Source organism: Aplysia californica, unplaced genomic scaffold (assembly GCF_000002075.1).
Source record: "Aplysia californica isolate F4 #8 unplaced genomic scaffold, AplCal3.0 scaffold00018, whole genome shotgun sequence".
Lineage (NCBI taxonomy): Eukaryota > Metazoa > Mollusca > Gastropoda > Aplysiida > Aplysiidae > Aplysia > Aplysia californica.
In genome coordinates, this window is record NW_004797288.1 from 1,523,607 (window position 1) to 1,587,674 (window position 64,068).

At 38.0% G+C, this 64,068-nt stretch overlaps 2 protein-coding genes across 4 annotated transcripts in view; one reads left to right on the plus strand and one right to left on the minus strand.

Moving 5' to 3' along the window:
* Nucleotides 1-19,641, plus strand: part of LOC101851697 (apoptotic chromatin condensation inducer in the nucleus) — a 53,020-nt gene extending 33,379 nt beyond the window's left edge. The window contains exons 7-21 of one of the 2 annotated variants that reach the window (XM_005090506.3): nt 707-1,841; nt 2,799-2,899; nt 3,628-3,673; nt 5,815-5,899; nt 6,364-6,497; nt 8,230-8,355; nt 9,062-9,323; nt 9,846-10,084; nt 10,694-10,801; nt 11,982-12,232; nt 14,899-15,038; nt 15,729-15,832; nt 17,061-17,159; nt 17,674-17,869; nt 18,962-19,641. In XM_005090506.3, the coding sequence (XP_005090563.1) occupies nt 707-1,841; nt 2,799-2,899; nt 3,628-3,673; nt 5,815-5,899; nt 6,364-6,497; nt 8,230-8,355; nt 9,062-9,323; nt 9,846-10,084; nt 10,694-10,801; nt 11,982-12,232; nt 14,899-15,038; nt 15,729-15,832; nt 17,061-17,159; nt 17,674-17,844 (3,001 nt within the window). In that variant the 3' untranslated portion in view covers nt 17,845-17,869; nt 18,962-19,641. Of the gene's footprint in view, nt 1-706; nt 1,842-2,798; nt 2,900-3,627; nt 3,674-5,814; nt 5,900-6,363; nt 6,498-8,229; nt 8,356-9,061; nt 9,324-9,845; nt 10,085-10,693; nt 10,802-11,981; nt 12,233-14,898; nt 15,039-15,728; nt 15,833-17,060; nt 17,160-17,673 lie in introns of both variants that reach the window. The other variant, XM_005090505.3, reaches the window with a different exon arrangement.
* Nucleotides 19,642-24,669: 5,028 nt separating this feature from the next.
* On the minus strand, nt 24,670-59,887 carry LOC101852072 (centrosomal protein of 89 kDa). Of its 2 annotated transcripts, XM_005090507.3 has the most exons (22): nt 59,837-59,887; nt 56,359-56,570; nt 55,392-55,507; nt 54,364-54,464; nt 53,589-53,717; nt 51,864-51,957; nt 48,649-48,939; nt 45,240-45,386; nt 44,470-44,624; nt 42,628-42,678; nt 42,016-42,099; nt 41,020-41,129; nt 39,020-39,135; nt 37,488-37,668; nt 36,059-36,122; nt 34,950-35,053; nt 34,192-34,291; nt 33,362-33,403; nt 31,833-31,922; nt 31,397-31,443; nt 30,876-30,998; nt 24,670-27,737 (listed from the first exon to the last, which is right to left on the minus strand). In XM_005090507.3, the coding sequence occupies exons 1-22, from the start codon at nt 59,879-59,881 to the stop codon at nt 27,551-27,553; spliced, it is 2,589 nt and encodes an 862-aa protein (XP_005090564.1). In that variant the 5' UTR covers nt 59,882-59,887; the 3' UTR covers nt 24,670-27,550. The 2 variants fall into 2 exon arrangements, with proteins under 2 accessions (XP_005090564.1, XP_035827492.1); XM_035971599.1 differs by lacking the exon at nt 48,649-48,939.
* Nucleotides 59,888-64,068: the final 4,181 nt, after the last annotated feature.

Below are 64,068 nucleotides of genomic sequence, written 5' to 3' on the forward strand. Positions count from 1 at the left end.
TGATTCTCTGACATTCATAGAGGAATACTCAAACGAAATCACATAATCACTTGACTTAAATTTTTAAAAGTCAAGTTCATTTATGTAGTGATATACAGTTACTTCCTCTTAACTGTTCTTGTTTTCAGATTATGTTGAAGGTGTTTTAACTGTAGAGCAGGCCCCTCTTTTTTGTTTGTAGATTTTTTTTGTTGTCCCGCTCAAGTGTTTTTCCTTGGGTGGCGTGTTGGGAGCTGCTTCAAATATTGGCATTCCCATTCTTTGTTTTCCCTATACATGACCCTCTAAACTCTAAATAGTATCGTACTCATGGGCATTTTTTCCCTTTATGAATAAGGTTGAGACTGGGTTTTTATTCATTTATTATACAGTGGGGCATATTTTACATCTAATTTCATAGCACAGTATTAGCTTGAATATGCCATGCTTATTTATATTGAGGGGGAAATGGGATTTGCTAAAAGAAGGAAATTGGGAAGATGTTTTAGTCACTTAGAACTGATGTAATAGCGCTGAAAGAGCCATAGAAACCTCACCATAGTTGTGTAGGTGCTCTTGGTTTTCATTGAGTTTTAAAAAAAGTTCTATTTTTGCAGGACAAGTTTGAATCATAATAGGTTAATGACTATTAGTAAAGACAGTTGCCAAAGGTTGCCTTTATTGCGACGGCATAGCTTTTATCAATCTGGAATTTTTTTCTTTTCAGCTCCAGGTCTCCGTCTCCTGAAAAATCTACAAGAGGTCGTCGTGGTCGGCCTAGAAGAGGTAGGGCCAAGAAAAGCACAGGGAAACGCGGGGGCCACCAGACGAGAAAAGACTCTCCTTCGTCATCACCCCCATCATCTCCGGGGGAGGTGATGCCCAAAAAGAAGCAGAGGCGCAGCACCAACTCTATCAGCTCCCGCTCTCGCTCCAGATCTCCACAGATGGTTTCTCCAGAAGCTCCGACAAGACGCTCAAGCAGAAGAGTTAGTGCTGCTCAGAAATCTGCTTCTGATCAGAGCACAATGGAAGAGGTGCCTGATGATGGGGGTGGGGATGGGTTGCCCAATAAAACCGATGATGTGGATAGTAGCAAGGGTCCCACTGCTGTAGCTGAAGCAGGTCCAGTTAAAGATGCAGAGCCTGAGGCTGAGAGTAAAACTTCTGAAAAGAATATTGATACTGTTGTCTCTGGTGCTGGTCAGGCAGTAGAGAAGTCGGGAACGGTGCAGCAAACAGCAGAGGATGACGATGACACAGACCCTGGTGGTTCTACACCACCGCCAGTGTTAAAACCAGCTGCTGAGGAAGAAACAGTGCAGACAAAGTCCGAGGAGAAAGCACCCGCGGGTCGTTTGTCTCGCTGGAGATCCTCAAAATCGAAAACAGGTGGTCAAGAAAAAGATGAAGCCTCTGAGAAAAACTCGGAGCCAGTGTCAGGCCAGACTTTAGTGACAGATGCTGGTGACTCCAGTTCTAAGAAAGGAGACTTTCCAGGTGTTGAACAAGGGAAGTCTGCCTCTGAACCAGCAGAAAAGCAAGTAGAAACGAGTAAAGACTCACCTGGTGAATTAGAGTCTTTAAAGGACAGCTCTAAAAAAGCTAGCAATATTTCAGAAGCAAAACCAAAGAGGAGTCAGTCGTCTGATTCCTCACGCTCAAAGTCTAGATCCCCTTCTGCTCAGCGCAAGAGGTCAGTCTCACGGTCGCGGTCAAGGTCAAGTTCATCAGGGTCAAGCACAGACACGGGTGCAAATAAAACAGCAAGCTCTAGCTCTGTTGTTAAAAGGGATTCTTCACCTAAGGGATCATCAAAGCCTGCAGCCACTGATGATGTGATGGCAACGGTGGAGGAAAAGGTTAGCTGTGTTATTTTTAGTATTCCAAAAACTTTTAAAAGTTTTTTTTCTGATCCTATGGTAGTGGTAGGTAGGATTGTGCTTCTGAACTTGTTTGAGGGAGGAAACAAACTCTTTAGGTCTTGGCACCTGAAATTCAACAGGAGAGCAAGTCAAAGACTATTGAAATTTAAAGGCTTATAATTTGCATATCATGTCTTTCTTTTTGGCTTTGGATAAAACTTTGATATCTCTCAGTAAAGATTCCTTCGCAGTTACTGTCTTATATTAGCATTGTGTGGTTTTCGAATACACAAATTTGGTGCTGAATTGAAGAGTAAAATGGGTGGATTTGGTCTGTTCACAAATTGAACCTAACAATACAGACAGCGAACCCTGATTTTTTATATACCATAAGAATGGGCGGTCTTTTTGATTTCCAGAAGTGGGAAAATAATTCTGTAGACACCAGTTCCAGTCAGTTTTCATAGTTTAATGTTGTTTTGACTCCAGAACGATTGGAAGTAACCATTTGTTGAGTTTGATTGGAGGGCCTAGAAAGCATCATAATTCCGAAGTCACTTTATATTTAATTGTAGTAATGCTTCTTCGAATATATATGAGATGTAGCTCTTTTGCCTTTTTTTTGCCCATGTGTGAGGTTTTTGGGAGGGATTTTTCCTCTCAATTAGGCTATGGTATCTCTGACTGGTTCGCTTAATGTAGGGCAACTGATTGGTCTCCTGCTCCAGAATGGACACCTTTTTACTGCTATGAATTTTTTTCGCATTGGCTTATGGCATGTATTGTTTTAAAAAAATTAAATTTAAAAAAAATTGATGCCATGGTTTGATAATGAAGTTTTGGCAGTATTTCTTTTTTTGGGGGGTGGAAATAGGTCTACTGATGTCATTTCTTTTCAGTCTGCTTTGTTTTGTGTTTTTGAATTATGAAAAGAACATTTTATTTCTGTGACAGAGCGTCTCGAAGAAAGCTGATACTCAAGAGGCAAGTGGAGAGTCTGCATCTGTGACAACAGGTGATGATGTGACCATGGATACTGGAAAACCAAGCGCAAGGTAAGTCGAATAGATTCTGTCTTTGTAGTAGTTTTATACCTTCTAATGTAACCCAACTTTAGTTGTTGTATGTGTGCCTTACTTCTTTTTTTTTTCTTACACATCACTTTGTGGAGAAAGATAATATGAACATAATGCTTCCAATTAAAATATTGTTTCTTCTCAATGGTGTCCCGCACAACTTTATCTTCTCTTTAATGCCTTCTTATTAACCTGCTATTCATACTGTGGAAGATGACTATATACGGCATGCTTCTCCTGCCAAGTTTATCTCTTGAGCTGTTGTCTTCTTTTCTTTTCATTTAAAAACTACACAAAGTATAGACAATGGAAAAAATTGGGCACATTTGGATTTCATGTCGGAGTTATCCGTGGGTTCGGTTGATCCAGTTTCACATCAGAGTAGATACAATTAGTATAATTTAAAGAGTACCCTTCCTCTTCCATCATTTTTATTTTATAGGCTGTTAGTTTATCTGGCCTTCACACAATTATTGCTTCATCTCAATGTTAATGAAGAGGTGAATGTTGCCTGTTTTTTCCACAAAAGAATGAATTTTAATTGCGTTGCAGATGCTGCTGTAGATTCTGATACCTGTTTGTTGACTGCAGTTTTCTTTTAGGTCCCTGTGGCAAATGTTTTTTTTAGATGAATTTATGTTTTTAGTTTTCCCAACACAGTGGTAATACTCATGGATTAATACCTTCCATACTTCCTGTTTCTACAGTGTTGATGACAAAGATATTGAATCTACTGAAACGGCATCCAAAAATGTGAGTTTGTTTTTCTATTTCTTTAATGTTCGCTTGTTTTTACTTTGTTTATAAAAGAAAAAGCAATTGTCATCATCTACTCAATGTCAAAGCTTAAATTTGTGAGACTAGTTAATTTTTTTTTTACCTCTATCTTCTCAATCAAGTTCATTTTAAGATAGAGGTTCATTTATGTAGTTTTTTTTATGGTAAATTCTTGGTGTAATTCATTACATAAAAAAGAAACATGGTTATTGATAAGTTTTTGCAAGAGGTCTTCTTGATTTAATTGTAGCCTGACATAAACTGCATTGCTTCAACTTGATAGCTAGGGCCAGGAGGATGAGGTGTTGGTTGCAACCATCTCCCGTTGAACTCGTCCAAATGACTTCAAAGTAGCCATGCCCTTGGTCCACGGCGTCCCACAGTCAGCCTCATGAAGGATCCCCGACATCTTCTGCTGGTCTTCTTCATGTCATGTCAAGAATATCAAGTCTCATATATGCCTCTATGGCTCATCGGTCTCGTTCGACATGGACTGTCCTTTGCCCCGAAACATTTCGCATGCTGTTGAAATAGCTACTGACACCGCCGTGCCCCAATACTTCACGACGTCTTGTGTTGTTTTGGCCCATGCTGCCCTCGTGTGTCAGTTTCTGCAAAGACGGGTCAATGGTGTCACTCTGAAAAGTTTTGCAAGTGATGAACTTTTCTTCTAATCTCGCTTCATGTCTTCATATAGAACTGAGTGTCAGTGCTTCGTTGAAGGGCGGTCAATACTTCAGTGACGCTTATATCGGTTGCAGTTGTGCCAGGACAGAAAGTTAAACGAAATCTCTGTTTTGTGAAGAAAAGAACATTTGTGCAATGGATACAAACTTTTATATTTCTTGGATCAAATAGATGGACAATTTCTGAAATGTGCAGTGCCCATCATTTTCGTGAATTGACTTGGAACCTCTGCCAAATAGTCATACCATTGTTGGATTGCACAGTGAAAAGTGTCTTTCTAACACCATGAGCACCATGCACGAGTCACTAGCACGAGTTCTAGTGCCTTAACAACTTACAACATCGGCGGTGCTGTCATTGTCAAGGAGTCCCTTACTACCTGTGAACGTCGGTGAACATCTTTGCTGATTATCCAAGTTTTTGTCCCAGCCTGCACTGATTATCCATGTGGACCAGAAAGGATGGACCTCCGAAATAGACCAGAAGAAATCAAGGGCTTTGGCTTGTGGTATTCTATTATTAATCTTTTCAAATTGTTTCCTTGTTTCAGGTGCTGGATTGTGTCGTTCCATGGCAGAATTTTTATTCTATTCTTTTTATTATTCAGAACTATGTTGTTTTGTAAAATGTCTAGATCTAAGATTTTGATATTTTCTCAAAATACAAACATCAAGTAGCCATTATAAAATCTCTTACCCTTTACTTGCTAGACTGAATTGTCTTCTTAACTCATTAGGGACCAGCCTTGTAAAAAGTTGTACTCTCAAAATTGGACTTCTGGTTACTGTATTGTTGTAATAGAAGTAATAGGTTTTTGACAATTCTTGTGTAAATTGTTTTTGAAGAAGATGGTATCATTTGAGTAGTCAAAAGCTTTGATTGAATCTCATCATACAAGACTTTAAACTGCATAGTTTATAAAAAGTTATGGTTAAAAGAAGTACATAGCTGAATCAATGGTGTATTGATTGCCTTATTTGATCACCTTCCTGGAAGGAGAAATGTGGAAATTGTCCACATTTTTGTTTAAGATTAGTGAGAAATAAATACACAAAGAACATATAGGAACAAAATTTTGAGATAAAATCTAGGGTTGAGGAATTCTTGTTTTCTGATTGGGTGTGTTTCATTGTACTTCCTTTATTTGTTGCAGTCTCAAAAGATAGTTTCTGTCTTCTTCAAGTGTTTTGAAAAGCTAAAATGGTCTTAGTTTCCTTCGAAGGTGAAAGGGCTGTCATGGGTTTTCCTCTTGACTCCAGTAGCATTATTGTGGCCTGAAATTATCTCTGGCTTGGTCCCCAGTGAGTTACAGCTCATTTCTAGACTTTTGTTGCACCGTAGTTGTTTTTTTTTTCTTCAAATTGTTAGAATGTTCAAGATATTGCACTCTTTCACACTTTTTTTTTTCTTTTGAAAAACGTTAATATCAGGATGCTGAGAGTAAACCCTCTGATGTCAAAGAAGATGACGCAGTCAGTGTAGTTGTGACTGGTAAAGAAACAGACCAGGCTCAAGGTGGTTTGATATTAGACTTTTCATGAAATTATGAATCATCTGCTTCTTTGGATATATTAGTTTTTATGTTCAGCTCTGTTATACTGATCAGTTACATTTTGAATACCTTTTCCTAAGAATTCTATGCAAATTGGTGGAGTTGAGAGTGCTTATACTTTTTATACGTATTTCTTGAAAGGGGTGGGGGTGGGTCGGGGGAAGCATAGTTGCTGTTGACAAAGGCTTGTAAAATTGCTTGTGAAAATGAGCACTTGTTTTTCCGCCAAGATATAGTTCTTTGCAAAGTTGATTATTTATGTTACTGGTACCTCCACATCTTTAACTTTTCATTGGCAGATTGTAAAAAGGCTCTCAATATGTAGTTAAAAAAGAATTGAAACAGGACAGTTTTGTGCATTTTGTGACATAACACATTTCTGCATCTCAATGTGACAATGTGATGTTTTCCGTTTTCCTGAGAACAGACACACCAGAGCAAGAGGACAAGTCAAAGAAGGAAAAGGGAGTAAAGAAAAGAAAATGGGGATCCAAGACTTCAAAAGCGGCAAAAACCACAAAGCGAACCACTAGCATGGAGATATCTTCTGATTCTCTCAAGGTTTGCTTTGTTACCATTGTTCAAGTTACAAATTCGAGGTAGCTGCACAAACTTAAAGAAACTACCTTTTTACAGTAATTTACTTGTCCCTATTCTCACTTGCTTCCCACTTTGGACAGACAGATGGGGTAACTATAATTCTGTCATATCAACTTGGCCTCACAAGTCTCTTTTCTCACTAATTTTATTCTTTGAATGTGCAGATGGGGTACCTAAAGTCTGTTCTTCTGCTCGGTCTAGTGTTGCCTTTGCCACTCCTTTAGTATAGAAGTGATGACTGAGATTAAAATTTCTATTTGTGGAGTGAGCGAAAGAGAATGACCCTGTGAAGTGAGAAGCTGCTTTTGTAACTGTCATGAAAGTCGGTCATGAGCTATTGGAGGTGCTATTTTTTAGTTCAGAAAGTTTTCCTTTAATGGGAGGTATTGATGTGCACTGGCTTTTTGAAACTCCCGTATTTCAACTGCAATAAAGGTGATGCTGTAGGTATATCCATTTTCATAAATAGGATAGTTGTTGAATTTGTATTGTAATGAAAAAAAGTTATGCCAGTGTTAGGACTGTCAAAATGATCACAAACCTGTAATATTTAACCCTAACTCTGGCAAGGGCCGATTAGATCGGCCCATTTCCTGCCATGAAACTGGCAGGGCCGATCTCATAGGACCATATAGTAAACTGCTGCTTCTGCCTTCCAACTAAATATTTGGGGCTTCCTAAAGTGATTTCTGATTGGCTAAAAGGCTAACCTCCAACCAATCAGAATATTTCTACCATTCTGGCTTAGGAGAAGAGTATTTTGCTTTCAAAACAGAGGGATGTTTTGAAAGCTTGTTGATCAGGTCACAAGCCACTAATGCCAGTGTAGATCTATCACTTGTGTGGGTCTAAAATGGCCAAAAATCGATCTTTTTTGGATACATTTGAAAGTGAATTGACTAGGGAAAGTAATTCAGACACTGTTAGTGGTGGATTTATTGGTGTTCATTCAAGATTGGGATTAGATCTGACAGACAATGGGGATACATTACCAGTTCTCATCCTGCCCCAACTTCTCTTTCAAATGGTACTCTAGATTCTACTACTTTGGGAGTCTAATAGGGGCAGAAAAAGGAGAGCTATAGAGTAAAGTAGGTTCCTTTTGCTATACTAATTATTACAGACTACCAGCAGATTGCTGAAAACCACATGGTTGTACTTAGAGTGTTTTTATGTTGAGTTTGGTATAAAATTAGCGAGTATCAGCTGCGCTCGAAACAGACCACATGACAAATTGAAACAGTCGTAACTCATTACCTGTTCTTCTCAAACCTATAAAACTATACATTTTCTGAAAGGTAATTGAAAAACCCATATTTCTGCTATCTCACATTTTTTATAACAAGAAATACATTAGATTGGTGAATATGCTAATGAGCATGTAAATTTTTTATGTCAGCCATCTTGGATTTCAAAGTTACATAACCCCTTGAAAATAAAATAAAATCATATGTTCAAGGGCAAAATATAAAAGTTCATTCAATTATCTTTCAGAAAATATATACTTTTGTAGGGTTTTTATTTGATGCAAGTCCATAAATTTGATTTGTAAAGCATGTGCACGTTTTGGCTGACTGGCCCTGCCATTCCTGTTGAAACCACTTGCCAGAGTTAGGGTTAACCGTCTTGACATTGTTATGTGAGTTTGAATTTAGAGAGATTTGATTGTTTTATTATTTCAAACAATACTCAGGGTCTGATTGGAGAAGTAAAGCTCACTGAAACAGTATTTGACATGGAGACGGAAGTTGTCAATACGCTTGATTATGAACCTGAAGAAGACCGCAGGGACATCAAGATGAAAAGGACGATAGTTCAGGTAAGATTTTTGAGTTGTTAAAATAATGAATAAGATATTGAGAGGAAATAAATATGGAACAAACTTTTGGAATCCATTTTGATTTTTTACCATGTCACAAAGTTTTGTAAATGTATATTTATTAATTATTTTCAGTAAAGAGATATTTGTTACACTACTACTGTTTTCTATTTTAAATATGAAAAATGCATTTTAACTTACAGTCTAGGACTCACATAGTGAACGATTTTTCTGGTCCTGAATTTTGTCTTATAATACATGTTTATTTTTTTCTTATTTAAAACATGTACATGACCAAAAGATTTCTGCGTTCCTCAAATTTTGCTTTATGCTTGCTAGACTGTATGGTGCAGATTACTCTAGTTAACTGGAATTTAGAGGGTGTGGTTAACTTTCTGTGAGGGACACACACATACACACACACACACAACATCCCCCCCAACAGAATTTCCACCGTAAGGCTGCCTTGCAGTAATAGGCTCCCAGAATCTGAAATACTTTTTTATGATTTGTAAAATGAGTTTCTGTTTAGAAAAGTAATATGTGTGTGCAAAAAAGAAGCTGGACTGTAGATGTTCAGCTTTTGCTATAGTTTTATTTGCCGCAGACCATGATGCATCATCTCTCACGTGAAAGAGATGTGAACAAATTTGTTGAGTTCAGATCTATTAAAATTCCTACATATAATTTTTGAAATTCCCAACAGGATTCGCCTGAGCAAATGGAAGTAGACAATGTGGAGGATGATGCGAGAACAGTGGAAGCCCGTGAGGATGTGACCACAGTGGAAGAGACAGCACCCCCAGCAGACACAGAGAAGAAAATTATTAAAATCACCTCTGCTGCTCCAAAGGAGGGAGGGAAAAAGCTCAAGGAGATAAAGAAAGGAAAGAAAAAGAAAGAAGAAGATGAGACGTTGAAAGAAGACAAAGCTGAAGGAAAGAAGGCAATCTCAAAGGACAGCAAAGGTAATTGTGTTAGCTTAAAGGCTTGTGCGTGGTGTTCACATCTATACAATAGTTGTACCCGACACGGCTTGGGTTACCCAGAAATATGAGATAGCAAATGGATGAGAAGCATGGTCGAAGCTTTGTTAGGTAGGTGTATGGTTTATGGAAAATGAAATTTCATAGAGCAGTTTGTATTTTGTGGGGTATATTTTGGCTGAATTAAAAGTGCAGTCATGGGGTGGAATGTTGATTAGGTGGTTCTCTTGGACAGTGTCACTAGGATATACATAGAAAAAACTCTTTTTGTTATGTTTGTGATTGCAAAGTTTAGAATATATGCCTCAATGAATTTTTGAGTTTCGACTTCATCACATTACAGGATCAACATTCGTATGGTCATTAAGTTTTTACAGTTTACTGGTTCTAATATAAGCAAAATTTTAATGTGCTGAATGAAGATAAAAGTTTTATATGATTTCAGTGAGAATTTTTTAAGCCTTGAGGGTATTATTGGGTTTCCTATTGCACATCTATTTTCAGAGAGAATAACAGCTACTACAAGGCCTGCGAAACCGCTATTACCGGCTGTAGATGAACCAGAGCCTGTTGGCACAGGTTCCCAGTCTCCAGCCAGAAATCCTGTCGACAGAGTCATTCGCATTGCGTGTCTAGTGCGACCGTTCACTGTCAACCAGTTGAAGGAGCTCCTGAGAAGAAGCGGAGAGCTGGATGAAGAATACTTTTGGATCAATGATATAAAGTCGCATTGTTTAGCAGCGGTAAGTGTATGTTATCTTCAGGTATTGATTAAGCATTTCTTAAATAAGTATTAATTTTGATGGAAATGTCAGTGACCTTTTTTTTTTTTTTTAAAAAGAATCAATGTATTTAATTTTGTTTCTGTCACATCGGTATCTTAGTTTGTGGGTTGATTTGCTTGTAATTAATTACTTGTGTGTTGTGGCCATTGCTTATTATTTTTTTATATTGGTGTTCTTTATGCTGAGAATTGCTTATACCATAAAAAAAAAACTTTTTAAAATGAGTAATAACATTTTTTAAAATGAGTTGTCTTCTCATGCTCATGCACGCACGCACGCATGCACACACACACACACACACACTGTGTTGCCTTTTGGATTCTTAGGAATCTCAAGTCAGATGTGGATAAAATAATTTTATTTCCATTATTTTTTAGTCTTTTTTTGTATAAGGGTTCAGTTGCTGTAATTGTCAAATATTGAAGCAATTTGTATGGTATAGAGGATCTTGTCTTCAATATTCATATTGTTGTTGTTCATTATTAAGGCAGTGGGGAAATTGAAATACACACTGTCCTTCTAACAATACTTGCTAAACTTTTTGTTTCTTGGAACTTTTGTTGGCAGTACAAAACCGAAGAGGATGCTGTAAAAGCAAGATCATGTCTTCATGGTACTAAATGGCCCCAGTCAAATCCAAAGATCCTTGTAGTGGACTACGCTACCCTTGAAGATGTAAGTACAATTGAACCTGCTCCAATAACCATGTGTACAAGACAAATCACCTGTATAAACGACCATTTTACTCCCCGGGGAAGTGCCACTGACTGAAGTGTCTTTGGGCCATTCCCAAAGAGAGGACATTTCTCGTTCAAGCATAGAATTGTAAATGAGCTGACTCATGTCACGCTCATAACGGTGCCTGATCTGCAACAGGGAACTGCTTCTTTTTTTCCCCTGATCCTTACTATTGTAATTTTCCTCTACTTCTTTTGTATGTTTGTCACTCTCTTGTGACCTGCTATTTTGGGGTGCCTTGATATTCGAAGCGGACCTTGTGCTGTGGAAGCTAGAGAGGTGAACAGTCTGATTCCCTGTAAAGACTTCTCTGTTGACATCCACCCCTTGGCGCTCATATGACCTTATACAGTTGCGAGCGCCATAAAGCCTTCTACTATAAAAAACCCAAAAACTCCCCCGACCATTTCCCATTTCCCCTTTAAAAACTTTATAATTACTCTGTCGAAGATGTCTAGTTTTATAAGGCAACAGGGAGTGGTCGTCTTGGACAACTTCGACTGTATTCTGTGGCTTTGTTATCATTTCTATATCTAGAATAATTTTAGTTCAACTTTTATATGTCAGCATTTTAATATAATACCCAATCAAAGATTTCCATTATATGGGTGGTTGGCGGGTGCTCTGGTGTGGTTTGCTCCTTTTTTCTTATCAAGCATCTATCGTCTTTATCTCTCATCCTTTTTGTGCATGATACTGTCTTGTAACACCTCTTAATCTTCGGCACTTATTTGACTTAAATAGTGTTGCAAGTGCTGTTAAACTCCTACTAAAACCAAGATTTCCATTATGTAAAATTGAGAACTCAGCAGTGTCACACTATTTAGACACTTTCTGTTTTGTCTTTTATAACCTTAAAGTGGCCTTTAAAATGTTCCTCAATTTCTGCCTTTCACAGTCAGAAGCACAGTAGTTTTATCTTGGCAAGGATTCAATGTATGTATAAAAATAATGCGGATGTTAATTTTTCTTCTCTAAAGATGTAGTTGAGCTTGTCAGTTTTAACGTACATCCTGGGAGAAAAATTGCAACTGCGTATGTTCTATAGCTTTCTGGTTTAGCTCATAAGCATTGTTGCAAATGACTAGAAGTTTCGTTTATGTTTCTTGCTTTGAAGGTGGAGCACAGAAAAGCTGAGGATGCTGGTGTCCCCATACCACCTAAAAAACAGGAGGAACAAAGAAAGCCAGTAGAAAAGAAAGAAGATGATGAGCGAAAGAAGGCTCGTGAACAGAGAGAAAAAGAAAGGGAAGAAAGGGACAAAGAAGCCCGAGAGAAAAGGGAGGGTGATCGTCAGAGAAGACGAGAACTGGAGAAAAAGAATCCAGTGAGAGAATGGGACAGAGATAAGATCCAACAGCTTTCAAGGTAGGCCAAATCTCATTTTGTTTTTTTCTTTCTGTTTATTGGATCACAGCAGTGTTTTGATGATTTTGAACATGTGGATGACAGGTTGAAGTCTGCTTTTGTGTTCTATTTTTCTTTCTACGTGTTATATTTTTGTTTATTTTTTATCAGTCACCATTTTCTAATTGCGTTTTAAATTTGTCTCTCTGTTGCTTTTATTATGTTGGTATCTACAATTTTTCCACTTTTGTAAATGCTAGTAAGATGGGACCTCTTTTTCTGGTCAATGTACAGAAAGGAAAAATGAGAAAGATTACTCCAAGAAAAAATTTATTTCACAGACTGGAGATTAGAAGGTAAAGTTTTGACTGTTAAACAAGTTCACCTAAAAAAAACCCCCAAACATATTGATTATCTGACCTCAACATGTTTAAGGGGTCTAACATGTAACATTTTTGATAAATTTTCGATGAAATTATTGATTTTCTGGACAGCTGCTTTTTAACACCTTTGATCATTGCTGAATCTGATTTTCTGGTCCATTTGGTAAAAAAATTGATACTGGTACTGGAACCTCCCGAAGGAACAAACCCTCAAATTACAGTGACAATTTTAAATGTTTTTCTCAAAACTTTATTTTTGAAAGACCATTCATCCCTCAAATCTTATAATCTGAATTACTTATCAAGAAAATTTACTGGAACTTTCCAAGTATGTTCAGATTTGGTAGTTACAGGTACCTGGCTAGTTATATTTGAGAAAATTTACTTAATACAGTCAAACCTGTGTAAGACGGCCACCCATTGTCAAGGAGAAAAGTGGTCGTATAAGACAGGTGGCCGTCTTAGGCAGGACTGATCAAGATGAAGAAAACAAATCATTTCCATCTGAGGTCCCAATCGAAAGTAGCCGCTTTGTTGTTGTTCTTGTTGTTGGTTTGTATTTTGTTTGTAATTTTTATTTTGTTGCTGATTTTGCACAAGGGTGACAATAAAACGAAATGTATCAGACAAGGAAGACCGAGTGCCATGTTAAAACAAACACATGGGTTGCCACCACTCGGAGAACAAGGGACGCTTCTGTCACAAGTTCATGTTGACGTCCATTGTTACTTTGTTACAGACTGGGTAAACAGTGACCCCTCATCTCACTTACGATTTTTGTATGAGATCTGTGTGGGGCTTATGGGTTATGAGGGATCGCACGCTTACCTCACCAGCAGCTGAAAATTGGTAGCTATTGGTCAACAGTGGGAAGGGCCTAAGCATCATTATCGGTTGGAGGGACTACCTAACAACGACAGGTGATTGAATTATGACGGCTCGCCCACAACGCCAGGGGCCAATGTATGATTTATGACAAAACGTAATGGAGTCACTAAGGTGGCCGTCTAAGACAGGTGTTATTGCTTAGTGTGATAGGGGTTGTGTGTTAAAATATGGTGGCCGCGGCCGTGTTGGACAGGTGCCCGTTTTACTCAGTTAAATCATATAGAAAAAACGCAAGGGGGGAAATGGAAAGTGGCCGTTTGTACAGGTGGCCGTCGAGGCAGGTTTGACTGTATTTCGGAAATCTGCATTTGAAATTGATTTTGTGTTTAAAATTGGTACAAAAAAGGGACATTACTTTAAAGGTTTTAAAGTATTGCATCCTTTTAATATGGCCGCCGGTGTTACTTAACACTTTGGGTTAAATTGTTTTTGAACATTTTTATTTATTTTTGGTAGGGTACCACATATTTTGGTAAAGTTTGGTTTCAAAAGATGCGTAAATAACTAAGATAGCTTTTCTTGGTAGCTAGACCCCTTAACCCTTTCGCACTTAGCAGGCTTGGCCAGCTGTGGCCCCCCATCCTTAAGACAAGGGCAACAACTCCACGAAAATTGAAGGGGTACCTTACTAAAAAAATTGTATAAAATCACAAACACAACCAAAAATTATGAAAATAGTATTTTCTGAAAAGAAAATGAATGAGCTAAATTACTAGTACAAAATTATAAGTGGAATAGAAGAGTATGAAATGATGTGAGAGGTCTTTCTGAGATGCGTGTCTTGGATTCCGAATCTAGATCTAGATCTAGACCTTGTATACTACATTTCTTCAACTCACGAAGTTTCTGCCACTGACAAAGAGGTAATCCACACAAAAGAAATACAACACATTCACGGAGATTGAAGCCTCTGGTGGAAACTTGAAAGCACCGAAAAGACTTTTCTTTGGGTGTTTTTATTTTGTTTTTGCCGTACTCATATCGGGCAGCTTTGCGCCCATGCATCCTAGAGACATGATGGCGTGTTTACAACTAAAATCTCCTCCGACTTTTGTTCCCGCTCAAAAAATGACTCTTTGTGCTAGCGGAACAAGAAAAACACCATAGTAAACCGGAACTCTTCCTCTATGAAGATAGCTAAGTTAAACTTCTGATGATAGTAAAAGTAGAAGCCTCCCGCGGCCACGAAACAAACACCCCTGTGGCGGGCGCATTCGGGCGCTGTAGGGATGAGCGGGGGTCGTGGGCGCATACGGGCGCTGTAAGTGCGAAACGGTTAAATGTTTTCTCAACACAAAGTAGATATAAGAAATGACTGGAGAGTTCGGTCAAGGAGGATCCTCCCTTTACTCTATGCTTATGAACTTGTTTATATTCGTTTCTTTGATTGTAATTATTGTCGATGTGTTTCCGCAGATCAAGATCAAGATCAAAGGAGGATGAGCGCCCTCTGAGAAGATCACGGTCTCGTTCCCGTGATAGAGAAAGGCAGAAGAGAAGGGAGCAAAGCAGAGAAAAGAAAGATGAAGACAGACGCAAAGAAAAGAAACAAAAAGGTATTTGATATGGTTCACTTGTCCAGGTAAATTTGTGAGTTATGTCTGTTTGATATCTGTTCAAGACACTGCCTTGAAACCCACATGTGGTTGTAGTAGTGAGTAAGGTACACGGAAGAGCCTTCTTCCATTGCTTGTCTTTTTTTTTTTTTACAGCGTAAGTGTTTTACGACTCTCACAACTTCATAAAGTCATATGAGCGTGTGGGACACATTAAACATTTTCAGTTTTGTAGGAATTTTGAATTTTGCTAGAGTGGCGGCCGAAGCCTACTTTAATTGATATTTCTTGTCTTGCTTCTAATTTTTGCCGGCAGTTTCTTCACCTTGTATATTTCAGAGACTTGTCATTTGGTTTACTACACTTTGCACTTGAGATAAAAAGTTGTTGGCGGGTGCTCTGGTGTGGTTTGCTCCTCCTTTCCTATCAAACATCTATCGTCCTTATCTCCCCTTCTTCTTCTCTTTTATGTTTGTTACTCTCTTGTAACACCTTTAATCTTCTGGCGCTGATGTGACCTTCTGCATTTGCGAGCACCGTAAAACCTCTACTAAAACTAAAAACTAAGAAAAAAAAGTTGTCCAAGAATCTGATCCACTAGGGCCATTGTTCTTTGATCACTGTTACTTTAGAAGTCTAGGTACTTTCAGGAATGTGTTTGACTCCATGACTAAATTGTGTTTTCTGCAGAAACGAAAGCTGAAGAAGAACCTCCTGCCAAGTTATTGGATGACTTATTCAGAAAAACAAAGGCAACCCCTTGTATTTACTGGCTGCCTCTGACAGAAGAACAGGTAAAAGGTTTTCTTTAGATCAGCACCAATATACAGTCTAGCCGGCACTATTTGCATTCTGTCCAAAACAATCACATGTACAAATAACCACTTTCCCCATTACTTTAAAAAAAATTATATTAAAATGACATTATCCAAGAGCTTGCTGAAACTACCACTTTTTTTCTTGACAATGGGTGGCTGTCTTGGACAGTTTCGAATGTATTTTGAAGTGCATCCCAAACCGTTTCGCTTTGGTTGAGCTGTATAAGGGTAGTTTACTAATTTTTTTTTGAAGGAGTAATGTGAAAGTGGCTTACGGGATTTTCTTTTTTTAGCAATGTGAACCTGCCTCTGTTGTTTGTCCCAAGTACCATTTACCTACATGGCTGAAGGACTTGTGTACAGGGAGTGTGTGTATCATGTGAGAAGTAGCCAGCAGCATGATAAGTACTTTTGCACAGCTGATAAAAAAACCTCAATGATATCAGCGCAAGAGAGCAACATTTGAGCGGAGAATGGGAACTTGATGCAAACCACCTCCCGGAAAGCTCTTCCTTTCAAATTCATATATTGTCCTTTGGAGAAACTTTACAACCTTGTGACTAACTCCAGTTTAACGTTTTATAACTCTTTGTGCATTCTGTTGGATGTCTTTGAAGTTGAATCCAATGTGTTCGTAAAATAAACTTCAAAACTACTCTGATTGTTGCTAAACTTGCTTCAATACAGCTCACAAATGAATTCACATGGGAACCTGCTCCAACGGCCATGTCTTAAAGACAGTCACCTGTACAAACGACTGCTTCCTACTGCCCCCTTGCATATTTTCTATTTTATAATGATACTGTCCAAGAGGTCCACCTGTCTAAGACAGACATTTTTTTCTTTGACTATAGGTAACTGTCTGAGACAATTTTGACTGTATATATATTGATGGTGTTATGCTATGACAGTGTAACTGGTTTCATGTGATTTAATTGATGAGAGAATTCATGAAAGTTAGTCCATGGCAATTTTATTTTATTTATAGTGCATGCGTGCTAGCTCTTCATTTTAATTGGGGATGAAGATTTTGACCAAGCGACAAGGGGTTTAGAACAGAAGAAAAATTGTCCTGTTTCTTCCAGTAACACAGTTAGAGCATAACACCATCTATCTGTATTGTCTCTCGTGTCTGATTGGAGGTTTCCAGTAGTAAAACATCTGTTCTTACATTTTAAATGATTTTTTACATATCTCTCTCCAGGCTCTTCAGAGACAAGTAAAGAAACAGGAACAAGAAAAGGAGCGTCAAAAGAGAAGAGCTGCCTTGGAGGAAAAGGAGAAAGAAGAACAGAAGAAAAGGGTGAGTGCATTCATTGACACGCTGTTTCTCCAAACGAAACTCATATAACTTTTCAGGCTCCTTTAACTTTATTTTTGTCTCCTGTCCTTACCCTCCTCAGGTTAGTTCTATGATCCTTCTGAGAGAAGTAATGGAGTAACAATTGCTCTAGCAGGTGGTTGGAGGACGCCTACTACTTCAGCTCCAAATGACCGTAAAAGTTTCAATGTGCTTCTTTTTACACGACCAACCAACCAATCGTGCCAAAGCTAAATTTTGATCGACAAAGACCTAAACAATGACATATGGGTGACTGCAGGAGAATATAGTTAAACCTGCTCTAATGGCCACCTGTGCAAGACAGTCGCATGGACAAATGACAATTTCCCCAATGTGCGCCTTTTTTGTTCTTTTCTTTTTCTGCATTTTAATAATACTGTCCGAGATGATCACCTGTCTCAGACAACCACTTTTCTCCTCTGCACTGGGTGACTTGTAAAACTTTGAAATGACTTTTTGATACTGACTGTTTCAGGAAGCTGCAAGGGAAGAGAGGCAACGAGAAAGGGAACGTGAGAGGGAGAAGGAGCGAGAGAAGGAGCGTGCCCGGAGTCGTGATAGAGAGAGAGAAAGAGATCGTGGACGGCAAGAGAGGGCCAGGTCCAGTGAAAGCAGAAGTCGGAGTAGATCAAGAAGGAGAAGATGAAGTACTTGAAATATGTTCATTTCAGGTATTTGTTGCATTGGGAATCGGGATATGAGTTGCACCATAGAGTTATGGACCCAGTGGGTTTCTTTTAATCTCTTACTCATTCTTAAGTTTTTCGGGAAGTGTCCCGATTGTGAGAGTAACGTAGTGTAACAATAGCTCAAAATGGGTCTATTCTATGAGGCTCCCTCAAGGGATGGAGTGATTTTGTTAAATGCTACAGTTGATAAATTAGCATAAAAAGACTTCATAAAAAAAAGCCAGATGCTTTGGTGTTGTCGACACCAAATGTATTGCATCATGGTGAAATCAGTCGTTTGTCAAAATAATGAAATCGAAGAAACCAGAATTTTTTTGCCTGTTGGGCAATTCATTTAAAACACTTTCTATGTGGATCTTATGGCAGAATGTTGATTAGAGGGGAAAAAAGGAGAGAGTATATTTGCAATTTCCAAGGATACTCAAACTTGTGAATTCACCAAACTTTGTTGGCTCTCTGTGTTGTGGCTAATTTTACCCCTGACTTTAGGCGACAACACCCTTCAATTAAAAATATCTTGATGTTTGTTCAAGAGAGGCGAGTATTTAAAAAAAATCAAAAGCAAGACAAGTAAACGAATGTTAAGATGATACCAATAACTCTGTATGCCCAAGTATTGATTGTCGCCTGATTTCACGACGTGGTGACACTACTAATGTGATTTTTAGACCAATATTTTGCATGACTACTTTGCTTTCAATAAAGCGTCCATGTTTCAAGTTTAATATTTTTGCTGCAAAGAGGCTATGCAACTTGGCTTGAACTAAATATGAATTTTTGGCATTTCATTGCAGCACAGTGCTACCAACCTCTGTCCTGTAACTTGTAATTTGGAGAAAGTTGAACAGTGGCTTTCGGTTTATTCAAAATCATGTATTGTTCAGAATTTTTGGAAGCTATTGTCTGTTGATGGAAGAAGATGAAATACTTGGAAGAACAGGAAGGCTTACAAAGAACACTCTAGTTTCGATTCCTATGCTTTTAATCATACTTATGATTTTAACAATGACTCCAAGTTTCCTTTTTTAGGGTTATATTATTTTTTAACGCAGTTTCTGAATTTACCCTCTACAGACAAAAGTGTACCACAAGCTCATGGTTCATTCCCAGTCAGAAGCTGTACATTGCCTGTAAAGGTGCAGGCATAGAATTCTGAGTGAGGAATATATTTCTTGAGGAAATTTAACTTAAGGGAGTTGATGCAAATGGTGATTGTAGAATTTATTTATATTTGTAATGTTTACCTTTGAAGAAGGGGATGTGTTGCTGTCTGAATGTATGTTATTAGTTTATTGTTTTGAATGTAAAAGATTGTTATATATTGTTGAAAAAGGAAACACAAAAGCTTAGGATAGTTTTACATTTGTTTTATTGGATCTCAGTACATAATAGTCTGCAGTGCTTCTTGCCATGGGCTTTAGGGGAACAAACATCAGTTGATTTTTTAAAGTACAGCCTAATCTCAATATGTCTGGGAACATATGTGCAATGGCTCATATTGCTTGGCTCTGAAGGGTGGCATTGATTTATTTATAGATCTGTTTTGTGAGTAAAATGTTTGTGATATGTTCATCTTCTGTGGCCAGTAGGAAAAGTCATTTGAAAAAGGGGCCTTATGATGGGCAGGTTTTTATGCAGTAGTACTTTGTAAAGTGAGTGAGTGGAGAAGTGATGGGAGAGATTGCCTGTTTTCTGAAAGTGTGATGGATCACTTTTAATGTATTTATTTTTCAATAAATACCGATGAAATGCTCTTTGCTCTTTGGTTTTATTTGTCCTCATATTGTATCGTCATATTGTCTTGGCTGTGTTGGTTTGTTCTTTTTTCCCTGTTTTGGATGTGTGGCACTTGTTTTTTTTATTAATGAGGAGGGTTGTTTTAGTTTTTTAAAAATCCCATTTTGTCATTTGTCCGGGTTGTGTGTCTTTGGTCAAAGTAGTCATCACTTCTCTGTTGTCTTTTCTGTATTATAAGTATGGCCTTTGTGTTTTGGACAGAAAGTTGCGTTTGGCAATTGGAAGGAACTTTGGTGTACCAAGGAAGAAGCAAGGAAAGAGAGGCATCATGAAAGAATGAGGAAAATGATAACTTATCGTGAGAATGTTTTCCCTTCCTTATATAAATCTGTTCTATATGGGACATTGGAGTTAACAGATGACCAGTGTCTGTGGTGAAATGATTGGGCTCTTTGCCCTTTGAGCCCTGATCTCCTGAGGCTACCATGCCCTTCTGCCTTAGTTCTTGAGCAGTTCGCACCTTCATTCATATCATTGTCAGAATCAAATTTCATATCCTACTCGGGATAGTCCTCATCATTACTGTGGAACTTAGATTCAATGAACTCGGATCAAATGAAAACTTGAATTCAACTAAAGGATGTAGATTCCCCGTTTTTTTTAATACATGAAAATTAATTAATATAACTCGGATTTCAACGAATAGATAAATGATAAATGAGCAAGCTCGAATACAGCGCTTGCAGGGTGAACAGCCCCTGCTGATGTAGATTTATTCATTATTCTCCTGCAACGAACTTTATCTCTTACTGGAAGCCATCCATGACATCTGCTTGTGAACCATTATTCGCATTGCCTATTGTTTATATGTGTGTGTGCCTAAAGAAAGGTAGGCCTACCAAAAGTCACCACAGACCTTTTTGAGCTACAGGCTGATAAGTGATAATGACAAAAAATCACTTTTTGACCAAAATGTGCTTCCATAAAAAAAAAAAGATAATTTTCTCCATTTTTTAACAATGCATTCAAAAGAGTTTTCATTGATTTGACTTTTAAATCTTTTATTGTGAATTGTTATGAGGGTAGGGCATGTTTTAAAAAGTTAATAAAAACTGCTTTTAAAAGGTGTCAAAATCTATTGTTGAAGCACATTTTCTCTTCCCCGCTATGTTTTTTTACCATTGAATTCTAATCATGATACTGATGTCAACTGACTGAATGCCGAATTGGAAATGAATTTTCCCATGAATAAATACATTAGAAACAATTGAATCATCATTTCTTTCAAGTTTGCATGTGTTCTAAACTTAAAATTAAAAGCTTAATTTTCTCAAAATTAGATCTTTGTACCCTACCTTGCAAAATGTGCAATATCTAAAAAATTACTTAGGATATCTCTAAAATAATTCAAAAACCACTGTGTTCAGCATTGGATGTCCCCTATTAGGTACAAGCCTTATCTCCAAATGGTTAAAATCCCTCTTTTGGTACCTTTCTTTCGGCACACACACATATGATCTTCTTATTATACAACCAATCAGCGGCCTTCTTTCATGAATACACATGTTGTTAGAACGCATACATTTCTGACAAGCGGCCAGCATGTGTGTGTAATGAATGTGTGACTGTGTGTGTGTGTGTGCCTGTGTGCGTTTCAATGTCCGGGTGGAGGGGGGGGGGCACAAGCGGACCGGGCCTGGATGGAACACCGGTAACCAGTAGAGATCATACAAATGCGTCACACTACTCTGTCATTTTTTCCCCTAGCTACTGATCAATATTTCAATGATAAGCTAGTCTTGACAAGGATCTACATAATGAATTATTATGCGCTGGTCTGTGGAATTAAACGTTGCCATATGCTACTGCTACTGGCTGTACACAGCAACACAACTTGTTCGGCAAAGAGTAAGCCATAGATCATATAGATGATAGACGACACAGGCGTGCATTTGAACTAATTGGACATTTTAATTAGCACAGAGTGTGCTTAGTAGAGTTCAGTGTATTTTGCTTGAATTTTCCAGCATTTCTTTGGTATGGCATCAACGAAAATGCATCTCATGAAACCAGACTACTTTTGATTCAGCAAGCTGAACACATTTTACATTGCTTGCTCGGTGCCCGTAATTATCTACACAAAAACCTTATTTTCTATTACGAACGTTCGGTTTCAATGAAATTGAAGATCAGGCCAGACTTAGTTGAATATGTGTTCCAATGTACCGGCATCTAATTCAGAAAGATCTTCAAAATGTTCAATAATGCCCAGTATAGTAAACACTGTTTTCAAAGCGCATTTTGTCCCAGGCAGGCCGGTTGAGGGATATTGTCTTGCTCACCGGTGTACCAGTGGCTTGGAATACGGGTAATTTTACTTGCCTTCGGAGTGTACCGATGGATAGGGCTCAACAAAAGGTTAGGCTCCTCTGTAGTAGTACAGATAATTGAGAAAAAGTGCATCATGTGTAGACCAGATGTCCAGCGGCTCTCGTGGTGTAGAGGTTATGGTGTTAGCCTCTCATTCAGTAGGTCCCAGGTTCGTAACCTGACAGTGACTAGGAAAATTTTAGAAAAGAATCTCTCCTTTCACCTTCTTTCCTGCTCTCTAACCATGTTCTGTCGTCTGCTTTTGTCTCCACTTTCTGCCCCCTCCTCTGGGCTCCTGACTCTTTCTGCAGCCTTTCTAATGCTACTCCTTTGGTCTTTCTATTCTTACTGCTGTCTTTCAGCCACATGGGTGGTTGGTGGTAGTGACGGGCAGGAAGCGCTTTTTCCTTCCCGAGAAGCTGACCTACTTCTCGCCGGGACCGGTCCCGGTCCCGAGAAATGCTTCTCGTCTCATGTCCCGAGAAATGCTCCTCGTCTCATGTCCCGAGAAATGCTTCTCGTCTCGTGACCAGTTTCTCTTCTCACCCCGCAGTAGGGGCAACTCGCTCAGCGAGAAGGCCAGTCGTGGCGGGGATCTAAACTAGGCTAGCCCTGTTGCGCAGGCGCAGGTGGTGAAGGAAGGTAGGGAGATCTAGGCCTAGGCCCTGATCAACTCCCCTCTCGCCACCCTTTCCCCTCCCTTTCAGTTTCACACACAGGACGGCACAGTGATGGGTGGCACTGTCTGTGTGTCATTTCTCGCCTCTCACTCTCGTTACTGTTACTCGTTATGTAAAGCCAACGAGCAGTATCACTTCTCGGCACCGGGCAGTAGTTACGTGCCCGGGCAGCAGTTACGTGCCCGGGCAGCGATGGGAAGGGCATTTCTCGCGAGAAACGAGTACTCGGCCCGTCTCGTGCCCTCCCCTAGTTGGCGGGTGCTCTGGTGTGGTTTGCTTCTTCTTTCCTATCAAACATCTATCATCTTTATCTCCCCTCCTTTTTTGTGTTTGTTACTCTCTTGTATCACCTCTAATCTTCGGCACTTATATGACCTTGTTGTGTTGCAAGTGCCGTAAAACTCTTACTAAAACAAAAACTTTCAGCCACACACCTGATGCACCATTCATGTATTAGTAGGGTAGGTAAGATCTACAACTAGTTTGAACTAGCCCTCTTGGATAAGGGCGAAACATTTCGGAGGTCTCGTGTGCAAGTTTCCCACTTAAAAGATTCTTTGGTGGCCCAAAATCGATAAGAGTAGTCTTTGGTCGCCACCCGGGCAAAATTCAAAATTCCTACCTAACTAAAAATTTGTGTACTGCGCTCATATGACATTATGACCGTACGCTGTTGCGAGTGCCGTAAAACACTTACCAAAACAAACAAAATGATTAGCAGCAGGTGGTTGGTGTGTGCTCTGAGGTGGTTTCTTTCTTTTTTTCTATCAATTATCTTTTTCTTATCTCTCCTTTTCTGCTTTTATTACTCTCTTGTACAGATTAAGACCTCTAACCTTCGGTACTTATATGATCTAATTGTGTTGCAAGCACAGTAAAACTTACTAAAACATAAACAAAACTATTAGCCAGTTAATTTTTTAAAAATCAATGTGCATTGACAGGCCTGACAGCCATGGGTGAAGCTCCCATCATCTATAAATGAGGCAGTGAGATGCAAAACCCTAAGCAACATTTTGGAAAAAATTGTGATTTTTTGCCTAAATTAAATTAAAATGCACATTGTTACCAGCTATTGGACGTGTACAAAGTGTTTTTGGCCAAAACCCAACACATACTTCACAAAAGCCATGTTTGTCAACCCAAAGGGGGGGTGGGGGGGTGGGGGGGCATTACCATGTATGTTCTGTTGCACAGTAAAATTGGGCTGATTTATTGATATTATGATATCATGCTCAAAACTGTGCCGGAACTGCAACAGGGAACTGCTGCTTTTTTTTACCTCATCCTTACTATCATCAATTCCCTCTACTTCTTTTGTATGTTTGTCACACTCTTGTGACCCGCTATTTCCTTGACAGTCGAAGCAGACTTTGTATTGTTGAAGCTAGAGAGGTGAGCAGAGTAAGTCTGATTCCCTGTAAGGACTTCTCTGTTGACATCCACCCCTTGGCGCTCATATGACTTTAAGCAGTTGCGAGCTCCGTAAAAACTCTACTTAAACTAGAAAACCCATGTTCGTGTGTATATCAGATGTTCTCAAAAGTGCTAAAATGGATAAAGCGGGTTTTGCCCTCAGCCTCTCAAATGGTCGCTTTTAAGCACAACGGGGCTATCCCGAAAAATGCTGTTTTGAGAAAATCGAAGGTAAAGTATTTGGACTCTTGATCAGTTTCTTTAAAAGTAAAAGACAAGGAGAGTTTTCTCTAGTTTTCTCTATAACCAAACATATATACACACAAATGAAACCAAACTTCAATTGGTAAGGCAATGCTCACTTTTGGGGAAGGTCAAGATTTCTGGAACCCCCCGAATTCTGGGTTAGCCTGCTTGTCCTTCAAAGCGACCAAATGATCCAAGCAGTGTTGATGGGGGCGTAAAACACTTATAATTTTTGCAATCGAGGAAGTCTCTCTGAACTCTGAACGCATGCTCATCTGTTCTTCATCTCAAACACAATTAATTTTACAAAACATCAAAAACAGAGACTGAAACTGAATTTCAAGTTGTTTTTGTATTATAAATAAACATGTGTAAATACGTGGAGTAAAAGATATACAGTATATTTACAACCTGAAGTATACATGTATTCTTAGTAATATAAAATGCTCTTAACTTTGTCTTCATCACTTTGGAAGAAGACACAAAGCTAGATTAAAAATCAAAACTCGCTCAAAGTGTGTACATGTAAATTAAATCAAACATGATGTACAAAACATGTATTCATGTACCATATTCAGATATTCACGGTTGGCCCTTTTTGAATGCTGACCTTGGAAGACAAGGCTGAACATTAGTATCTATTGAGTATTGCACATTGCAGCATTTTATCACATTAGACCAGAGAGCATACTCATGGGTGGGTTGTGTCACACGACATACTTTCTTATGGAGGTACATATTCTCCTAGTAGACGTAAAAGTGATGGAAGGGTAAATCCATACATTGAATTCACTTACTTCTCATAAGTCTAGCTGCTTTCTTTGAAAGGGCATAAACACTACCCACTCCGTCAAAATCCCTCCTACTCTACATTCATCCATGTTGCTAAATATGCTTACCAAGCCACATGACAAAAGAGACGAAAATAAAATTCGAAATAATCTTAGACAAGTTGATTGAACTTGTTCCTCTTAGCATGAGGCCAACTTTTAAACATAATGGACTGAACTTGTTCCATAACATGAGGCCTACACTTGCACATAATCATAATGTTCTAGATAACTTTCACAGCGAGAGAAATCTTAAGTTATACATCTACTTGGACAAGACACTTTCAAGTTTGAGTAACTAAGATCAGTGGTGCGTGTGCCAGACCATTTCGCAAGTCGGGAACCTTAACTTAGACAAAAGTTAGGGTCCTCTCATGTGCATAAGCTGCGTTAAAAAACCCCCAACTGATTCCCTCAACAAATAATCAAATAAACAATTTTAAACACAAGATTTTAATAGAGTAGGTCACAGCATGCACCACTGAGCCACTCAAGAATGGTGGATATCCCAAGGGCCCTATTTATAGATCCTGGAGGCCCTCATTAAGCTCACGTGAGAAAAACGCTAACCTTCCTGTGATACAGAAAGCTCTGGATTCTCGGGAGTCTCCGGTAGCAGAACCTACACTACAATAGTCATAGACCAAACTTGTTCTGAAGAACTGAACTACTATTCTGAAAATTTATGACCCATCACACATTAAAGACTGGTGCTTCCTCTTTATAAAAACACAAACTGTCTATTCTTCAGTCTTGCTTACATAATATTAATAATATGTTGGCAGCACTGAAAAAAGTGGAGTCTGCATCTCAGCTTACCAAGACCAGAGTGAGAGACCAGAACCATTTCCAATAAAAAGAGGAGAAATTGGACAATGAACCCCAACAGGTTGGACGCTACCTTTTGGAACAAAGATGATTTATAACCAGTTCACAGCATCAAGCGTGATTCTTTCGAGCCGTTTCGGTAGGGTTATGAAGCTGGTCTGGTGGCGCGGGGGTGCCAACAAGTATTCATTCATAATATATAAGTGACTCTACTGCACATGGTTCTTGTATACTCGTTCAGATTCATATACATATTATTTATAAATGGAATGAATGGAAAACACCATTGATAGAGTAACAGTAGCACCATAAAACACGGACGGATTTTATAATAAAATATTACAGGTAATATGATGTAACATAAGTTTCATCTTGTTAAATTTCAAATGTGTATTATACACATATTAACATCACACGGTGCCAGAAGGAAAAAAGCATGAGAAAAGTACACATGATGCATTTATACAGTAATAATAGTATACAAAATGTACAGAATAAAGTAGCTACAACTGGCATGAAACTCCTTTTCAGATTTCTGACTGGTTACTTGTTGGTCTACAGACTACATGTAGTTACAACAAAGGGATACACCCCTATGACCATGTATAGCTGGGCACAGATAACAAAAACACTGAAAACTTGAAATCAAGGATAGCTTGTACAATTTTCCATTCCCTGACTGACAGATGTCTCTTTTAATTAATTTTTTTTATTTGTTAACCTGATTTATGGAGTGCCAAAAACATTTGTCAATCCCTGGCGTGTTTTAGTTATCCGTGTACCACTGTACTTTTTTTTCCAGGGCACTTTTAATTTGTCCCTCACCGCATGCCTGACGGTACAGGTGGACTGACTAATTACACCTGGGTGAAACACATCTCGCTCTTTCCCTCTGTCATCCCACCACACTTCGGTGAAGTACAAAGAAAAAAACGTCCCTATCCACATTTTGAAGAAGTATTTTTCAGTGCAGCATTAACAACATCAGCATTTAAAATAAATATCACAGCAAAGACTTGGGAATTCTATTTTTTTAAATATTGAAGCAGTATTGGTACATCACGTCTGCCATATTTGCAAATCTGAACACACGCCAGTTTCTACTCTAAACTCTAACCTCTACTAAGGTGCTGAGGAACTACCCTTGAGAGAACTCAAGTCCATGAGGAGCTCTCAGTATTGCCTGTTTATATAAAATGATTAATATATAATTTACATGAACTTCTCATTGTCTCCTTAAAATTTTGGCACAAAAGAACACCATCTTCTGTGATGCAATGGTTGGGCTCTTTGCTATAGATTGCAAGAGAAGTTCATTTCCTGAAAGGTGAATTTTTAAAAATTGAGTATCTTCGTCTGTCTGCTCGGTTATTGCGTCCCACTCAGCCTGAGTTAGCCCTGATAAGCAGAGTTGAACTACTTGAAGCAACCCACCTACTAAAAGACCTAAATTGTGTCCAAAAACCCCCATCAACAAGCAACATCATAAGTAACCAGTTTTTCTCTAAATTTGCATAGAGTAAAAGAGCATGTTCCTATCTATACATAAAAAGAGGTCATTCATGATCGTATTCACTATCAGAAAAATGTAAGCGTTCTTCAGTCTCGAGCTCCTCCTTCAAGGCATCTGCAATGTGGACATTATCTTTGAGCTTCCGGCCACCACTTAGAAGAATGTTTTTCACTCTCTTGTTCTCCGAGTTGGCAGCTTGCCACATTGTGTCTAAATCCTTTTCAATTTCTCTGAAAAATGATACAATTGAAATGATAAAATACAGTTCTTCACATAAACACTGATTTTTGAAAAGACAAAAAGACTACGGGTGGGACGTGTAAGGCAATTGTTTACCAAATCAGTTAATCAAGCTAAAGATATCATGCCGCTTGCTAAGCCTTCAAGCAATAACATAACAGTTTCAATGCCCGAAAGTACTCTTAATTGCTTTGTACAACAGTGACTTATTGTGACACTTGTCAACAAAGACGTCCGAATAAAATTGAAGACCTGTTTGAACACGAACAATTTAGAAAATTTGATAAGTTAAAATTGAATTTTCTTGCTAGACATTATGTTTAGAGAGTGTTTTGTTAAGGCATGGACATGTGTTTCAATTTCCTCATCAGTGTGATGCAATTCCGTCAAAGACTTTGTATATTTTATCATGCATATATATAAACAATTTGCATGTCTGTAATAATGGCCAAATAATTGAAAAAATGCAGTTTTGGTAAAGAAATGACAGTTAATAAATTGTCACTACAGATAATGAATGCACAAGTTATGAGGCCACTAATGTATAATTTGAGGCGTTTGATTTGAGAGTTTCAGAATAAGGGTCATTGAATAAAAAAGTCAGCTTACTCCAAAAACAGCCAATAAATGAAGAATGTGATAAGTAGATCCAATCTGAATTTCTACATAATATCCAAAAGCATACAACGAAATTGCAAGAAGCATATGAAGAAATTAGAACAGACTGTGTGTTACTTATAATAGGTACCAGAAACTAAATTTTCAAAGTAGCTGTATGCCAAATTTATCTGTTCCATATATAAAAGGCCTATATCTCATGAGAATTTCAGTACCATTCTTTAACCTCAAGCCGCCCGACCACGCACGGCTTCACTTTCCACGGCGATTCTCCAGCTCCTAATAATCGGACATATAAACAACTTACACCACTGAAACGAGGAAAAGCTGAACTTTTACAAGGTGTACAGCATTTGGTGTTTTATAGCGAAAGAGCAAAGAAACAGCAATCTGAATACCCTGATTTCACCCATACCATGTGCTCGGAAAGATGCGAGTGCCCGCGAGGCCGTGTTTACGCTACCTACTTATAATGTTTATATCTGGAACACCATTTGATAGACTGGCAAATCACCTCGTCGAATTCAAAACATTAAAGTTTAACTCTTTATCTTTGAAGGAGGTAAATCCACTACGTCGGGGCCCTTTTTGGTGCTTAATCTAAAAATGACAAAAATGTCATTAAAAGGGTTATTAAATCGAAACTAGCAAACCTATTTTGACAGTTTTTCATCTAATGAATGAACTTTCAGTATAAAAGACCTGTTTTTGGAAATTGCCGAAAAATAATTTGATGTCGAAGTCGTCGTAAAGGAGGGTTCCTGCCATGAACTTCCCACCAAATTCAAGGAGATTTCAAGGACGTTTCAAGGAGAATTTTTTTTAAATTCAAGGAGATTTGGTCAAGAAATTCATGACGAAAGCCTATTTCCGACAGGCCTACACTTATCCGAAAGAAATCATAGTGTCGATTTTCCTACAAAAACTCTGTTCCTGGGTGACTGCCACCCCGGCTTCTCAATTTTCCAGGGGTATGCTCCATTTATATATTATATATGTAATATACACACAAACGCGCGCATGCAGGTAGGTACATCATATCCAGTCAAAAACATGTCAGTGTGGCACTGGGGTATAGCGTGACTTCAGTATTTCAGTCTGTTCTTTACTTATTTATATTTTTTCCCTCATCATACTCGCACTACATATATAAAAATTAATTTGGTTTTGAGCCTGAGAAAAGGCCTAGAGCTAGAATATCGACTGTCAAAAACCAGTTTGGGTGTCAAGGTATATATAATAAACGTGAAAGCCAAACTCAAAGTAGAGTAATAACTTGAATGGCTCAAGAAGACCTATTCAGTGTGAGAGGTGTAAGAACTGTGGGAGGGCAAGAATATGCAGCGACACTGAAAATCTACGAATCTTGAAACAGAAAGCTAAAATATAGAAAATACAAGACATGATGTAATTTACTATCACTCACAAAATGAAACGGGAACCCTTCAGTTAAGATAAAACACGGCTTACAAGGTTTGAGTATGAGTATGACGGATCCCGATTCCACACAAAGCCTGCACCAACCCGCACTTTGCAGAGAGCTCTAGATCTAGAATCTAGTAGTAGTCAAAATTCTGAAAAGTAAAATCTACATCCAAGTTCAGTTATCGTCATCCGGTGTTGCTTTCAACCCCATCCCCTCCCCCCCTTGCGTCTAAAAATAAAAATCTATAATCCCCCATTCCCGAGTCCTATACTTTGAGGCGCTCAGACTTTGAATGAACTTAGGTGACCTCACGTCGATACTCACGATGTGATGCGAACAGACGAACCTGTCACGAAAGCGAGCCCGACAAGACGCTTGTATAAAAGTGACAGCACAGGACAAATGACTTATTTTCACGTTGACACAGCGTTTGTAATGCTCAACCTGCAGGTTACAAATGTTGCGTTGTCACTATTATCAGACTACTACCGGCAAATTTCTGGGTGGTAACGAAAGCAAAAGCAGATCTTGATTTTCCCGATCGAGCTTTGGTAGGGGCCCCATTACTCATACTCTTCCGTTTGCCGCCATAGCCGCCTGTCCGCGTGTAACGTACTCTCAGGCCGGGAAAAGTCAAATATCACAATCGCGACCGGCAAAAATGAACTCAAGGACATTATCGGATTCGGTTTTCAAGTATTCGAGAAATTTATATATTTTCCCAGGGCAATTTACAGAGATTTCTTCAAATTCCTCGGGCATTCCCGGGTCTCGGCAATTTTTTTTCAAATTTCTGGGTAATACCCGGGGGCCCCGGGGCCTGGCAGTCACCCTCTGTCCGATCTGGCAAAATTCAAGGAGTTTTCAAGGAGGTTCCTCAAATTCAAGGAGTTTTCAAGGGGGTTCCTCAAATTCAAGGAGTTTTCAAGGAGATTTTTTCCTTGAATGCAAATTCAAGGAGTTTTCCAGGACTCCTTGAATTCAAGGAGGCCGCGGGAACCCTGGTAAAGGAATGTGCCCAAGCGGCTCACCGAGCTGCTGAGAGTGGCTTGCCGGAGATAAGGAGTTAACACATCTGACTTACTTTTTGTCGCTCTCTAAAGACTGGATTATTTCTTCCTTCTCTTTCAGGAGCAAACGCAGGTACTGGATCTCCCGGTCATATTCCTTTTTCTGGCTGACAAACGCCTCATCTTGTTCCTTCATCCTGAAGTTTGTCCCAAAAAAGTATATTGTATGAACAAATGTTATTCTTATTAATAATGTTCTACACAAAGAATACCCTACTATATTCTTATTTCTGGAGCTCAGCTCTCAAGCTTTATTGATCAGTACAAGACCCCTGAAAAAATAAACACAAATTTTAAAAATTCCCATAAAAACGGCTGAACGTGTAAAAAATGTGAACTAAAATAAATCTCTAAATATTTTATCTTTAGTCAGTATCAAAATATCATATAACCAACAGGAACAGGGTAGTTTCTGAGCTCTTCTTCAACCATAATAAGATGTTGAAAATTTTGATTAGGTGCTGACAAAATGTTTCACAGCCCCAACTGTCTTGTAAATACAACAGTGTACATGCCCTTGAGGAACATCTCTTACCTGTCAGCGACTGTGTTGATTTTCGCTGATGCTTTCATTCTGTAAAGCTAAAAATAAACAGATCATTTAAGATAAATTCTCAGCATGAAGGTCTAAGAACAGAACACATATTTAAAATTTAAAGTAAATTGAAAGAAACTTAATTTCAATATGTCTTTAAAATAAGATCATGGAAAAGTGATCCTCTGACAACACTGGCACATTAATGATAATTTATAAATGCATGCAGTCTTTAACATAAATTCCACATTTTGATAAAAACATTCGTCTCAGCTCAGACGCAAAAATTTTAAGTATATTTTTATTTACCACAGATAACACAAGAATATTATTCTTAGACACTTTTGGCAAGAATAACTTAGCTTGGCAGTTAATAACGATTGAAAATTAACAAATTTAAAAAAAAAAAAAAAAAAAAAAAAAGAAGTTGAAAAACCTTGAGTTTTTCTTCCAGTTTTCCCACAGCCACAGAGCCAAGCATCATTTTGTTGACCGTCATCTTGTTCTCTTCCTGCTGCTCCCGTGCCTGCACAGACAAAAACACACACGACATAAACAAAAGAACATCAGGATTTTACATCTCTGCTTCTAAAGCACTAAAAAATAATCTTCAGGAATGTAATATAGATATATACAATAATAGTAATAATAGAGGTAAAAATAATAGCACAGAAATAGAACAAGGCAGAAAAAGGGGAAGTGGGCCACACGAGTGAGGTCACTCATCACTTTGGTGGGAGCTGTGCTAGGGTTTTCTCGTACGTTTTTTGGTGTTACTGTTGTCTTACTCCTTGACATCTCGTACAAAGACCATGTTTCAAATGCTGAGGCACGGAACAGAATCACCAACGCAGGTGGGCAGTATGAAGATCTACTGACCGCAGGGAAGAGACGAAATTAAGATGGTATGGGCATGTCACAAGATCCACAGGACTTGCCAAAACAATCCTACAAGGAACCGTACAAGGAAAGAGAAAGAGAGGAAGGCAGAGAAGGAGATGGGAGGACAACATTACAGAGTGGACAGGAAAGACGATGGGTGACAATCTGAGGAAAGCAGAGGACGAAGATAAATGGCGAGAGCTTGTTTTCAGATGCAGTGGTGCCCCCATGGTTGCCCCAGCCACGGGATAGAAGAAGAAGAAGAAGTTGTCTTAATCTTAACAAGAAACAAGGGCCAAAGGCAGAAGTACAGTGGGCCGTTGCTGAGACCAACATGATGTTCCTGTTATAGTTGAACCTCGTTTTAAACAGGGATCAAGTTTACATCATACATTATAACTAATGAGTAACACATGGGATCGCACATGAGATTTTCTTGGGCAGGTGGTCATTAGAGCAGATTTCACTGTATTTATATCCTTAGCACGATGTAAAACATGGCCCATATACATGAAAGACTCGGCTGGAATCTCCATTTACAGGATTAACTTGTCTGTAATAAAAATATTTTCTGGAGCAAAAAGGAAATATAAGGGAAATGTACATTAAATAGATTACCCACTACCAGTTTATCAGTTATTTCGTCTTTCTTTTCCAGTGATTTTTTTTGCTCCTAATCTTTCTTTTTCTTGTCCCTTAGTCTCAAGGAGGTTGACTAGACATCACTTGAGATGCACAGGTAGCCTAATAAAAATAATAGTTGCATTTATTTAGCACATACCAAGCTCCATAACAGGCTCTGTGCACTTTTTGTCTATTTGCAATCAAATGGTCCCCATTAGGTAAAAGGAACACATACAGATCTACAGTAGATCAAGCGCCAAGTGCCTACTTTTCATTCCATTACGTTCCTGTTACAAGTCTTGTTGCCTTGTTATATATATTTATTTATGCTTGCACATATTACACATAAATTATTATAATCCAAAAGAAGTGTCTTCCCTTATGTCTTTCATGATGCCCCACATTCTTTTCTTTCTTTCAGAGCTTACACTTAGAGCACTCCCTATTGTGTATACCTACCACTTTGTACACAGTGTCCCTCTCCAGTGCTGTCTTCTCAGCCTGAGGAAATGAACACGACAACTGTAAGTGAAAGGCAGCTAAACAATCAATTTTTAATGAGTAAATTAATGTTCAAGACTGAAACCTCTTTGTTTGGTAGCTCTTAATGCTCCTTTTCACGGCAAAAATCTACAGCACTATTACTAGTAATAATATAATACATACTACTACTCATCAAAACTCACGCAGTCTGGCATGTAGGCCTACAAAGTGAAATTAGCGGGATGCAGAAATCTTTTTGTAATGTACAAAGTTTGCTAGGTAGAATCTAAGTATGTAGAATATACATAATGTATAAGAGAAAATTCAAGACTTGAAAATCTACTTGCTATGGGCTTGTTTAGATATGTGCGTGCTAGACTGAGTATACCAATAAGAAGAAAAAAGGGGCAAGATGACACATGCACAACTCCAAAGTTTCTTCTCATTTGAGGAATAGACCTACTCTATATTAAAGAACTCTGATATAAAAAAAAAATAAAGATAATAATAAAACCAACCATAGAGAGTGAGGACACAACTCAAAATGAAACTGTACTTGCAAAAAAACAACAACTGGAAGTCACACATTGTACTATACAATACAGAATTACTCTATCAAGAAACTATTCTTTTCTGATTTGATGAAGCCCCCTCACCCCCATCCAAAAAGGAAGTAAAAAATTATGGTAATTATACAATCTTATAGAGCAGTAAGTCACGGAAACGAAAAAACAAAGTAATAATAATGATGTCTAGTTCCCAAATTTCTATAGCAAGTATAAAAGCAGTGCCAGGAAGTTACTTACCACTTTAATGACATTTGCAAGCTGTTCCTGTGTGATCATTTCTTTGTCTTCAGAAAGTTCTATAGCTCTGTGAAGGACTGTCATTTTCTGTTGTGCATGCCTAGAAATAAAGCATTGCAATATGTAGCCTGCACACTTTACGCAGTTAGATAATAGAGACTTTGATTTTTTTAACAGGAAGTCATTCATAGCGTGAGGTTTTTCAATCAGCAATGTCCCATAGGTAAGAAATTGTAAAGTCAGTAGAAGCTTATAAAAATGCTATATAAAAATGTAGTTTCTGATTTGTACTAACATTCAGCACCAATTTCAAAACAATGAACTGAACTAACAACCAATGGGTGGGAGTGAAATACGTGAAGCACCAGAATTCCAGACACCACAACTTAAATGCTAATATCACACAACGTCTTGACTCAATTATCTCAGCCATGGGACAAAGTAATTAACATGACAAAACAGAAAAAAATGTTTATGAATTATTAAACATTTTCCGAGCCTACAAAATTCTTCCTCATGACCCCTTTTGATGGATATTCATTATCTTTCGTACAACATCTTTCATTTGGGACTACTCTCCTCTAAAGAAAGACCTAAACCACTATACTTTTGGCAGCGAGACTCCAAGGACAAAGACAGAATGAAAAAAATTCTGCAAGGAAACCTGAGTCTGACTGCCACACTGATTCCAGTATGCAGGGGTATCCTGTTCAAACAATAGCTACAGGACATACACAGAAGAGGGAAAAAGAACTCACTTGACTGACTTTTGCATTGTTTTCACCTCAGCCTTCAGTCTCTTGTTTTCTGCAGTGATGTCCACCATCTGCATAGCTTGACTCTTCCTCTCCTGTTCTGATGCCTGACAAAATATTTTACACCATTCAGTCTCATAGTCAGGGTTGAAATTTATGTTTCATTTTTGGTAGTCCTACTTCCTAAGATATGTTTAGTTTTAGTAGAGGTTTTACGTGCTCTCAACTGCATTAGGTCATACGAGCGCCAGAAGATTAGAGGTGTTACAAGAGAGTAACAAACATAAAAAAGAAGGAGGGGAGATAAGGACGATAGATGTTTGATAGGAAAGAAGAAGCAAACCACACCAGAGCACCCGCCAACCACCCACTTCCTACAGTAAATTTACCGAACAACAAATGATAATAATAATAATAATAATAAATAGAATTTGTATAGTGCATTTCCACTCTCGACAGCAAGCTCTATGCGCTTTACACTATATTATTACCCCATCAGACCATAAAACACTCTGAAACATTTTCAGCTTCCCCAGGAGCATACAATAGAAAGATTATTTGATCAGGCTTTCATTTTTAAGTCAAAGTGATACAAATGAAGAATACATTCACTTGATGGAGAAAGAAAAATGTGTGAAATGGAAAGTAAAAAGACTTGCTTGTACAACCAAATATCCAATGCATTATATACTATAGGGCCTACACAAAAAAGTAATCAAAAACTGCAGTCACATGGCTCACAGTACCAATCAAAAGCATTTATAAAATATCTCTCTCCCATTCCAGGTCATATATATAAAGGAGGAAGAAAAAACAACAAACATAAAAACCAAGGTTATTTCTCTAGGGAAAAGTTCAAACCAAGGGTTTGAAGTGACAGGCATCTCTTCAATTTTATTTCAGCAAAGAAGCAATTCAACAATGTCAACTTCACTGATCAAATCAAATGTGAAAAATCTATTAACACAAAACTCAAACTCGGACAGAGTTTAAAAAAATAACTCTCAGATCAGTTTACAACAATATATGATGTAACTAGCATGAGAGTAATGCAGGGCAAATAAACAGTGACAAAATGGTAGTTGGAAAGTAGATAAAAAACCTCAAAGTACCTGAAGCTTTACACGAATGGAATCAACCTCTCTTTCGTATTGCTCCTTCTCCTCTGTGACAGACCTATAGAAGAAAATATGAACATGAAAACATATGACATATGCTGTGTACTACCTTAAATGATGAATAAAAAGAATACCGTCTCTCATGAAAATAATAAGTACACAACAAGGCCCTGATACCTTTCCTATGAGGAAAAATATAGTGGGGGTCTCCTTAGTCTGAAATCTGCAAAAACGTCAGATTTGATTCGGTTTAGCCTTGTTTATGGTCTAGACAGGATCTCAAATGGCGATGACTGTCTACTATGTAGAGTTAGGGATGCCAAGTTTGAGGCAAATTTCATATTAATTATATAAAAGTTTTGTTTGTTTTTCTTCTCATCTATCTTTTTTAGGAGGGAACGATGGCGGAGCGGTTAGTGCGCTGGTCTCCGAAGCGGAAAGTGTGGGTTTGAGCCTCAGTTCAGACACAGATTTTTTTGGGGACTTCGAGTTGAGGAAGTAAAGGCGGCCTGGAAAGGAACTGGCCACCCAACCACAATACGCCGAAGGCAAAGGAACTGGCTGGCCACCCAACCACAATACGCCGAAGGCAAAGGAACTGGCTGGCCACCCAACCACAATACGCCGAAGGCAAAGGAACTGGCTGGCCACCCAACCACAATACGCCGAAGGCAAAGGAACTGGCTGGCCACCCAAACACAATACGCCGAAGGCAAAGGAACTGGCTGGCCACCCAACCACAATACGCCGAAGGCAAAGGAACTGGCTGGCCACCCAACCACAATACGCCGAAGGCCCAGAAAGTTGTCTTACTAACAAGGCAATCTCTAATCGGATGCGGAAATAACTTTACTTTTTAAATCTTTTTTTTTGTCCTTGCTATCTGACTTGCGGGCTACATTGTGCTTTCTCTTCAATATTGTCAACTTGCTTAATTTGCTGAACAGTCACACAGAAAAGACAAAAGAGTAGATAGGCACATTGTACTGCACTTTGCGTTTGTCTGGAGAAGTGAGAAATCCCAATGCCTGTGATGTCATAAAACACACCACATGCCATCACATGTTCACATGTAGGGTCTTTAGGATTTAACTTTGTAGAGACAATAGGCAAAGGTTGTGCAACTGACGTACATTCGCTATCCTTGCATCACGTGGCCTATACATGGGCATTCAGTCACATTCCTGAACGTACCAGGGTAGAGCATGTGATTGCTAAATATACACTATATGCTTAAAGTATAAGTATAAAGGGAGGGATTGGAGGGCGCCCCTGATCAGTCCTTCTTTTTTTCCGTTCCCTCTATTGTTTCTGTCTGTTACTTGCTTTTTCCCAGCACTAAAGAGCTATTATTGCGCTGATGTGCTTCTCTTCACATTAGTAAATGAACACTATTTAATTCTAATGGAATGATAGGACTCACCGTTTCAGATCTGCCAGTGTATTGATATGTGAGTGAACGTCTACTCGAGCCCCTGACTCCATGACTATTTGGTCATGTTTATGTTTCATTTCCTTGAAGCGAACTCTTACTTCCTCCACCTCTCTCTCTGTATCTGCCTTCTCCCCTTCTGATATCGCCAATTTCTTTGCCAGTCTTGAGACTGTAGAAAAAAATAAAGTGAAAAAATAACAGCATCTAGGGAGTGCAAATAATATGCTTACAATAAAAAGATAATGTTAAAATGTTGGTCTAAAGACTTTAATCTATTTCAAATGAAGGCACACATGGCTCCAAACATTTGCCCTGGCCAAACTTGCTCATTTTAATCCAACCCTGAAAAGCAAGGTCTTCTCAAGTGCAAAAATTTGCCAAAATTGAGGAATTATAATTATAATACCATTAGAACTGAATTACACACAATACTGAATTGTGTAGGTTCTTCATCTAACATGAAAAATGAGGACACAATTTAAAAAGACATATCATATTAAACATTACAAAAACACTTTAAAAAACAAAAAACTTTCTCAAAACAATGGTAAAGCCACACTGACAACATAGTTGTTACGGGCTGAATTATCTATCTCAGCTCTTAGGTGGACAAACAGCCTTGTATGCTTAATAAAGTTTAAAAAAACACACAACAACCTTTGTCATTATTCTCTTTTCCTACTTTGACGGATATGGTTATAAAAACCTGCCTTACATAAACACAAAAGTCTGATTCATAGTTTCAATATAATACAGGCCCACACAATTGTAATAGGACACAGTTGAAAATAATCTAATAATCTAACAGGGACAAAATGTTTATTCAAAAGAAAGTGTTAGATTGGAGTCTACGGGGCAAGAGATCAACAGGAGTGCCATGCCGAACCTGGAGTAGAGTCACAAAGAATGAAGTACAGAAAAGTGGGAAAACATGGAACAATGTCAAAAGACTTTCCCAGGGTAGGGAAATGTGGAAAGTGTTTGTTTGTGGTCTATTCCCTGGTCCAGGGTAAGAAAGGCAATAATAATGATAAAAATATTAAAAGTATATTCTTGCAAAAACTTTACCTATTTAATGGAAAATATCTTCTAAATCAATTCTTTTCATAGAATACCTCTTCATTAGTTCCTGTTCTTCTATCATAAAGTTTCAGTGATTAATTGTAAATAATAGTAAATATTTTAAGCCCCCATCAACATCATTTTTACCAGTTAAGAGTCCCTGCCAGTCAGGGTCAACTTGAACTGAGTGAAACACAATGTCCCTGCAGTCTCTTGATAAAATAATTTCCTCATGTGGGAACCGAATTCATGTCTTCTGCCTGCATTGGTGAAGAGCCAAAGCAATACACCACAGAATTCGGGTCCCTTCTGTTCTTCTTTCAGGAAAGATTTGAGCAAAATTTTTCCTGTCTTATGGGCCTCCATACAGATAACCTAGAGCCAGGTCGGTACAAAGATACAGCAGATGTCACACTGGTAAGAGATGGTCTGAGTAAGAGCGACTTGTATCTACTCACTCTCGGCCATATGCGCGGTGTACATGTCCTTGGCCTTGCTGGTCTGGACTTCCAGCTGTTCCATCAGCACCTGGTTCTCCTCCAGCACCAGACGGGCCTGCTCCTGCAGCTGTTGCCTGGGAAAACCACACGCACAAGGGGAAGAACTTTCAACTTCAGCTCCTCCTTAATAACTCCCAAAGTGTACTCTGACTACGGGTGTTTTGATTGATTGATCGATCGAGTAGGTGTTTTACGACACTATCCACTCAATTTTGGTCATGTAAGTGCCAACAGGTTTTACTGTAACAATTCTATCATCATGTTATGTTTTAGTAAGAGTTTTACGGGGTTCACAACTGCATACGGTCATATCATCATTATGTTCAAAGGACGGACAGACATTTATAATGAAGATCTTTGTAAATATGGTGAAGACTCTTATTTACATTGGTATTTACAATATTTATTTCAGTGTATGTACATACACAGACAATGACAACAATACATTTCTATATCCTATCAAACAATCTTATTTCTTTCATAAAACTCAAAATTTTTTTCAAACTAACGAGGTCAAAAAGAGTTTTGACATCTTTACATCTGAAGTACTGTGGGTGTTATCGTAAGGTTCTTCTTTTTTTCTTTCCCTCTCTTGTTTCAGTTTGTCTGTCCTAGTGTGCGGGCACAGTGGAGTCGCTTTCCCCTCACCATCCCCTCACCATCACCAAACAGTCACCTGTTTGCCTACACTGAAATGTATTTGTGTAACTACAGTTGTATGAGACCAAGTAGAAGCCGCTCAGTCTCCGCACCATCACCAACGGCGCACCAAAAATAGTTGGGGCTTGCTAACTTAGAGCAGCACTAAAACTGCGCAATGAGAAAATTGTTGATCAGTGAACATGAAACCTGATGTTTTAATTGCTGCTGTCCAAAAAAGACCAGGTCTTTATGACAAGACTGATTCCAACTACAGCATACGCAGGCGCACACACACACAGAGAAATAATGTTGTTGGTTGTTGCTTGCATTAAAGTTGAAATCTAAACAGGGAGTACGATGATACCTTTCTGCGCAATATGGCAACTGCTCAAAATGCAGTATGTTTAACTTTATTGAGCGTTAAAGCACATAATATTCAGCCACGACATGAAACCTTCTCGAGAATGGAAATTTAATGTTTCTCAAATTTGTATTTAACGCTTGGTAGCTCTTTTTCTGGTTGTTGCGATAGGTCGGTTCTGGAGTTGCCTAATTTTCCTCAATTTTGATCACGGTGGATCAAAGAACCTCATGGATGAGTATAAAATTATGACGGACTTTGATTGCCTTCACAACATTTGTAGCAGACTTAGGCTGCCACCATCTTGAACGGTGACAGGGGAGGGGAAAGCGATTCCACTCTGTTTCCTCCTCCCACCTTCTTTGGTGTACACCAAAATGGTGAGACAATGGTGTGGGATGGTGAGGTGAATGCGAATCCTTTGTGCCCGCATGCTTTCTCTTTCCTGTTACTAAATGACTGTTATTGTGTCAGGGTGTTTCTGTTTACTCAATCAAACAAAGAAACAAAACTGCTCAAGTATGGTCTCCTACTTATTAACTACTTTTCCAGTGTAAGTGCCTGCAGTTTTCATTTCTACTGTCATGGTATCAAAAGTAACCAGGAATTGAACAACGAACTTTGATGGCATGAGAAGTGAGCTATATGGAGTAACTGAAGTCCCACAGTGTTGAATTGCACTTTGTTTTTACTGCAAGGTATTGAGTAATTTCCATTTTTTTTTTTTTGGTCATTGTCTTTTCGAGTATAGTTAATGTATGGTTGTGAAAGTTCTTCTTTATGTGGGAGAACTGTTTTTTCTTGTGACTGTGAAATATTTTTCCTTGTGTGGATGATTATGTGATTGGTGTAAAGTGCTCAGAGCTTATACTAGTACAGGATAGAGCGCTATACAAATGCAATCTATTACTATTATTACCAGTCAATCAACAGCCAGAGTAGAGATTCCACTCACCACTCAGAAGTGTCTCCAGCTCCACTCAGTCCCGGTCCACCCATCATGCGGAGTCGCTGGTTCTCTTTCAAGATTTCTTCTGCTCTCTTTCTCAGAGAAGCCAACTCATTCTGAAGTGAAAAAGGCAGAGTTTATCCACACTATCAATACTTAGCAGTCTTGCCACCAAGCAGACACATTCCCAAAGCAGCAAAAAAACCTTCAACAAAACTGAGACAAAACTTTCTGTTCATGAAACAATAATAATATGTATACAAAGACAGAAAACCGATAATGACCTAATAAGTACCTAAATATATGATGTTTGCTTACTCTCATTCATTTGTCTACATAAAAACAAAAAGATTCAGTTACCACGGACTATTAAGATAAGGAAATAACTAATCTTTGGCGGCCATTTTCTCACTAGTTTTACCTCTGAAAACAGATGACCCCACCTCCTTCATTCTCACATACCTCAACTTGTATTAAAGATAAATGGATATTTTTTTTCATCCAAACAAAGCCAAGTGAACAACCTTTAAGGTGATACCAATAACTCTACATGCCCAAAAATTGACGAGAGCCTGATTCCACCACGCTGCCTCACATATTATAATGTTCTCTGTGGCTGCTGTCCTCTCCAGATTGGTCACAGTGCGTGCTCCTTCCCCAGCTCTCATGATTGCTTCTATACCCTCCGTAACATTATTCTTTTTCTGTGCAGTCCTTTTAATTTAATGGCCCAGATCATGCCCTTGCCTTTAATCAACGTTTTTCAGAAAAATCCACAAAGAAATTAGTTCTTTAATGGGCATGAAAGGTGTGGAGCCAAAAAACAAAAATTTGATAAAAATTCACAAACCTGTGGAAAAATGCAAGTTTCTTCACTTTGATTATTTTGACGAGAGCCTGATTCCACCACGCTGCCTCACATACATCATCTGAGCTCGACTAAACAAAAATGATAGATAAGAGAGAATGAATAAATGAAAGAAAGAATATATCTATTGCTACCTTGGAATCCTCCAGAAGTTTGTTCTTTTCTTCGATGTGATCATCATATGCCAAGTAGAGAGGTGCCAGGTACCTCTTGTTGATCTGCAGACATAAAGTGCAGAGCAAGGTAATCCAATGTGATTTTTGAACACCATGAATTAGGCAATATACACATTGGAACACTTTAAAAATTATGACTTTTGAATATCTGAAGATTATAGTTATAGCACTTTTAATATTACTTGTAAGCTCTTAAAAAAGCATGCATATGAGGAAAACTGTATGCTTACTCTAAGAACAAGGCCAGGTATTCTTTGATGAATAGAATGGGGTACCATTTAAGAAATGGAAAGAATTTTTATTATATCAAAAGTGAATCCTTTTCTGAAATATGGTTGTTTGTTTGAGAAAAGACAAACATGTCAACACAAAAATGGTCATTTATAGCTGGAATAAAAGCAAGACATGCAGGCATGGAGGCTGAAACAACAGAGGGAAAGTAAAGAAGTGGGGTCAACAGCAGTCCCTTAACCTCAACAGTACAACTCAAAGTATCAGACTTGAAAACAAGATGCCAATAATATAAGCATAATTTATTGAGCAAGGAAGTCACACAATAATATTACTTACCAACCAAGACGGGACAGGTCCCTTGGAAGGAAGTCCATTTACTTCTATAACCTGGGAAACAAAACAGCATGGCTAGTAACGGTAAATTGTGAGGCATCATGGTGAGATCAGGTGCAAGTCAAAATAATGAAATCGAGGAAACAGGCATTTTTCCGTTAGTTTGGCAATTTTTATTGAATTTTTGGTTTTGCTCATATAAAATAAACACATTTCTATGTGAATCTTACTGAAAAACATTGATTTAAGGCACAGAATATGTAATTATCAGTTTTCAAGGACAATCAAGCAATCAAAGGTTCCACACTTTGGCGGCCATTTTCTTGTTAATTTTACAACTGAAATCAGGGGACCCAACCTCTTTCAATCATAAATATCTTGACTTCTATTGAAGATAAATGAGCATTATTTTTAGTTGAAAACAAGGCAACTGAATACGGTAATAACCTTTCAGATGATACTAATAACTCCACAAGCCCAAAAATTGATGGATGCCCGATTCCACCGAGTCATTACACAAATGAACTTTTGTTTTAAAATAAAGACCCCTTCCAATGCATGCTTGCTATGCAAATAGCTGTACATATCCATGCTTCGAAAACAATGAGTTTCAAAAGATCCTGCAGACCATATATAACAAAAGTTTAATACATTGCTAGGTTGATTAAGTGCAAATTACCGTACAACATGGAAAACAATATTCAAAGCATTCTTTTATTTGATCATTTCACAGTCTTGGTCTTATATATTATGTACATGATGCGGCTGTAGGCAGGAAATTGCTCAACTTTCAAATTTTGCATTTGATGAAAATTTTTTCACGCAAACAGTACATCTCATAGCATCATCCTAAACACTATCGGTGGGTGATTGGCAGGTGCTTTGGTGGGGTTTGCTCCATTTTTTGTATCAAACATCTGTCTTCCTTATAGCCCCCTCCTTCTTTTTTTGTGTTTGTTACTCCGCTGTAAAACCTCTGATCTTCGGCCTTTACATGAATGATGTAATTGTGTTCCAAGTGCCATAAAAAAAAATTTAAAAAATTATTGAACATGAGCATACCAGTATTCATTGGGGTCTCTTCTCTTGGATGTTCTTACTGAGAAGACCCAAGCAGCCCTGGCTCGCCCCCCCCCCCCCCCCCCCCAATCAAATTGTGTCAATAGGGGTGTAAAACACCAGCACTTACACACATAAATATATAGTCCAACCTGTCCAAGCAGATCAACTACTGTCGAGGAGAAAAGTGGCCATTTTAGACAGGTAGTTAGTGTCATTGTAATATATGTTTAACACTTTTAGTACCGTCGGCAACTTTAGTTGCCAGGCCGTAGTATGTGCTCCTTACCGCTAGCGACTTCAGTCCCTGACTCGACTAGGCACACTAAACATAATCAAATAACAGACAGAGCCACTGCCCTGAAGTAAATACCAAAGGAAGTCTCTCTATATGATGACACCTGAATGGTTAATGAACCTCTGTGAATGTTTAAAGCATGTTACTTGGGCTGCAAAGGTTTTTTTAATTTTAAAAAGTCTACCAAAGCTTCAGTGTTCTAAACTGGTGCAGTAATAATAATAATAATAGATAGCATTTGTATAGCGCAAATCCCCGCTCAACAGCAAGCTCTGAGCGCTTCACAATCTTTACTTGAGGGTTTTTCACTACATGAGCCTACAGTACTGAAAGAGTTTTAAAAAAGCAAGGCAGGAGAGGGAAGTAGTCGTCTGTACTTGTACAGGTGATTGTTTTGAACAGGTGGTCGTTAGAGCAGATTCCACTGTATATATTATTACAATAACAGACAGTAATTGGCAATGCAGATCAGACGGAGAGACACCGACCTTCTTGACATGGTTTGGGTCAACTGGCCTGTATTTGGCCTGGTAGTCACTCAGCTCAACATTGAGTCGATGAACGCTTGTCTTTAGCGTCTCATTCTCCTCTTTCAAATCCTCCATCTGTCTCCGTACATACAGGGTCTGGGCCCCTTCAATATCTTTAAATGAAAAATACAGAAAAGGAGAAACAAAGCAAGGTTAAGAATGTTCCTACAGGTGAAGATATTTGAAGTGACGCTAGAGATAAAAAGAACGACATTGACTTTACAGTGTACATTTGAATTTAGGAAAATGTAAATCAATTCAATCATTGTCCTCAAAAGAAGAGACATGTAAAAATCAGTTAAGGAAGTAATTGACTGAAAATGAAACATAAATGCTTGTATTAAAATTGATGCATTCTCTTGATACAAGGACCATTCAAGGTCACAATAATTCTTTGCTTCACTTGTCTAGTCTAATTTAAAGTTTCAGGCACAAAATAATAAGACGACAACTATGTGAATGACCTTTAAAGTTTAACTCTAATTGTGAAACAAAAAGATTGACAAAAATGAGAGAGATCTCTCAAACACTGACATGACGACGACATGACAGGGGTATTGAAGTTACATTCAACCTATTATTTTTACTGTACTGTACTTAAACACTTTCAAGAAAATATTGGCTGGTAAAGCATGTGACAGCTTTTACCTAGAAAGAACCGACAATAAGAAAGTAGTATGAAATCATCCTTGTATGGAACTAGAACAAAACGCTTCAAACATTCTTACCCCCATCTCTGATGGCTTCTGCCACTTTGCGTAAAGATGACAACTCAGCTTGCATTTCTTCATTCTGTAGTTTGAGCTGTTGAAACTCCATCTCTGTGGAGAGCTCTCGTGCACTGCGAGGGGTCCGGCTGCGAGCTGACCGTGCCCCTGAAAAAAGCAACCAGAGCTCATTATACTCTAACCTTAATAAATATCTTATACACACTCAACGCTGAGTGGTAAGCAGAAACAAACACATGTTGTAATTTTGTGATAAATGCGTTAATCATTATTTTAAAAAGATGATTCTACACAGCAAAAACACTTTCAGGATTTAACTAATAAAACAATAAAACAACCCTCCTCCCCTTTAAAAAAAAATTTAAAAAATAGAATTTGGCTATTGAAAGCATATCATTTTGTTAAAAATAGGACTGTTTTGTCAAACCTTGAAAGGATAGTTTAAAAAAACAACCCAATAATAACGCAATAGTTTCCAGGAGACAGACCATTATGTTGTGCAATCCCTGAATCTATCAGTTTATTATTTTAACAAACTGAGTCCAGCAAATGACCAATAAAATGTTGGTACATAAGTGTTGGGCCAGGTGCACTACTGAAAATTGCATTTTGTGATATATACAGGGCAAATTTTAAATATAACTATACAGTTGACAAGCATCTGATGGAAAGAAGCAAAGTAGTGAGAAGGACTCTTTTACTTCAGGTTATCATAATACACTTTTGTGAACATCAGTTAATCTGAATTGTTTTAATTTTGAAAGTTAAATGGCTCACCTTTTTCAAGATAGAAATGGTTCAGACCTAAAGTCTTTTCCAACGAAAAAAAAATTGAGCCAGATTTTTAATGAAAGTACAAGGGAATATTTTACAGACAGCTGAACGAAATGCCTGCTCTGACGATAACCAATTAATAGATCTTAGTAGGCCTATAAAATGTTGCTAAAAACTAGCAGAAACAAAATGGAAAAACATTTAGCAGTATTTATACAGCTATAAATACTGCAACTTCAAAATAAAACCCTAGGTGCCTGAAGTTGAGATCTACAAAAGGGAAAAACAGGCAAAAACAGAATCTTTTTGCGAGTAATGGCTTGGTCCATAACAAAGATATAGTTTCTAACTGTATAAAAAATAGAATCAATAAGGTGAAAGATCTTATGACAAAAATGATTAAATAAAATCACTCATACCATATTATTAATCATTTTCAGCTCTTAAGCTCTAATGACAATAATGTGAAACCGAAAGAAGCTTATGAGTGATGAGCATCAGTTTTACTATCCTGTGACAAAAGCAAAAGTTGAGAAAAGGTTGGCACTGTTAATTCTTATCATCTATATCGGCAATCTCCAATGATATACAGCAAAGATTCAATGAAAAGTTCACAGTGTGAAGGAAAGCATCGACATGCACATTATTACACTACAGGTTTGAGTGAAAAGTTTGGTTTGAGCTAAAGTTGCAGGTGAATGTTATTACTTATGGCATAACTGTCACACAAACTGACTTGTAGTAGTAAACGATAATCAGGATAGATACATAGAAAAGTGATCCAACTGACAGGAAAATCATATGGTCTTTTTCACTCATAGTTACTAATAATTAGGAAGCACTTTCAACAATGAAAATAGAAGAGGATCAGCTGATATTGTATCATTCAATTAAGTGTATCTGAAAGACTAAAAAAAAACAACCAAGTTTGGATGAGAATTTCTCTTAATCTTCTTTCTAAGATAAGCCAAGTAGGGGATTAAAAGGAACATAATATTAAGCATGTTATTCTCTAATGTGTGTGTGTGTGTGTGTGTGTGTGTGTGTGTGTGTGTGTGTGTGTGTGTGTGTGTGTGTGTGTGTGTACTATAGCCTCTTTCAAAAGACTTATAAAAGGGTCATCCATCACCCAATAGCTCAGGAAACACTGCACTAAATAAGCACTCAGAACTTTGATGGTAAAGAGAACTCTAATCACACTGGTGGAAGGGCAGAAGTTCCAATCTACAGAAAAAACTCTGCATTTCAAGGAACAGTCACATTAAAGCTTTTTCTCAATCACTCTTGAGGAAAAGAAAAAGATGGAAACTTGCGACCGTTTTGTAATTCCTAATGTACCAATGACTGTAAAAATAAAAAATGGGAATACTGGAACAAATGAACCATGAGCAAAAATAGTGAAAAACAGGTATAAACTGTGGAAAATGAAAGCGAGAAGCTTTTGAAGAAATGAATTTGCTTTTAAAATATTTTGATTTAAATCCTTGAATATGTTTGTTAGATGGGGTCACTGTAGTATTACTGGATCAGCAGCTCTCCAATATTAGATCAATTCTTCGTAAGCAACACTGACCATACTGAAGCATCTCCCACACACCTGTTAGCTCACATGAAAGTATGAAAAAACCAAGAGGTTACAAGTTACACAAAAGAAAGAAAGAATACACAGAAAATCTACCATACATAGGAAGCAATGTAAATGAGACAAACGTAAATAACCAAGTAAAATTGAGGAAAAGGCTACAAAAAGATGTTACAACATTGTGCTCAAAGTTTCAACACAGATTCAACCATCACTAAAAAATCTCAAATTTCTAACATTTATCTCAAAAGTCAACGATAGAAGATGATATAATTAAAGAGTTGGGTCTCTGATTGAAATTTTACGCAGGTTACTAGTGTATTCCATTCTTAAAATTACACCAGGTATCTCATTGTGTAAACCATTTCCACCTGGGTTACCTCCCTGAGCAGACACACCCACCTGGGCTACCTCCAGCCACACCTACAAATGTGGGTACCCACACTAAAACTGCAATAACTTTCCCTCAGAACAGCTACAGAATTATCGGACAATAAGTATACGGAAGTGCACGAACGGTAACTCAATAATAGTTTTTATTAAACTTGGAAATGATGGACTGGACCAAGTTTTAGAGAGACATCAAGGATTCGGATTTTCTCATGGTCAGGTGGCTGCCTGAAAACAAGTATTCTCATAGGTTATCGGCAATAAGTTAAAAAGCTGTTCTTTTTTCTGTTTGAAACCGAGCACAAAAAGATATATGAAATGTGAATAAAGCATAACACAAGGAAAGTTTGAGTTAGCAGTCACACATAGAAAAGGCGGAATGAAGCATTATCATTGAGGTTCAAGTGTGCAACATGGAGGAAAAATGAAGAAAAACAAAATAGTTTCATTGATAGTAGGAAAACAAAAGAATAAAAATAAAAACCAACTTTAAACGTCTCATGACAAATCTGATCAATGAACCTGGAATTTAAATTATGCTCAACATATTTTCAATAGTTATGTTAAACTGTAAGCCTGTCTGTTTGAATTAAATATAGGAATACGATTATTCTACATGTTATGTTAGACTGATTTCAAGCTGATTAATCCTACAGGGCATACTTGTCGGCTTTGCCTGCTGTTGACTCGACGTCGCTGAACTAGCTTTGATCAGATTCTCAATAGTCTCATTATCAACAAGGCCAACATTCCGCCCTTTTCTGTTGACATAGAAATGGCCACTCTCTTCCTCTACATCTTCTCCTGGTCGGGCCTCCAGGTCTTGAAGGGCGTTGTGTACACCATTCCGCTGACCATTCGCCGTCCGATCTGACATGTTGAGCAAATCTGGAGAGAGTTCTCGGGACCCGGGAGCCTCCGTGTTTTCTTCCTCGGGGTCTTCCATTAGGCTATCTACAACACAAGTTACCGTGCGTGAGGCCGGGGGCCGGTGGGTGAGTGGGACAGTGGGACAATGGGGGTGTCGGGGTGGGAGTGCCATTTGTGCATTAAATAGACCAAAAAACAAGCAAACCAAGGGTCAAAAAGTGTAAGGAACAAATCCTGCCACCCTTTAGGAAAAATAAAAGCAGAACAAAAAAAACTCAAACATACAAACAAACAAAAAAGAGCAAGAAACCCCCCCCCCCCCCCAACAAAAACAAAAACAAACATAACAAACCAAATAAATAAAAAGACAGAATATTCAAAAGCACAATTTAAGTGGGTCAAAAAAACTAAAATTTGATCAATGATGTAGAGCTCCTTTATTGTTAGTGACTATTTTGCTTCCTTATCATGAGCTCAAGGACAGGAAACCAGAATTTAGCTCAGTGGATGAAATGAAGGCAAAACAAATTTTGTTAGCAAATCTGCAAGGTTCAGTTTTGCCCTGCAAAACCATATACAAAATGAACCAGAGACTGCTTGGGAAAAGGAAATATAGGGATAATTCTACAGAAAGGAGAACCAAGATTGGTACAATCATTTCTGTTCTGAGTTCATCGAGGTAGTGAAAGTAAAAGTCTTATCACACTCTAAACTCAATCCTCTCAAAACAAGTAAATATACTGCACAACTATCTTTTTAAATTGAAAACATGTAGAGAGACGAAAAGACAGGAGGGACAGTTGTTTATTCCAATTAAGCAAGAGAAATGAAGAATAAAGAGAATAAAGGGATTGTAAAAAGTAAACTCCCGAACACACACAAAACAATTATAAACAAACAGAAGTCGAGTGGCTAGGGAGCTCTGATTCCAAATATTGTTGAGCAATGTCTGTCCCAATCTATTTGTTTGGGTAGTGACTTGGGTGTGTCTGTGAGAAAACTCAAATTGAAAAAAAACTGTGCTGCCCTAAGGCAACCAGAAATGGCTTGCTTGTATTGTCAGCATTGTGACAAAGTGTACTGCGTGCAGCTGACATAACTTTTAATTGATTTATTTATACCACTGTATCAAAACCCCCCCTCCCCTCCAATGACCAATGAAACCAATAAATGTGGTACTTTTCTTTTTCTTGTTTATACTTGTACTGTTGTACTGCCAGAAGAACACAAATTTCAACGCTTTAAGTTGGAACACTTATCCTTGTAGAAAGTGTAGAGGAGAAAGAAAAAGAGAGGGACAGAAAACAGAGACTATCAGCAAAAGTTAACATCACGCATAAACACCAGAGCATAGACACGATCCATGTGTGTTACTCTTCCATAGGAGAGATTTCACCCTCTGCTGGTGAACAATGAGTTTATTCACTACCCCAAAATCAACAGGAGAAAAACCCTTCTTAGACCTGAACACATCAGTTTTTAATTTAGGAAAGAGTTTTATGGCACTTACAACACAATACGGTCATATAATTGCTGAAGATTAGAAATGTTGGAAAAGAGTAACAAACACCAAAAAGAAGGAGGAGAGATAAGGATGATATATGTTTAATGGGAAAGAAGGAGAAAACCCTGCCAGAGCACCCACCAACCACCCACACCTGAAGACATAAGGCAAACATTACAACAATCATTAATAAGGACTATAAGAACTATTTCAACCCCTTTACCACAGTCTAATTCTAGGTAGTACAATTAAAAAACTGATATAAAAAATACATGGGAAGTACCTTAATACCACACGAAAAAAAGACAAAAAGGTAAAAAATATAGGGTACAAGTATGGTATAAAATACAAACATAAGCCATCTAGAATTAAGTTCAGCCTATGATAAATTATAAACCCAATCCAAGATTCAGAGGAAGAAGTCATGCGTGCATAAACAGAGAGACGAACCATTTCAGAATAAAGGATGACTTTGAAAGAAGAAAAAAGAATCAGAAATAAAGTGGAATAGAGTCATCAAACAGAGAATATTAATCATAAGAAATATCACTGAATACCAGCACAATTCATCTAGTACACAGAAAAGCCAAAATGAAGAAAAAAAAAATCAAGCGCACACAAAAGTGGTAAAGAAAACCAAAAACTTCAAAATCACTGTTCAGGGACATTGTAATCCCTGTGTTGTACCAGATGGAGTGGGAAACATTGAGAAAGCGGTTTGGTCTTCAGAGTTTGTCCCCATCTAATTTGAGGGCCTTTATGGGCTGTACATTAGTAGTAAAACTTAGTACAAGGACAATATGACACCGAAAAGAGGAGAAAGAGTCAGAGGGGGAAATTGCAGCAGAGGGCGATGGAGCCATTTGCTATCATCTCAGAACTTTTTCCAATATATTTCATAAGAAAAGTTGTACGAGGATCTGCTTTTAAATTTGGACAACTGAGAGTCAGAAACCATAATTTCCCTTAAAATAAAGCAAAAGACAAACTACCTTGCTTGGAAGGACAGCATAAAGACTTAATGCAAAGAGAAAATACAAGGAAGAACAAAACTGTACTAAAAAAAAATAATAATAAAGCTGCAAATACCTTAACACATGCCACAGATACAGCAAGGAAAGCACTGTCTTTAAAAAAAAATGTAAACCCTTTCCAGTAACAAACAAAAAATTCAGGTCCAAAATAATTCCCTTCAGAGTATTCTGTACCGCGACACTGACAACTGCTTATTGGTTGACACTGCATCACCACTGAGTTCTGTCGGAAGATAAGCAGCAAAGGGCCTTTGCTTAAATCAGTGAGAGAGCTGTTCCATCCTGCACTAAACATTTAGATGTACGAGAAACAGTTTCATGCCATTTGAACATTTCTAGTGTTAGTTTCAAGTCACTTGTGTGGGTGGCACTGGCAAGGAATTCACTCAAAAGCATGGCATGTTCAGAGCATTTCCTTGTGATTGGTGCCAAAAACAAAGCTCCATATTCAGTCAGGTGAGAGAACTTACCTGGTCGAGAAGACCCCCGGCCACTGTCCACTTGCCGACCAGAGCCAGGAAAGGTGTGAGAAATGTGGGCATTGTGACGAACACTTTTCACCATCTGTAATGAACAGGTAAGTACTTTTCCAGGCTACTGTTCAAAATTGTTGAAATCCACAAAAAGAAACAACAGTGATAAAAAAAAAATTATTACAGGGCTTCTGGAAAACCAGGAGGAGAAGGGAGAAATTAATTGCTGGTACTGTTATTAATCAAATATCTAAAAAAATAAAATAAAACTTAAAAAGAAAGCTGAAATTCATAATTACACGCTTTATTCTTTTCAGTAAAAAAATGCCATCATTGTCTCCTATAGTATGAACTTCTCTTTTGCCTCCTGCCCCTCCCCTATACCCCTTCAAAATATTGTTTTTCTCTCTAGTGCTTCTCAAAATGTGTTTACTCATTGGTTGAAAGAAGTAAATCTTACACTAAAGAGTGTAGACAAATTGCGTTAAAACAATGAAAATGATCTGGGAACTAGCATATATGTTTTCTAAAGACTTAATATATGTGTTTAAGACTGACTGGGGAAGGCACATATAAATATACGTGTCTCTTTGCTCCAGCTTTTTAGATATAGACTGAGATGTTTAATACAATTATGAGGCATCGTGGGGAAATCAGACCTTCATAAAATTAATGATATCAAAGAAATCCGCATTTTTGTGGAGAATGGGCAGTTTTTTTCACAATGTCTTTTTTTGGCTCAACAAATTTAAGTGTAGACTTTATTGAAAAATGTTAGTCAAAGGCATAAAAACTGTAAATTTGCAGTTTTCATGGACTCTCAAGCTTTGTAAGTCACCAAAGTTGGGGGGCTAATTTTACCTCTGAAACCAGGCAACCCCACCTCCTTCCACTGCATATATCTCAAGAAGTGAGGTAATTTTTTCATTGAAAGTAAGACAAATGAACAAGTTTTAACTCACTTGAGCCTGAGCTATTTTTCACCCACACCCAACAACCATTGCACCCTGACACTTTTGGGGTTTAGTAATGCTAATGCGTTTATCACAAAAAGACAGAAAGCTATCATAATTTTTTAAAATGCAGCAAAAAAAAAAAAAGAAAGGAATTCTCTCAGAGAAAAAGAAAACTTCATTTAATTCGTCGGAATAGTTTTTATTTTATCAATATTTTGAAAGGGCAATGTCTGGGGTTTAAGCAATTTTTTCTGTGCCCAATTTTTAATAATAATTATCCATCGCAAAGCAGGGGTGACTCACACCTCAAAAAGTATTGCGCATAACTTCACCAAAATTTTAGCAAAACAAAACAAGTGATTCAACTAATGGCTCGCCGCTTCCTGTAGCTTGCAACCGAAAAACACAGGAGATATCAATCGATAAAGCGCATCCGCAAATACATAGGATTATGCCACAGGGGCCGGCGGCGTGTCCTGTAAATATACGGGAATAGGCTCAAGTGAGTTAAGGTCATACCAATAGCTCCACATGCCTAAGAACAGACGAGCGCCTAAATGCACCACGTAGTGACACAATTACATAAATTACACCGATGACGTAGAATCAAAATCACAAAGTCTATTGCATACAATCTTTGAACCTTATTTACACTAACAATATTCATTCCAATAATTTATTAGTTCCCTCAACTGCTGCCTCAACAGAATAAAAGAACAAAAAGGAAATAAAAAGATAAATAAACAAAAAAAGGTGCAAATCTTACAGTGTCATCTATGGCTTCAGGTAGGTCATGTATTCTCTGCATTTCAGCCTGAACATTCTTGTGCGTGGCAGTCATGGAAACGATGTCATTTTCCAAATGACTTCCAGTTGAACTTCGGGTACTAGATTTCTAGGTGAGACATGAAAGATCAAATGAACATTTCCTAACCTTTCATCCTTTCCCTTTTTTTCCCACTGACTATTTCAATGAGCAATACACCCGTTAATTGTTCAATTTTAATCTCTTTCTGACATATTCACAGTTCAAGAAGTAGGCCTATCAAAGTCCACACTTTTGAAAATAGCTTGACTGTAAAAATTTCGAAAATCAAAGACCAAACACTGTACCAAAAAGGCTCAAGTTGTAGTCATCACCCTTTTGATCTGAAATTAAAGTACCATAAAAGGAAGTAAAAAAGAAAGTAGAACACATAACTGAATTATCACCAACAGTCGTCTACTTCAAGACTTACTGCTCATTTGAATCATTAGAATATGTGACAAAATAATCAAAACAAAGGTAATCGCCTCCAAACTTACAAAAGAGTTGTATAAAAGCTAAAAAAAATCAAACCTGCGTATGAATAGTGAAAAGACATTAAAGACGGTCAGTTCCCATAAAATTGTCATAAATGTGAGTAAGAAGGATGATGAGCAAAAACTGAAGAAAAAAAATATCGCTCAAGAAAATTGTATAGAACGAATTCATAAATGGAAAAGAAGAGGTTAATATTTAAGGCAGAAAACCTGAGTTTAAAAATCTCTCCGGGACCTACCCCTCTTCCTTTGCCTTTTTTCATTGGTGTAGCGTACAGGTCACTGATATCTCCTCCACCTCCCCTTGCCGAGTCTGGGTCACCAAATCCTTCTAAATCTCCTGCAACACATCAACACATGGTTCAGTCATGAAGAAACAAGACAGATTGAGACGACCAGGAAACGATAATACATTTTTGGGCATAAGAATATATTCAGAGCAGAAATTCAATATTCACCCACCTTCATGTCCTTAGAACCTCCAAGATTCAACATTGCAATCCACTGAAATATACACGACATGTAATCTGTTGCATCAGAAACAAAGACTACAGGAATAAAAATCATTGTTAAAAATATCATTTGAACAGGATTTGAAAATTTTAAAATGCAATTTGTTCATCAGATACTGGTATCTGTACAGCAAGTTAAAAAAAAAAATCCCAAGATTTCTTAATGTAAATACGAAGAATAAAACATCACCAGGTGAAAGATCAAACAACTTTCTTAAATTTCAATATAGACAATATCATATGTGAGGCATCGTGGTGAAATCAGGCACTCGTCAAAATCATGATATCTAGTTTTACTTTTTATGTCTATTTACAATCAAATTTCGGTGTGGATTTTACTGAAAAACATAGATTAAAGGCACTACAACAAATGTAAATGTTCAGTTTCCAAGGACTCTCAAGCTTTGGAAATCCCCAAACTTTGGCGGCCATTTTCTTGCTAATTTTACCTTTGAAACTAGGGGACCCCGACCTCCTTCAATCACAAATATCTTGACTTCTATTTAAGATAAGTGTTTTTTTTTTCGAAATATAGTCAAACGATCAAGCTTTAAGATGATATCAATAAATCAAGATGCCCAATAATGGACGGGCGCCTGATTCTACCAAGTCTTGACACATTTCATAGGTAATATTTGTACTGCCATTCATTTTACTTGTAAGACCAGCAACTATATGTATATTTAACCAGTCAGAGAGTATACAATAAACGATAGACCCATGAAAATTACTCATTTAAAAATAAACATTCTTACCAGGTTCGGCATAGTGTCCCACACTGCCAGAGTAGCGAAATTGAGGTGGTACCGTGTTCCCTCCTTTCCTCTGCCTATCTCTGTTTGGCCAGGTACCGAAGTTCACTTTGCTATACCTGAGAGTAAACATTATCTAATATATTATAAAACTGTGTGTGCGTGAGTGTATGTGTGTGTGAGTGAGTGAGAGAGAGAGAGAGAGCCAGGGAGAGAGAGAGAGAGAGAGAGAGAGAGGGAGAGAGAGAGAGAGTGAGTGAGAGAGAGAGAGAGAGAGAGAGAAAAAGAGAGAGAGAGAGAGAGAGAGGGAGAGGGAGAGGGAGAGAGAGAGAAAAAAAATGAACACAAGTAGGGACTGAAGGTTACCCCAAAAATTAGTTTGTGTAAATAAAATGATATACTTCCCAAGTAAACACATTAAACCAAAAGTAGTCCCCATATGGAAAGCTTATAAACTAGATGGTAGTCCAGTTATGATAAGGTCATCAAATACACATGTTTTATTATAACCTGTCCCAAAATCATAGAAAATATCATGAAAGTTATGATAAAGTGTTTGTGTAACATACTCTGAATAAAGCACACATTCAGATACAAAGTATGTGTTCATTTTTCTTGACTCTAAGTCCTGAAATACCTTGCTAGAAAACTCCTGTAGGAAGTATCAAGAAAACGACAATTTTTTTGTGAAAAGGACATTAGCACTTAAATAGAACACAAAAATGTTATTTTCAGAGAAAGTTCAAGTCTTTATACAGATTCCTATAAATTAAACACAGACGTCATAAGGACAGGCACATACAGGAAAAAAATAAAATAAAGTTTGAAACAATGTAAATCCAAATCTAAGACAAGGAATAAAGAATGAGGTGAAAATTTATCTAAAAAAAGCTCAATACTTTCTCTCACAACAAAATCATTATAGTGTCATCTTGGTGGTTTTTCGTAAAAAAAAAAATGGGTTCCTCACCCTAGCTCATCTATTTGCTGGTAGTCAAAGAGGCTACTCTCTGGTTCACTAAATTCATCCCTCGGAGACTCTGGATGGCCCAGAATCCTGGGAGGAGACGACGCTCTCGGCCTCTGGGATGGTGCGGAACCCCCAGCAGGCATGGTGGCTGAGACTGCACGGGACTGTGGGACAGCTGTGAACACTGGGGCAGACATTACACCTTGGGCCACCTGCGATGAAAGTAAAAAAAAAAAAAAAAAATAAAAACCAGGCAAATTGTAACTTTCCCTGGAAAAGATATACTATGTGAACCAAACACAGAAGCACCCATGATATTCGTATGTTGTCTAGCATGTTAGTTAGCCAGCTGAACATTACAATCTTGAGAGCAAACTGATTTTTTAACTCTAAATGTACACATTATGAAAATGAAAATGAACAAAGAAAACCTGGTTTTGCATTCTCCTACTGAAAAGCATGAAATGTTTCTCTATCATGCACTGCTCTCAGCAGTGCAAAGTATGAGTCTGATTTCATTTACTGGCCACCTGATACATAGTTTAACACATTTGGACACAAGATAGAGCTTTGTAGTTGTGTTTGTATAGAGTGTTCTTGTTGAGAAATCCTAACAGGCAAAATTTAAGTGTTTTCAAAGGATAAAAGATTTTCTATCATATGTGAGGCACCATGGTGGTATCAGGCGCTCGTCAAAATAATGAAATCAAAGAAACTGGCATTTTTCTGCCCGACAGGTAATTTTTATAGAAATTTTGTTTTTAAACTCGAGGCTATTTAGGATCAATTAACAAACATATTTCTGTGCGAATAACCAAATTTTACTGAAAAACGTTGATTAAAGGCACATAGAATGCAAATTTGCAGTTTTCAAGGACTCTCAAAATTTGGATGTCACCAAACTTTGGTAGCTATTTTTTCTCTAATTTTACCTCTGAAACCAGGCGACCCTGACCTCCTTAAACCACAAATATTTCAACTTTCATTTAAGATAGATGGAACATTTTTTCACCAAAATAAGGAAGACAAATGAACAGGTTTTAATATGATACCAATAACCCCATATATGCCCAAAGATTGATGAGCGCCTGATTCCACCCCGTCGTAACACAAAATTACTTAATAAAATCATTCATTACTTTCCCCAAATGACACAAAAATTCCGACTGTTAATCCCACAAGGACTGCAAATTACAGGTAGACTAACATTCATTACGTAGTTTATATAATTTAAAATATTTTTTGTGAGCCTCTGAGATGAGATCAGTGATGATATTTAACAACTTATTTTGAGACAGTGAATTCCAAATGTTACCGTATGATTCACAGGCAAGTGTAATGATTAAGTAATAATAAGAGTGGGTGCTTTTTCGGTAGTTCCCACCCCCTTTATTTGAGCCTAGATCTACATCTAGATCTAGATCTATACGTTTGATGCACGGCGAGCTAAGATATCAAACCTAACAACTGCAAAACATCAATTTATGGTAAAATCAGGGGGGCATCGCCCCTGAAACCCCCCACCTTATTTTTATTAGCTTGCCCCCCTGAAACCCCCCTACTCTTGGGGCCAAAACCCACGAATAACAATTGCGGGGTGGGAACTACCGAAAAAGCGCCTAAAAATTATAATGAATAATATAATGCACACATTTTCTTTTACCAACTTCCGAATTCAATTCCCTTCACTTCGATTTATCCAAACTAGAGAGATAAAGAATGAGTATACCCGTACTGTATAGAACAGTTACATTACGGGGTTCTCCCTTTAAAATTTAAAAATTAAAATAAAAAGGATTGGCCCCATTGGCCTATCCTGTAGACAAGGAGAAGAAATTTGGACACATAGATAGGATTGGCCACCTCCATTATCACTAGCGCAGGCGAGTCTTTTGGCTATTCTCACCCGGTGTGCATTTACCGTTACCTAGATCTAGGCCAACCAATTTTGCGATCACCCTGAACCACAGAATCCTACACTGTGATATAACAGAAAAATTGTAGAATTCTGTGCCGTGAACAAACGTTCTATTACTACTGTTAGCCTTTTAAGCGTACAATTTTGTCTGTGGGCGCAGTGGAGAGAGAGAGAGAGAGAGAGAGAGAGAGAGAGAGAGAGAGAGAGAGAGAGAGAGAGAGAGAGAGAGAGAAAGAGGAGTAGCGCGAGAACTTCCATGCAAAACAAAATGGCGACCCGCGTAGTTCGGCTCGACTCGAAAAGTTAAATATAGCCGAAGCATCTTTGCAGACGACCAAATTAATTTACTTTTATGTTTTAACATCATTTTTTAACTTTGTTTTGGTCAATTTGATCGTCCACACCGATAGACAGTATTCAGAAAGAGACAGAGAGAGAGAAGGGGAGGAGTAGATCTTGCGAGAACTTCCGGGCAAAACAAAATGGCGACCAGCGTAGTTCGACTCGATTCGAAAAGTGAAATAGCCATAGCATCTTTGTAGCCGATCAAATTAGCCTACTTTTGTGCTATAACGTAATTTTTTCTTTGCTTTTATCCATTTGATCATCCACACCGATAGAAAATATTCCGAAATTAGGAAAAACAGGTCTTGTTTCACACCGGGTGAGAATAGTCTACGGTGGCAAGTCTCACCCGGGTTGAGAGGTCGATCGTACTTTTATTCTCACCCCGGGTGAGGATAGCCACTTCTGATAGGATTATAGGCCTAGGTAGAACTGGTAGTCAGGTAAAAGTAGCAGTTGCTCCCTCTTTCCATGTCCAAGGACCTGATATCACTTTCACTGTCCGGCACTACTTGGATATGGTGGCCCCGACTTTTGCGTAGTGTAGGCAACTGAAATATCGATACTGATTCAAATAGTCGGTATCAATGTTTTATGTTTTATCAGTAGCCTAGATTCTAAATCTAGATCTGGATCTAGATCTAGATCTAGCCTACAAAATGAGCAGTAAAATTTCACTTGTATTTCACAAAGCAAGGGGGGTTGCCCCCCTGACTTAAAAAAACAACAAAACATGGGGTGTCTCAGGGGGGCATCTCTGAATTTGACCATGATTTGATGTTTTTTTGCAATTAGGTTTGAAAGGCTATCTCTCCGGCACGCGAATCAAAAAGTAATCCTTTAGTGTAGTTAGACTGAGAACCAGAAGTAATCGTTCTAGATTTTCTCAAGGTTAAGTTATATTTCCCAGTCACAAAATTCGGGACCACCATATCCAAGTAGTGCCCACTGTCCATTAGCAGTTAATAGTTAACAAAATAGACTTCATTAATTTTAAAGTTTACCAGTAGTAAGTAGTCTGCCTAAAGAAAGTAAAAGTAAAAGTTTACGAAGTCAAACAAGTCTCGGCGCGTCAAGAATCTTTCAAAACAAAGAATCTGTGGCGAAATACAAAATGAGCTCCCTACAATACAAAACAACGCATGCAATAAGATTCTCGCTACGAGTTGGTGTGTCATCTGTTAAGAATAGTACGTATGGTCCTGAAAAACTCACCGGCCCAGTGGTTTTCCCTTTCCCTTTGCCTTTCTTTCCCACCATCTTGGATTCCATGTAAACAATCCCATCTGCGCAAGCCCAGACAAGAATTTAACAGTACCAAAGAAGAGCTCCAATTCGGTCTAGCTTTTGTTTCGCGTTATATTATATCATCATTGAGGGGCAGATGTGCGACAGACATCGGCGATCATGGTTCTCAATTCATTTCTTTGCTCGGATGCTCTTAAAAAAGCTACATTGCCCTGATCTTTTCCTATTACCCATTTGTTTAGCTTCCCTAAGTAGGTTGCTCCAGCCTACCCCTGCCTCGTTTGCCTTCAATTTTGCCAGTAAGAGCTAGATTTTCAAGATCCTTATGTCTATAAAAATAATTCAGGAGTCCCAAAAACTGCATTTGTCTTTTTTTGATGATTTTTTACAGTGAGCGTCCCACGTTGGTTTCATCAAGCACTACCTCATTTGATTTCTTTTCCTTCCACGATACTCTTAGCAGTCTCCTAAGAAAACACATTTCTGTTGCTTCTATTTTATTGTCACTCTCTTTAGTGATTGTCCAGCGTTCACAGCCATAGAAGGGTTGACCACACATAGCATTTCAAAACTTTCATTTTGGTAGTCATTGAGATGTTTCTATTTCTCAGGATTGGGTTCATTTTTTAAATTGAAACTAACCTTAGCCATTGTAATTCTCCGTTTTATTTCTGTGGAACATTTGGCATCAGATGTTATCATATATCCTAGATATTTAAACTAGTGGACTTGTTTAATCTTTTCACCTTTGTATGAGATTACAAGCTAGGATTTGCTGCTTAAAAAAAATATATTACCATGCATTCTGTTTTCTTTACATTCAACACTACTCCTTTACGTTCACTTTCTGCTACAAATAAAGTATCTAGAAGCAATTGAAGGTCTTTCTCTGAACCTGCTATTAAAACTGTGTCATCCGCATCTGATGCTATTAATATTATTTTCTCCATATACTTTGAGACCTGGAGATTCTTCTATGTTTCTAAGGATTATTTCACTGTACATGTTAAAGAGGTCTGGTGACATAACACATCCTTGCCTCACTCCTCTCCTAATCTGCGTATATTCACCGTATTCTCCATTAATTCGTACAGCAGCGTTTTGGTCCTAGTACAAATTCCGGATAATTCTTAGATCTTTTTCGTCTACGTTCAGCTTTTCCAGTATTTTAAATTGCTCATCATGTCTAACTTTATCGAACGCCTTTGAACAATCTATGGAGCATAAGCATCTTTCTGTGCTTCAATACATCTTTCCATTAACATTATTAAGGGGAATATAGCATTTCTTGTGTCCTTGTCAAGAACAAAGCTGAATTGTGCTTTAGATATCTCTGGTCTTACACTTTTTCTCAATCTTCCCATAATTACTCGCAGTAATATTTTTGTAAAATGACTCATTAGGCTAATTGTTCTATGCATATCACACCCAATGGCACCTAGTGTTTTAGGTAAAGCTATAAAAACTGACTTCAGCATATCTTCTGGGATCTTACCGCTGTCAAAAATAGCATTTACTATTTAGGAGCTTTGTTTTTATTTCAGTGCCTGGATCTTCAAGCGCGACAATCACTTCAACAGGAATATTATCTGGCTCTGTGGCTTTTTCTTGTTCCATTTTCCTAATGGCAGCCAGCTTGTACTTCTGCTTGCAGTACTGGTGGTCCATTTATCGGGTTTTCTCCTCTATTATCTTTGAAAAGCTTTTCTATGTATTCTGACCATCTGTTTAAGACATCCTCATTGTCCATTAAAATATCTCCTCCTTTTGATCTTATACATCCTGTATTTGAGCGTCATTTATCCCACTTACTTCTTTGATTTTTGGAATGCATGTATTTGCTGTCTTTGTTTTGGTTCTTCTCTATTATTGACACTGATCATTTATCCAAGTTTCTTTTGCTTCGTTGCAGTTTTTCTTTATTTCCCTGTTTAAGATGTTTTACTTTTCCACTTTTGATTTTGCCTGTCTTTTCGCTTCCATTAGTTTTAACATGTCCAGGGTCATCAATTTTTTATTTTCTCTTTAGCTTTCGGGGGGACATTTTCTTCCACAGCTTCCATTTATGAGTCTTTTTTCTCCATAGTTCTTCCGATTTAGTAATGTTTTCCAGAGCTTGAAATTTATTGCTTACATCTATGGAGAAACGTTCTTTCAGTTTTTGATTTGTCTTTAAAAGGTCTAGGTTAAATTTTGGTCGTTACTTTAACTTTTAAAGTTTCCTCAGTCTCATCTGCAGTTTACAAATGACTGGCACACATGTAATGTTATTAATACATGTATTGTGTCTGGACAAAACAATAAAATTATTCACTTGAAGAGCCCAAGAAGACTTCAAAAGAAATCCCCCCCCACACACACACATACACCCCCCATGCGCGCGCGCGCACGCACACACACACACACACACACACACACACACACACATTCACACTAATTCAACTGATCTCTATAGCGTAGCGGTTTATAGACACTTCACTGTCGCACGCAGGAGGCATGCCTTTTTCTGCATAGGGGGACTTTTTTTTGCATTAAGCTTCTCCATCTTTCTGCTGGGATGTTGTGTCCCTATCGGCCCGGGGTGTCCCCGACAGGCAAATTCGAGGCAGCCAACCTCCTAATTGGTCTAATCAGTGTCGAAGGGGTGCAAAACTTCTGCAATTAATTGCATTAAAAAAATACTCATTTGCATTCGAGAACACGCATGGATTCTTCTAGCATAGTGTTGAGCTACAGTTATTACATGTGCATGCTGGCAAAGTGACAATTTCCTCACACAGGTCTCAAAGTGAATGGGGAAAATATGAACAAAAAGCCGAAAACACAGTTTAACAGCAGATTCAGCAAAAAGACCTCCGATTCCTTCAAATAGATACTGTTGTGACGGAAAGTGAAGGCAAATGTTTATTGTTGAATGTAAACGAAACAGAGTGCAGGGGTTTTATTTAAAAATAAAAAAAGCAAAGAAAAGAAAGGAAAAAAGAGCCATAATTCCTATTTATAATATCTTAAGAAAAAGAAAAGTTCAAATAAGTTTAAAAGTTCAATAGTGTGTATAATTATTAGGATGCTGTAGATTCTATAATTGCCACCGATGTCAAGTATTCTGCGGGAAATGAAACAACGATAAGCTGTAGCTAAAGACAGTTTCAATAATGAGCTTAGTACTGACTCCCTGTCTGTCTGTCTGTCTGTCTGTCTGTCTGTCTGTCTGTCTGTCTGTCTGTCTGTCTGTCTGTCTGTCTGTCTGTCTGTCTGTCTCTATATAATATAATATTTCTCTTATGGGTTTACACTAATTTAAACACTTAATTTTGAAATTCTAAATCCTGCACATTTTTTTGCTGTTGTTACTACGAACACGAGAGCGCCAGGTGATAGAAATGGGCACGGACAACAAAAAATATTATTATTGTTGTTGTTGTCATCGGTGATTTTTCTCCCTCATTTAGGAGTAGAGGAATATAAATGGTCACTTTTAAGGACAAGCGGGCTAACTCACATTTCAGGCGTTTCCAGAAATCTTGACCTATACCAAAAGTGGGGATTGCCCTACCCACAGAAGAAGTTTGGTTTCATTGGTGTGTATATTTGTTTGGCTATAGAGAAAACTCTCCTTGTCTTTTAAAAAAACTGAATGAGGGTCCAAAAACTTTGCCTTCGATTTTCTCAAACCAGCATTTTCCGGGATAGCCCCCGTGTGCTTAAAAGCGATCAATTTAGGAGTAGAGGAATATATATTATCTTGGGCCACTACGATCTTCCACCACGATATTGTGATCAGTAAACTTTACCTTGACAGATAAATCCCGACATTTCTTCTGTTCAAAAGTAGGCCTAGACGATATTTTTTTTTGGGCCCCCTACGACATTCCAAAACGACATTCTCATCAGCGATTGTCTCTCTCATTAAGGAGTCGAGTACATTAATTTTTTGGAGCCACTACGACATTCGAAAACGACATTCTCATCAGCGATTGTCTCTCTCATTTAAGAGTCGAGTACATTAATTTTTTGGAGCCACTACGACATTCCAAAACGACATTCTCATCAGCGATTGTCTCTCTCATTAAGGAGTCGAGTACATTAATTTTTTGGAGCCACTACGACATTCGAAAACGACATTCTCATCAGCGATTGTCTCTTTCATTTAGGAGTCGAGTACATTAATTTTTTGGAGCCACTACGACATTCGAAAA

Excerpts from the sequence above, each read along its gene's own strand:
- LOC101852072 (XM_005090507.3), bottom strand. The coding sequence starts at position 59,881 with ATGGTGGGAAAGAAAGGCAAAGGGAAAGGGAAAACCACTGGGCCG. Across the intron at positions 56,571-59,836 it reads AAGGGAAAACCACTGGGCCG|GTGGCCCAAGGTGTAATGTC; the intron begins GTGAGTTTTTCA and ends CTTTCATCGCAG. Across the intron at positions 54,465-55,391 it reads GGGACACTATGCCGAACCTG|GAGATTTAGAAGGATTTGGT; the intron begins GTAAGAATGTTT and ends GATGTGTTGCAG.